General features: G+C 37.9%; 2 protein-coding genes across 3 annotated transcripts in view; one reads left to right on the top strand and one right to left on the bottom strand.

Moving 5' to 3' along the window:
• Nucleotides 1-2,721: 2,721 nt before the first annotated feature.
• On the bottom strand, nt 2,722-36,333 carry STAM (signal transducing adaptor molecule). The gene is made up of 14 exons (XM_082044815.1): nt 36,179-36,333; nt 25,285-25,369; nt 19,964-20,039; nt 19,781-19,876; nt 19,081-19,227; nt 18,729-18,819; nt 17,159-17,351; nt 16,741-16,835; nt 15,723-15,811; nt 14,028-14,115; nt 11,635-11,689; nt 11,153-11,306; nt 8,956-9,131; nt 2,722-7,875 (listed from the first exon to the last, which is right to left on the bottom strand). The coding sequence occupies exons 1-14, from the start codon at nt 36,216-36,218 to the stop codon at nt 7,626-7,628; spliced, it is 1,635 nt and encodes a 544-aa protein (XP_081900941.1). The 5' UTR covers nt 36,219-36,333; the 3' UTR covers nt 2,722-7,625.
• A 9,317-nt stretch (nt 36,334-45,650) lies between these two features.
• Nucleotides 45,651-60,948, top strand: part of HACD1 (3-hydroxyacyl-CoA dehydratase 1) — a 16,029-nt gene continuing 731 nt past the window's right edge. Inside the window, exons 1-7 of one of the 2 annotated variants that reach the window (XM_082046936.1) lie at nt 45,651-45,907; nt 48,247-48,364; nt 49,501-49,519; nt 49,607-49,689; nt 52,401-52,522; nt 54,700-54,878; nt 56,214-60,948. The exon at nt 56,214-60,948 is cut by the window's right edge and continues 731 nt beyond it. In XM_082046936.1, the coding sequence (XP_081903062.1) occupies nt 45,780-45,907; nt 48,247-48,364; nt 49,501-49,519; nt 49,607-49,689; nt 52,401-52,522; nt 54,700-54,878; nt 56,214-56,296 (732 nt within the window). In that variant the 5' untranslated portion in view covers nt 45,651-45,779 and the 3' untranslated portion in view covers nt 56,297-60,948. Of the gene's footprint in view, nt 45,908-48,246; nt 48,365-49,500; nt 49,520-49,600; nt 49,690-52,400; nt 52,523-54,699; nt 54,879-56,213 lie in introns of both variants that reach the window. The other variant, XM_082046935.1, reaches the window with a different exon arrangement.

Here is a 60,948-nt window from a genome sequence, read left to right as displayed (position 1 = left end):
GCAGGAAGAGTTTTAAAAATTACTAATGCTGAATTCCACTTGAGTGTCATCCACATAATCAGATAATGTAGAACATGATTCCATGAAAGCTGCAAGAAATTTGTCATGAAGTGGGATTGTGGACTCCGTTAAAGCAAAAAAAACCTATTCACTATTTGCTCTTTCTCACCTTACCAGGAGAAAAAATTGCCCTTTTGGCAAACACAGCCCTAACAAGAGCCTTTCAGACACCACCTCTGGTTTCTCTGAAAAACACCTATTTGAAGGTTTCAACAGCAGGTTTCAGCGAGGTGGTTGGTACTGACCCTGTGTTCTCACACAGTCCCAGGGAACTGTGATTTTTCTGTCCTTACCTGAGCTCAGACTTCCATTTGTTCTTATGTACAACACCATATTTTTATATAAACTGTCATATTACCTGTATTTCTCAGGCCACATGTTTTTTGTTGCACTGTTTGCCTAAATGAACTCTGCCACAATTGAGCATCAGCTACAGGAGTATGTCACCAGGAGAACAAAGAGCATTTTGGGGAAATTTTCACAAGTCTAAAAGACATTAAAACCAAGGGATCTAGATGTTCACACTCCTTTGTGAAGCACAGTAAATTGGGACAGTCTGACACATGTTTTGCGAAAGTAAACACATCTACATAACCCACAAGTACCTGATGATGCATGAGTCAACGGGGTGAGCCATCACAGCTGGCTAGAAATAGATTCCCGTGTGATTTCCAGAGACTTGTTTGCTTGTTAATAAATCAAGCTTAGAAAACCACTATAGAATATACTGTATAAAATTAAGCGGCCCAGGCATGGATACATTGAACAGTTCCACTTCTTGATACGTGTGCTTCCTATAGCCAAAAGGCGGTAAATAGAGACGGTGACCCATGATGAGTTCCTGCGAGTGAGCAGTGTCACACTGGCCAGAGGCTTTACCAACCACACACCGTGTTCCTGCTGGATTCAGCACCTCAGCGAGGAGGGGCCAAAGTACAACTGCTAAAGTGGTGGATGTCACTAATCTCAGGAGCATGGGACACAAACATTTGATTTTAGAAATCAAAGGTGCATGCACAAGGACTCAAAATTCATCCTTAACAGGGCTAAGCAAAGTCAAAGCAAAATATAAGGTGTTACAATCACTACATTCCTTATGTTTTACATCAACTTGAGAGGCTGTATTCTAAAGATGCTCTCAGTCTACAACTGGAAATACATATTTACCTTCCCCCGCTCCCCCCATATAATTTTCTGTATTATTGCATGTTGCCCTTGTGTACTCCCAAAATTGTTTTGAATTGTTAAGTGCAAATAAGTCTTAATCAGCAGAAGTTTCTCCACAAGTTCTCTCACAATGACTTGCTTTAAACACAGATCATGATCAGTATCAACAAAACAGCCTTGACTTAGAATAATCCAGATAATTAAAATTTACAAATATTGTGAGATAAAAGTTTTATCCTGCAACAGAGGAGCATAAGATTTTGAAAACTAACTACAGTGGTAAGACAATGCACGAAGGTGCCCAGCTCCATAATGCGATATGAAGTGAGATTACATATGAATCAGTTCATTGAAAGTTTAAGTGAAGATCGTTGTTTTCATCCCTTTAAACACACATGAGATTGATGCTTATTTTGCCTGTTGCCCAGACAGATGGCAGCAAATTTTACAAGAAGCCTTGACTACTACAGAACAAGCTCTCAAACAGTATTTTCATCATAGGCATCTCAACAGAAACACGTTTACTGTCCAAAAGAGAAGCACAGTAAAGCAAATTTAGTATCCATTCCCGCTCCCTGTTCCAAATCAGAGACGTTGTGTTTCATTTCTACATAATGTGTAGGACTTTCAATTCTATCTGCTAAATCTATAATCTCTCTTGAAACACAGAAGTTACTGACCCACAGCCTGTATGATCACTTACCCTCAGGTGTTTAACTCACATTTTTAGGAAGAGACTCTAAGAACAGGAAAAACTCATCACTTGCTGCCCATCACTCCCAAAGCCCCATGTTGACCCCAGATAATTGCATTGGCTTCAGCAAGAAACCCATGAAGCTTAACATTGTTTTAAGAACGAAGCATATATCTGTCTAGACTATCAAGTTTCACCTGTGACACCATTTTAAGCCATAATGTAGATTCATGAATCAGGTTTTAGCCTGATCTTCAACTCATTTCACATAGTTGAAAACAACGAAGTCTTAGCGCTACTTTGCATTAGCCATCAGAAATTGAATTAACTGCCAAAAACACATGTAAATTAACTGTCAAGCTGCCAGTAGTATTTACATACATTAGACAGTACAGTCGTTTTCATTTGTTCTTTACCACCCCTTTAAAATAGTCATGCTGTAATTCTTAAAAATATATATATATATAAGAGGACATGCAGCATACTTGAAACAAGATGTGTAATGTATTACTTGGATTTAGTTGAAGGAAGTTAATGACAAATAAAACAACTTCAAAAGTAATAAAATAATATAATCTATGTGTAAGCATCATTAAAAGAAAAAAAAACAGCAACCAAAAAACACCACATCAAAACAAAAACGCAGAAGAAGAAAGCCCACCTTCAGCCTGCCTGAAATCAGAAAACTGGAGCTATGTACTACTATCAGACCGTGCCTGTTGCATCTCCAGGTCCTTCCGGCCATGGAGTCCTTTTCTGATTAATCTTCCATGAAATTTAGAAATTGACTTTGCAACGTATTGAACTAAATACTCCAACTTTAATATTTTGCATTCATACCAAAAACAGTTAACAGTTTTTACAAATAGTGTTATTTACTAAAACAATTCTTGTACAACAGTGCAGTATATCTAAATATATACATATGCCAACATCAAAGGGAGAATCAAAACAAAACCCAAAATGCACTTGGCTACTGTGTACACTTTATTCAAACCAAAGCAGACTGCCGCAGGCTTCTTTTCTTTTTCATGACAAAGACAAAATTATTTGGATTTCCAGAAGCACATGCAGGGATAGAAGAACAGAAAATCCTACCACCTTTCTGCCAAGGTAGCAGCATGAAAAGTGAACTTTAGATCTGCAATTTTACATAGTAGCAAATGGAATGTTTTTATACACAAACACTCGAATTTAAGAAACAAGGCTTCAAAAACATACATAGTGTTTTTCACATATTGAAGCAAAAAGTTCAAATGTCAAGGCCTTCCCGTTTTTTACTATGGTGTTGGACAGTATACACATAAAGGTTAATATTTTTCAATGCAGCTGAAAATGAAAAAGGAGTATCTGTCGCATGGAGTTGGTTTGCTTTACTAAGATTGAATAACAGAGGAAAAAATGATTCTGCCCACGGTTAGCAATGGAGGTTTTTGTAACTTCTACTTTACCTTTTTCTTTTTAAAAAAACCAAACCCACCTCCTAATTTTTAACTGGAAAAATTATGCTCCCTTGCTCTTCAAAACAGATACATGCATCTTCTCCAAAGGAAGCTGCAGTTAGTCAGGCAAAGTGCCATGGTAGCTGCTGTAATTAGAGATGTTCATTCTTCCTGTGAAACCCAGCAGACAGGGAATAAGGTAAGATCTTTGTATGTAAAGACTGCACAGGTATCTTTGAAATATGAGTGAAAAATAAGGTGATATTAGAGAAAATACTAAAGCAAATTGGAGAATGAGGTATTAAGCAGTTCTCCAGTGTAAACCTGATGTTCCTGCCATCTAGATGAAAACAGAGAACTACAATAGCAGCCTGGATTTGATCAGCAAAAGATGTACATGCCATTAAAAGCAAACCCATCTCCTTTGTTACACCTAAGCATTTTGGTTGCTGGCTGAATTTTCTGAAGTTCAGGTGACTCAAATTCCTTTCAGTGCCCACCCCAACCCTTCCCTGCACTCCCCCCACCACCTCCCAGGAAAAAAAAAAAAAAAAAAAAATTAACTGTACCATGAGGGCAATATGCTGCTCCACACCTGCTGAGAAGCATGCAGTAATTCTTATATTTTGTTCCTTTTTATTGTTGTGTTACTGCTGCCTGTAGGTACTTGGCCTGGGACATTAAATACACGTCTACGTGGGTACTGGCCACTGAACGGGATGGGTATATATGCTGCAACTGTTCCTGCAAGTGCGTGTTCTGGGACATCCCGCCACGACATCCATGTAGCAAATGTTAACACGCTGCCTCAGGATTTTCCTGGGATGCTTACAGTGAATCTTGACATCTTATGCCCACATAAGTTGAGATGATACACATGGGTAAACAAGCTTTGTTTATAGAAATGAAATGCACAGAAGGCACTTTCCAGAATTTGCTCCAGTTCATGACAACCAAGCCACTAAAATATCCTTTCTGAAGTTAATTAACATTTTTGTATTTCTCAATAAAAGGGTTAAATAACAAAGGCTCATACAAAACACTGTGAAGGCATTTTAGCCTTTCACTGACAACTTACATGTAAAGAAACAAGACAGTCAAAAATTAGGTCTTCTCTGGAACATGATTAACATATCATTTCCATGGATTCTTAACTTTCAGATAGATTAACTTTATGACATTTTATTTATATACTAAAAACCTTTTCCATACAGTAGCTGTATATGTTCTTTCCCCCTCACACCCTTATTTCAGTGTTCAATACCATAGTAAGACAGAACATTTGTGAACTTGGTCAGAATGATGAATAAAGAAGGAATCCTCAGAATAAACCACAGCAGAGAAGCCCCAGCGACGGCATCTCCAGGAGACAGGAGGTGAACTGAAAAGGACTTGCTACATTAGCAGCAAGGATACGAGAGGATGGCTGAAGGAATTAGTGCAGTGGCAGCATCACTTTAGAGTATCCAGCATATGGGACATAACCAAGCAAGAAGACGAAATAAGCTTTTCTGATGAGAAAAATCAACAGGAAGCAATATAGCTCCAAATTCAATCTAATCTGAGAAACGCATCTGAAATTGAAAATGTAGGATGCAACAGAAACACTAAGACTCCAAATCTAAAAATCTAGTGGCCTGCTGCACCAACTGTGGACAATGAAAACTGATTCTAAGTCAACTAAAATCCACAATTTGTTACAGGAGATACCATGAAGCAGTGACTCTAGTAAAGGCATGAGGGAAAACAAAATTTTTTTCACAATTTTTCTTATGCTGAATTTATAGTCACATTGCATTTTAGAAAGTGGTTTTTGTTCATCTTGAACACAAATGAAAGGTGATTTCCCTTTTCTTAAAGACGGATACATACCCAAAATAAGTAAGCTGGAAAGCAAAACAACTTGTGATACACACAGGTTTTCAATGTTCAAACGGGAAATCAGGAGCAAGCATTTCTGTATGTTGAGGAAAAAAGACCAAAAATTTTAAAAACAATAAATTAGTACCAAAACGTATTTTTGCTGAGCCATTTCTGTACAGAGTTTCCATAGGCCCTTATTAGGGAACATGTGATGCAACATATGAAAACCTAAGAATACAAATAATCAATGTCAGTTGGACTATTTTTGATGCTTCAAGCTTCTCATTGAATCTGGGCCTAAGAACTATGGAGTAAAAAGTTATTTTCACTTTTATGTAGAAATTATACACTTCTATACATATTGTTTCTCTGATTATGGAATAAGGTACTTAAAGCAGACAGAGAACACTATCTAAATTATATTACATGAACATTCTAAAGAAAATCACCTCTTCAATCTATCAAAAATTACCTATGACACAATATTTTGTTTTTTAATATCTCCTTCCAAATTCCACAGACTTTGTGATGACACCAAGTACTGAATTAATGACGGTTTGTGAGGGTGCTTAAGAATTATGAAGAAAAAAAAATAAGCAAAAATACTACTATCAAAACAGCCCCATCTGGCTAGAGCATCCCCAACTGGAAAAGCATCAGCTATGGGCATGTTTTGTAACCACCCCAGTTAGAAGTTATGCACAATAGTCATACGAAAGCATTAACAGGCAAAATACCAGTGTCTATTAAAACAGTGAAACAAAGGCATGTTAGGTAACTGTGAACAGACGCAGGAGTCTATGGGATAACTGAGGTCAGCTTATAGTATAATGTACAATTGCAACATTTAATTCCAGAAGCATCACACAAAAATATAGTACACAAAAGTGAACCGTTTATGACATACACACTAACAAGACTGAAAACACAGATCTGGTTTTTAAGCCATCTAGTATTGCTCTAATTGGAATTAGAGTCGCTGGAAAAGAGAAGAGGAAAACAGGATGCACTAATAGATGGAATACAAATGCAAAATAACAACAGCCTCTGTACAAGAAACCGTTCAGGCCTACCCAAAATGCTGCCTTCTACTACCAAACAAACAAACAAACACCAAAACAAAACATCACGCCTTCAAGAGCCACCTGGCTAATTACTGAGAAATGCCAGCATTTAAAAAAGGCTCATGCACGTTGCTGCAGGAGAATTCAAAAGTAACCTGAAAGTGAATGTAAATAAGATGCCTCAACCTATTCATACTACAGAAGGGCTAATAAAATCAAATGGTATGACTGGAAATTGAAACAGATGTTTAAGGCAGAAGTGTTTGTGTAAGAACAGTAAATACAACAAATTGCTAAGCAAGGCCACAAGAGAGAAAATAAAGCCCTGAAGGTTTGTTCAGCAAAGTGATTTAAATGTCTGTAATTCTCCATGTTCTAATTAAGAAGACTTGAATAAAGTAGTGTTATTGGTGTCGTGTGTTCCAGTTTAAAACTCCACCATTTCTCTTCCAACTCAATTCCTCTGTCTTTGGTGTAATCTCTACCAACATATGTAGAATACAGTTCTGGTTCTCACTGTAATAAACAACTTAGAAAAAATAAATTACATGCTTCTCATGATAAAAATGCAAGATCCTGTTGCATGGTCCCATGATATGTTTAGCAGCCTCTGAATAGTAGTTTTAAGTCATTAATCATATCTGAAGCAGAATCATAATTTGCTGTTATCCCCCCAAATCACTTACTAGTTAACTAGTTTACTTTGGTAGATAAGCCATCTAATAGTCATGATACACTTGTGTTCAATTCAAGAAGCAATGAAACCTAGACTCAGGTAAGTTTGTAAATTCATACATAGACCTCAGCTTGTAAGTGTAACCATGATATGCAGAATTACTGCTTTTCCTGCATTGGAAAGAGATATCACATCTGTCATAAAACGAGACAAAACTATGAGACATTGTTGTCAGTTCATGATTAAAATAAAACAGTAAATTATTTTTAAACATTGTGTTAAATATATTCACATGATCACCATAGCGATACGAAATGGCCACTATTGCAATCACACACTACATGTACATAACATATATGCCACAACAGTTTGCAAGTGTTGGGTTTTCACAGACTAGCCAATTTTACCAGACATAAATAATCTTGTACCAATTTTTAGGCATTTTAAAAGGAAGTAAATGTCCTAAATATATCCGTTCCTCTGCAAAATTTAAAAAAAAAAATCCTAAAAAGTCAGTGCAAATTGAACTTGTTCACCAAGATAGATTCTTATTAAGCTGAGGATAAACGAAGTTTAAGAGATTAAAGGAAGAAACTCATAGAATTGCCAACTGCCTTTAGCAGAGGTTAGAGAAGATTAGGAATCAGAAGTCCTGGATCCTATAGCAGAGCCTTCTGTGAGTAACTATGCTGTGGCTGTGGAGGTGGCGCAGGCTGTGGTTGCTGTGGAGGTGGCTGTTGACTGCCCGCTGTCTGCGGCAGAGCTGAGGACGCTAAGTTATAGTTTGGCACCTGGGACATATTAGTTCCAGCATTCTGATAAGCAGCAACATCAACAGTAGCGGGTGGCGGACTATACACTGGAGCCTGGTTAGAGTAAGTATTTCCAGCAACAGAGCCAACCATTGCACTGAAAAACAAAAAAACAAACAACACTTTATTGCTTTGCTGTTCTATAAATACACATAAAAATCAAACCGTGGACATCTTGCATATTTAAAACTGTAGCAAATGGATACTTCAATTAAAACTCAAACACACTCCTCAGACTTAAACACACCTAACACAAGTCCCATGGATTTAAAACTAGACTGCGAATCTATACTTTGTTTTATTTTAATGTGCAACATGGAATCCTGTCTATCTTCCCTTCTGCTCATGAAAAAAAAAAAAAAACAACAAAACCCAAACATTTTAAATAGCAAAACAAGTCAGGTGAAGTATGCAGAAACTCTCTTTAGCCATACAACTTTTACTAACCCAAATAAGTAACTTTGAGGAACAGAGACTAACAAATACTTTAATAATGCAGGATGGATGTCTCTCCCAACTTTATAAAATAAAATTACACAGAGAGCAAACAAAAAAAAAAAAAACAACCAACAAAACCCCAACAAAACCAACCAAACAAACCAACCCACACAAACCCCCAAACAAACAACAACAACCAACACCTAATCTTGTTCTAAGGTCAATTCAAAACTTTTTCACAATTTAGGTAGCTTAGCCAAAACTTCCCATCTTTGAGCATCTACCCAAAATAGAAAGCCACTTGTAGCTCCTTTATGTGGGAAAGCTGTATAAGCTGTAGTAAGCGTCCACAGCCCATTCACTTCTTTCCCAAAATGAGCAGAATTCTCAGTATGCTTTCACAGTAAGATATTTGATAAAAGAACAATAAAATATAGACTACCTCATAAATTTAACAAAGCCAGCAACAGCAGCAGATATTCTTCAACATTAAATGTACATTAAAAGTTAACTTAAAAAAATAAACCACTCATGTCTATATATTTTTCTCTATTTTTATTTTATATAAAATAAATACATATGTAAAAATTACATTTCTTGTCTATAAAATTAAAAATTAGAGAAAACTATTACAAAACCCCAACCAAACAAACACAATATTTAAAGGAGGTTCTTTTCTATCTGTAGTCCTTCATATTTAATTTGATTTAAACTTGAGTGGGGAAATATTTCAACTTACTTTGTGTAAGACGTCTGTGCAGGCTGAGCAGGCAGCACTGAGCTGGCAGATGGAGTCACGGTGCCTTGGCTGAGAGAAGGGAGCTGCTCTGGAGGAAGGTTGTAGCCTTGAATAGGGCCCATCTGTGCACTCCCTGCCACCAAATACGCGTTGCTTTGAGGTTGTCCCGGATAAACCTAGGAAGAGAAATCAAAGAATATTAAAAATAAAATACAAGAAAATTTGGTATTTCATATCTGACTTTAGAACTTAAAGACAGCCTCTCAAACCTTTTATTACAGATGTTTTAATAGAAAAAAAATATTGTCTTTATTAAGTTTTGCAGTATGAAAAAATTGCCAGATTTTCAAAGGATTTTCACATTTCTAACCTCAGGCTCCAGTACTAAAAAGGTCAAATAGTTCACTGGAAAACTTGCATTCACAAATTTTATTTTAATGACTATCACTCATGCTAATTAAGAGCTTCTGCTTTTGAAAGAAAATACTGAATGATTTAAATCATGTAGCAAATAGCAGTCCAAAGCAGAATAATTTTGATGCCCAGATAACTTTCACTAAGTAAAAATCATTAAAATGGAAAGCCAATAATGTTTTTAGTTAACCTGTAATTTCATGTAACTGTTGTGACTGCCACTGCAAAATTTTTTGAGCTGGACAGAAGGGAAAAAGTGGTCTTAAGAAAATTTTAATTGAAAATATGGTAATATTTTACAACTACCTAGAGAAAAAGACTGCTAGTAGATGTGTCAACTGTATTCTAAATCAAGACTAAATTTCTAAAGCCTATGCTTTTGTGAAATCATTAATTATTTGGCTTAACACAAATTACTAGAAGAAATTATCAGGTCTCATGTACAACTGAGTTCATGTAGGTTTATGATATACAGCTCTTCTGTCTCAGGATCCATGAATCTCAGCTGACATATTCATAAAAGATACATCAGTACTGCAAAAGACTTTTTGAAGGCAAAGGCATGAGACCTCCTAACTTTTCAGAACTTTATACTGGCTCATATTCACTCCAAAATCCTGTTTTTCCCTTGAAGAATCCCCGGAAACATACCCATTTATAAAAAATATTGAAATTATTTGATAAGGTCACAGCATGGTTGCTTATCGTGTATGAATGGAAGACAATGTTCCTCTTAATGACACTGCACAAATATACATAATTTTCTTTAAAAGATACTAAAGAAAGTACATATTTGTAGGAAGCTAAAGAACTAAATCTGCTTCAATGTTTATATAATACTGAACAGGTATTCATAAGTTGGCTTGAATTTTTGTTTACTTGAAAAGCACGTAAATTATTGGAAAAACAGTTTGAAATATTACATATTCCTATGAACAGGAAAACTATACAGCAAGTGTGCATTAGGCTTTGGGATTAAGCATTTAAATGTTTAAAAGACCCTTTAAAAATTCCATAGTATATGAATAAGCCGAAAGGTCTACTTATAGATAAGTCAATTACATGGAAATGCTGCCATGAAAGAACCATAATTTTTAACTTCAGTAACTTAAATACTAAATGCTCTCCACTGATATTTAAAAAAAAAAAAAAAAAGGAAGCTAAAAGAAGAGATTGGGGAAGGAAGGTGTGGGGAGGGCATAATCTTAAAACAGGAACTGTGTTCCTTTGGTTCTTTACTTTTTTACCCACTATGAAAAGCCCTGGCAGCTTTTATTTTTATCTGCAATTCCAAGCACAGATTGTTTTTTTCCCTTCATCAAAAAGGCCTGAATAAAAAAGAACTAAAAATGTTAAAACTTGCAAAAGGAGAAGATCCAAAGCTTGCAGCTGAAAATGGTTTTTCTTTTAAATACTGTGTTGAGAGTAAAGGCTGCTTTTTCATTTGAGATTATCTCTGAGGGAGCAAGATGATATTAACCTAGCACTAAGCTAACAAAGGCCATAAAAAGATGTTTCCAACTCAGGGAGAAAGAAGGGTGGGAACTAAAGGGCAGAAATAAGAAAAATTATTACTTGCAATCAATATGCTCCACCACGCTTTATATATCAGTATATATTTATTTTAGTAATGTAGAGAAGTATACTGTAAAAAAATATTTGAGCAAGTTTTGTAAAAATTTCTCATGTGAAAAACTACTTATCCCTAATAATTTTTAAGAAATCAACCACAGTTCAGTAGGTACATGATAAAATCAATGGTTATTAACAATTCCATACATACCTGAGAGCTAGAAACCCCAGACGACTGCATGTAATACTGTTGGTTTTGTAGTTTTGCATACATGGAATACATAGGGTCTTCATTCATCAATTTGTTATACAAGGAAAGAGCCTCCATTGCTTTAACATTGAGCTCTGAAAGTTCTGAATGCTTCCTAGAAAATATATTTTACAGCTTATTCTACAATTTAGGTAACTTCAGTACAGAACAGACAACACAGATAAACTTTCATGAGGTGTGTTAAGCAACATATTCTTCCTGTCTGTGAAGTGATGCCTGACAAGTGCCAGAATGTCAATGGTACAACACTATAAAACATTATGTGGCTACTTCAGACCTCCTCCCAGATGAGAAGTTACTAATAAATACACCTATTTCTTTGCTGGTATTCACAGAAATGATTAAGATATCAGTAAGTAACAACACTGGTATTCTAAGAATGAATCTTAATTTGAGTCAAAACATTTGTGGGTTTTTTTTACCTGTCTATATCTTCCAACTTTTCATCTATGAGAGGTCCCATCTGGTGGCACATGGCTAGAATAAAAAGATATCAGAATAATAAAGAGTTCCATACTTCAAGTCAGAAAGCAGCTTTAAAAAAAAAATATATCCGAGATATGTAGATAATAGCCCAATTTTTTTTTAATCATTACTATGATCCGTATGCCAAAGCAGTTACAGTAACAGTGGTAGTGTCATGAACAATCTCAGAATGAGATCCAGATGAAGTTTTCAGTAGAGGTACAGTTTAAAAAGTGTATTTTAAAAAGAAAATAAAAATGGAGTGAAACAAAACATATTTAACATCCAGGCAGTGTAAAGCCAAAAGTATTTTGCATAAAAAATTCAGGTAAATCTGAAAGGTGATCTCTTCTTCAAGGAAGAAAACTTGCCACTGCAACCTAGATCATGTGCTCAACTAACATTACTACAAAAAGACAATCAAAGAAAACAATGAAGGGGAAAACAGCTTGCAATGATTTAAATCATCTGCACAAAGACACTTAACAGCACACTGCTGTCTCACTGGAACCCGAACTGGGGGAAAGGGGCTTTTTCAAATCACTAACATGCAAAAACCAATACAAAAACTTATCAGAAGTAGAATGGAAAAGCTTTAAAATAAACAAAAACGCACTCCCAACCAACTGTCAGCACAAGGGCGTGTAGTTCATGTAACTGCCAAGCAAACACAATTAACTAACAGAAAGGCAGAGTTTGTCAAATGTGAAATAAACAGTCAAGGAAGCTGAAAGGAGAAATTACAATTTAACCCTACCCCTGAATGCAAAATGTGCCCACTTACCCAAGCAATGAATTATTTACTAATCAAGAGATGTGTTTAATCCCAAGAGGCACTCAACATTTAAACTGGGAGATGAGAAAAAAAAGATTCAGGCATCAAAGATGACCTAAATGCATTATAAGCAGCTCTGGAACACTGTCTTCACTTGTAGTTTTCCCAAATGAGAGATGCAGAACACCCTGAAAGCCCCTGGGCCATGATGGGTTAAAGGGCAGCACTGATGTGTTCCTTGAAGGCAACAGCAAATCTGGCTTGCAGAAGAAAATGAAGTGGGTTTTTGTCAAGTGTTTATCAGCACCTGCCACCACTTCTAGAAACCCAAGATCCAACACACAGCTATAACCAAATTCCCAGAATCCATGCCAAAAACAGTAGCTACCCAAGGCCTACCTGAGTGTAGAGCAAGTACAGTCTTGAACATGGCATTGTGGAACTATATGCAGCCATATGTTAGGCAAGCGTAGGTAGCTGGGGAGTCATCATCTGACTACACTACGGCTTTCAGATTCTAGGAGCAGTCCCGTGACTTAATATAAAATTCAGCATTGTTCTAATGATCGCATAATGCATTCTGAAAGGAGACCCTAAGGTAAGCCATATCTGGGGGTTGGTTGACAAGCATACCTTTAATTTCTTTGCCTCTGTCCTGGACCAGATATAGGCAATCTGCTTCTTGGACAATAACCTCTATAAGTATATTTGGTACTTGAAAGACTAAAACCATTCACATCTCTTTTCACCTCTCTTGAGCTTTAGTAGAACTAGACTACGTGCAGACACGTCATGGATGTGCAGTTACTAAAAAAGGATTAATTTATAGGTATGATGAACCAGATGGACATGGAAAGATGGGAGACAGCCAAAAGCTTACAAGCTTATGCACTTTTTCATTATTAACTTCCAGATAGATATGGTATCTGCCATTTTCTTAAAGTCTGGTACTATCTGAATCATCAGGTTAAGCCAATGTTCTGTCTCATCTAAAGTTCCCTTACAAAAATTTTGCTGCATCTATCAACCCAGATAGAATGGTTTATAATGCCTCTTTGAAGAAGTAGTTTGAATAATTTTAATCTAAAGAACTAGTCTAATTTGTAGCACTGTATATGGTATTTGTTAATATTGAAATCCTATATAAATATTCATGCAAGTGAAAAGCATGTGGGACACCTACGGGTCTATGCTAAGCTTTAGCAGTATTTTGGCTTCCTCTCATGGGATCTTCCTTACACTCCTTTTGCAACTCATGCTGTGCTACTCTATGAAGGAAAAAGAAATGGATGAATATGATTGAATTAAGTATTCCTGGGTCTTTAAAAATAAAAGACTACAGAATATGTTTCCTTGAGAGAGGAGTGGGCTCGTTTTAAGTTAAAAGTTTGCACTTTGATCTCTTAGATGTGGGAAACAGGAAGGGAGAAAATAATTACAGCTCAGGCACTTTCCTCAGGCGTGCTTGTGGTGGGCACATGAAGCTCAAGTAGTTGCAGCTTAGTTTCAATTTGTTTGGATATAAGTAATTACAACAGATGAAAATAACACCAAAAAGCCATGAGATTTTCTTACCCTCAAGATGAAGCAATTCTGGGAGGTCTGGCTGGTCATCAGACGGATCTGCACTTTGTAACATCTGCAAGAGCTGGTCCATTTTATCCTAAAACACAGATTGCATAATTAGGCCTTATGTGGGGAGTAGAATTAACACTTTCAGGACAGTAAATTAAAGCAGTTATTTACAACGGCCATTTGGATCCCTTGGGACTTGGAAATAATCTAGACTAACTTTAAGAAAATAGAAATCATACATGTTATTTCACAGGAATGAAGATGCTTGAACAAAGAAAAGCCAAATGATAAAAATTATTAGTAGTAACAAGTGGAATGTGCAGAATACCCCTTTATTCCTAAAAATCCTTCTAAATAGTATTTTTGAGCAGTTTCTATTTTCCATTCTAGTTACTACATATGCAATACTACCACCTAGTGGGATTTGTGGAAATGTTTTGACAGAATATATTCAGAGTACTTTAAAAATAAATGGGTTCTTACAGCTAAATTCACTGAAAAACTACCCTGCATGTTTTAAGTGTATGAAGCCTATCAGCACATGAGCAATGTCATTACTAATACATATGAAAGGGGCTTTTTAAGATTTGTTTGGAGGGGTTGCATGGCTGACTTCAAAAGAAGTCATCATTAACCAGTTTAAGTACGACCTATTTATAAAAATACCAAAGCCTAGAAAATTAACAGGCATAAACTCTTTTAAAAGTATGTCTTGGAGTTAACTATATTGCTTAACCAAACATCAACATCACACGTGATTTAAAAAAAAAAAGTCACTTTTTAGCTGAGTGATATCAAATAAACAGTCTTTAACAGGCCAGAGTTATATAGGTTGTATCAAAGTGGAAACTAAAATATTGTTTTTCCCTTCTCAACCGCAGGAAAGGCAGGAAGAAGCCAAATGAACTATTTCCTTAAAAATTATACTATAGTAATTTTAAAAACAAAACAAGACACTCAAACATAAACTGATGTGGAATCACAGAAGACAAAAGCTGGAAGGCACAAAGGCAGGCCTGAGATAAGCTCTTTCAGCAGATTACAAACTCGTATCTCTTGGAAGAGTATTTGAGGCAGGAGATAACTAGGACTTTAGGAAGGCAGTAACCGATTTTTAATTTCAAAAACCAAAGACAGAACCCTAGTTGAGAAAGAAATGGAAGGTCACGAGAGAGAAAGGGAAAAATTCTAAAGAGAACAATTCTAAGCCCCTAGGTGGGGAGGGAAAGGCAGGGGAAAAACATCCTGGGCTGAGAGTTCCTGGGAACCTTGCAGAACCACTGCTGTGAGATTGTGCAAATCTTACTAAATACCACTTACGGAGCAAAAAAAGTTCAGAGTTTTCAGAAAAGGAAAGAGATCTTTCAGACTGGGGGAAGACAGTAGTGATTATACTGGAAATAAATGTAAGACAGCATTCAAGATGGGTATCTCTGAGGTATGCTGAAGTACTTAAAGCAAAACTTGAAAGCAATTGTGTCACTCCACTCCTTCAAGATACATGAACAAATTAGAATACCGAAGATGATTTTTTTTGTAAGTTAAATCAAGCTTTCCTTCCCATTCTCTTTTGATTGTGTTCTCCTAATATTTAAAATTGGTTTTGAAGTGCAGAATGAAAGGGTTAAACAGGTACTCATGTTCAAGGGTTCAAATGTACTGGCAGCTGAAAATCAGTACTTTTATCATGCTTACTTCATCAATGTAAACTGGTTCAGGCTCAGGTTCTATTGTTTCTACTTGAACTTCATCACTGAACTGCACTGTTTTCTTCTCAGCTTTCACTGTAAGATAAACAGGCCGATTTTACTTTATAAAATAAAAATAAACAAAACAATGACATATTATACAGCTAGCATGCTGCCCAAGTTCTTTGCATTTGAAATATCTACTGTAAAAAACTAAAAAATGAAGATTTTGTTGACATACAAAGGCAATATCTCCACAGATTCAAACAATTTTCTTAAACATATCTGTAAATGCATTAAATAAAAAAAAAATCAGTTCACACAAGGTCAACAGAAACATGTTTTAGCAAGTATATTTCTTTATCACAGTCTCCCTGCACATAACATACCTATAAGTAACTCATCATAAAAAAAAACATTAAGAGAGTGATTGGATTATACACCTTTGTATATATATTATGCATACAAAATAAAAAATATATACTGTATATATTATACAAGATAGATACAAGAAGATTACCAGTATGCAGAAAAAAGCAACACCCTTCTTCCATTATGCACACATACATACCTACAGCACGTAGGTTTCTTGAATTGTTTGAACACTGGTAATCTGTCTCCAACTCCAAGCTGCCCAGGGGCCTTCAGTTTTCCCTTGGTTAGATATGTACCATTGCAACCAGGTAAAAAGGCAATTTGGGAAAAAACTGCTATTGCCTATGTTTTTCTAGGAGTCAATGGAGTTGTTAAAGGAGTCTCAAGGAAGCTCCTGACAAAGCCAGCAGCAGACATCATCATGTTTTTCAGCAGATGCCAGCTTAGGAAACCTTGGCCTGACACATGAAGATATGACTGTCGTTTGTGGGAGCACAGCAAGGGCTCCTCAGTTTTACTTCAAGTATCACATTAACTTGCAACTCAACTCTATCATAAGGGAAAGGAAACAGGGATAGTAAATCACTATGGAAATATCCCTTGGGCCATGGCAAGGCTTAACGTATATACATAAACATAATATTACTTACTCATTTCTGGCTCAGCAGAAAGATCAGCTGTTACAAAATTAGATGGAAACAATCCTATACCTTGATGAGTTTCACCTTTCCACCAATTTGGATCACTAAAGATAAAAAAAAAAACATTTAAAACCCCATACATTAAAAAAAAAACATACAAGGAATTTTCCTAATAATTGCACTGTACAGGCCATTTATACTACTTGTACATAAAGACAAGTATATACACAGAAATCTTATACAGGAATCTTTATGCAGTTACATTTGTATGTAAAAACTCTAGGAGATGACTAAATAAAGTACTAAATATGTAAATATGTTTTATTGCAATTGTATTCCAATGTATACTTCTACACAGACGATATAATTATTCCCAATTGATTTTTACAGTCTAATATACTTCTAGTAGGCATTCTGTATAAATTACCTGTCATCAAGGATAGTTATAAGTTCTCCAGCTTTAAAAGTTAACTCGTTGTCTTCTGCAGCCTCAAAATCATAGATTGCACGAACCTTGCGGCCCTCATGCTTGTGATTTGTTAAAAGGCTTGAGGTGCTCGGATACAAACTGGAAAGTGTTGTTTGCTGTTGCCTTTGTTCTTTTAGTGACAGTTCAATAGCTACAAAAGAAGAGTTATTCACATGAAAATTCCCTACATAAATGGTTTGGATTATATGAAAATTTAACTCTCTGAAAACTTTTAGTGTAATTCCGTTCTTTTTGCATCATAATCAACTTCTTCCTTTCACTGAAAAATAATGGTAAAAAAAACCCAAAAGACGTTTTATAATTATAGAGCACAATTCTGCCCACAGATTTACTGAGGCTTTCAACATGGACAGGACAAATAATTAGCACTTAAGCACAAAGAGGATAACTCAATTTCTAATTATTATATGGAAGGTTTCACTCATATTAAACTCCTCCAAGTTTGTGAAAAAAAAAGATCAAGTTTAAGAAGGGACAGAGGGGAACACAAAATACAAGAGAACAAATATTAGAGAACCCATGCAGAATATGAAACCTTTGAGACACAGACCCCTTTAAAATTCAACTTTGGTGGTTCAACTGTTGAAGAAACCATTAGCAACATATGCAGATGGGCTGACGATGATTTAAATAAAATAGTGCTATATTAGATAATAGTTGAACAAAAAAAAATTCTGTCAAAGATGAGAAACTGCAAACATCCACCAACTACTAGCACAAGAACTTAACTCCTAGTGAACAGACATTGCTACAATTTTAAGCCCAAAGGCATCCTACGTACAAGGGCTTTATATCACCAAAGTCTGACCTCAGTAAAACAGTACCTAGACCATACAGATCAAAGCATTCTAAGAGTAACTCTTCACATGTCTGGTATAAGATCATTAAATGACCTTTAAATATACCTTAGTACAACAGTAAACCAAAAGAAACCATCCTAGTTTTGTTTAATGGTATGGCACTGAGATGTTAACAGCCACTTATGCTTACAGCAATCAAAGCCTTAAAGAATACTACAGAAGCAGTATTCAAAAGAATAAAAGCTTAAAGTAGTGTATGCAAAATACTTTGCATATAACTTATACTATATATAATCCTTATTTTCCCCTTCCATCAAATGTTTAATTTGCAAATGTATGTGCTTCACTTGCCCCACGGAGAGGGAAAATCCAAGTGCAGAACTAGTATCAAACATTTCTACAGTGGACCATATCCTTGACATGAGATTTTGCAGATTTTTTACTGTGTTGTTTCAGTTTGGCAAGATTAAAAAAAAAAAAAAAGTAAAAGAGTAAAAATCAGGAATTTTTCATACTTTTTACCCATAGAAAAGTTTTAATATCTAACCCTTCAGGAAGGGTACAAAAAGAAAGGAATAGAAATCATAACCATAATCCATAAATCACAAATATACTAATCACACAAGAGGAAGGAAGCAAAATATTTGTTCCTGCTTTATTTTATATTTACAAACATGTTCATCAGGTCAGCAAATAAATATACTCACCTTTAGCTAAATCTTCCTCTTCCTTTTTGTTGGCGACTGTACCAGGATCTTTGGCAACCAGAGCTGGACTTGCTTTTGCCTGTTCAGCGGCCTAGTCAAAAGTGCAAGATGCAAAAACAAAATAAAAAATGACAATGCATTCAGTTGACCATTTTGATTTGTATTTATTTGTAATATAAAAATCTGAAGTAAATCAGAGCATTGCACTGATGGAATGTTATATTAAGACGAGAGATTTCATTTTGTTTGCCAAACACATTATAGAATTCAAGACCACAAACTATAAAATACAGAACTGAGGATACCAAGAATTTGTGATACCCTTTAAGAACAACCACAAAATGTAACATACCTGTGAACCAATAGCTGGGAAAGTAACTCCTTGCTCCTTAAGATTTTTTATCATAGCAGATATTAAACTAAGCTGTGGATCATTCTTGAATTCATCAGTCCATTCCACCATAAGGGCTTTCAGCTTTTCACAAACTTTTGGATGACCCTGCAAGAAGAGTAGAAACTAGCTAATAATGTAGGAATCTGCTCTTAATTCCTTAATTTCAAATAATTTCACATTACTGTTGATATGAACTATACAGACATTTTATTTTCAAGTCAAGTGTAGCACTACAGGATATCTTTATTAGAAAAGGAAAACAGTATATCAGCATTGTGTTTGTACTAGTACCATATGTACTAGGCACAAAATAAAGTAAAACATGCTTAGATGAAAGCCCTGTTTTATCTCTCTTTCACCATGTCTGTATTTAGTGTTTCATCGCTATTATTTAAGGTGAAAATGATTTTGTATATTTATAAATTAACACAACACACCCCGCCTTTCCCCAAACAGAATACATAAATAATTGTAGTGTGAAGTGGCATTCAGGAAGTTCTTTCTCACAACCACAGTCTTCCCAGTAATCTTGTATCCTTCCTCACGCACACACATTTCCAGTCTTCCAAAAGTAGATTCCATTCCACTTTCAGATTACCCCAATTCTCTGTCTGATTTAATTTTTCTATGAATTGTATAAATCAATGCAATACATTACCTTATTCAACACATTGCTTACTTCACTGGCAAAATCTCTTGAACAGACTTCTAAATGAAAGATTTTACCACAGTTTGATACACATGCTCCTAGAAGCTAAAGAAAGAAAGATTAAAACTTGGCAAAGATTTTTTGCAGTGGAAGTTTTCAGGAAGTAAAAGCACTACATTAAAAAGAACCTACTGTTAAGGCTTGCATAGCAACATGGGGATCTTTATGATTCACTCTCTTCATAATAGAACGCAGACAGTCCTTAGGCCTAAAAAGCACAAGACAGATTTTAAAAATGCAATGGAATGAACATTTCCTATTGCACACACAACGATACATGACACCACTAAGGGACAGCAAGCTCTCCTGAACATCACCAGTAAGTTATTTAGTAAAATGAACGAACAACACTAATGGTTGAAGCCACTTCCACCTGTAGGATTGCTAGCTTTCTTAGTCATCAAAACCTCTCAGTAGTTAGAAAGAATTACTGTAAATACTCAAAAAACGCATAAAACCCCTTACAATTAGAGAACTGTAATTGTCTGTAGTCCATTCACCTAGTCCTCTGTATTTCACATACATATATAAGAACATTTGCTTACATACTGATTACCAACAGATTTTGCTACTTTTTTCTTTTAGGCTACCACCACTACATTCCATAGCGTCTCTTTAAATCTACAGAATAACATTTATAAAGAAGATACGCAATGAACCAATAAGTGCTAAGAAAAATTGTTAGACATTCTACACCAGTTTCAAAACAATTAAATACAGAATTTAAGTCTTATCTATGTTGTGGTAGTTAGAAATAATGTGAATAGGGAATTTAAGAAATAATTTGAATTGGAGTTTCAGACACAGTGTGGCATATTAAAATCTGTGTGACTTTCTGTTATTTTGTTCTGTCTTTAAAGGTAGGGGAAGGCCAAGCGAGCCTGGGTAGGAATTATCATGGGTGTACAAGCACTATCTGTTGAACAGCCCTAAACCCTGAAAGAGGGTAAACAGGGGAAGAGGAAAGAGAAGGTAAATTAAACTAAGAGATTTTACACCTTTCTGTAGTATTTATAGCAACCTTTTTTCTGGGAAGCAAAATTATTTTCCTATTGAACTGATATCCAAGAACTAACATGAAACTTGGGTATAAGTTACACCACTGCTTGGCTATACTATATTTGGCAGTGTCTACATTTTACAGAAATGTCCACCTCATATTTAGTAGTACTAATTATAGAAGATGCTGTTACACAGCAAGACTGCATATCACTCAGTGTATACCTTCATATAACTAATTACTACGAACGAAGGCTATAAGGCAAGCACTGCCTTTTATCAATTAATTATCCACGACTTCTCATAGGATCACTTTAATTAAAAAAAAAAAAAAACTAAAATTTTCAGAAATAACTGGGGTTTTAACCATTAATTTATGAGTAGGACTACCAATGTGATATGAACACAAGCACAGAAAAATACATATCCATTAACTGATAAGTCAGTATTTATAAAGGTAGGGTGTGAGATCAAGAGTTCAGCAGTTCAGAAACAGGACCATTAGCATAAGATGTTTTTATTAAGGAATCCAAAGTCTTATTAAAAAGTTAAAAAGTAACAAGAAAGGGTTAAAAAAAAAATCAACAACAACAACAAAACACACACCACAAGAAACCCCTCAGAAATTCATTAAAATGCCTTAAAAAAAAGAACAACAAAAATATTTGCTCATATATATAACAGAAATGACTGCTAAGGTTTTAACATGCTCAAATGTTTAAAAAAAATATTTTGATTACACCTACACCAAAAACCCCTCCAGGCTTACCAATGTTTAGTCCCACAGACTAAGAATCCCTATTCTAGGCAGAATTGTAATCCTTATTTTTACTTCACATTAATTCAGCATACAGTTTAGTATGTAAATTATGAGAAGGGAAGGCACGCACCCCACCAGAACAGCATTCTATCTATTTATTAGGCTTCTCTCCAGACCATGCTATACAAATATTGGGCCCTAGTTCCGCTCCAATGATTCTACAATCAATGTTTCAGAGGCAGCACAGTGAGTGGGAATAAAAAAACAGTAAGGGGAAAAAAGGGCAAGATACAATAGAAGCTACACTATTATACACTATTATACCCAGAAAACATTCACAATAAATTTCAGTTTTAGAGAGTAAAAAATCATGTCTTTGATTATATTTTTATTTAACAAAGACAAAATTAACAGCAATTGGAATCTAAAGTACTACTGTGCACAAAACATTTCATGTATTTTCAGGAGTTTATTGCTTATTTACAGTTTAGATTAACTGACTGTGGGGCTCAAGACTATACATGTGATTTGGTTTTCCTGCCAGCTCCTTTAAAACAAAGTTAAGTCAGAGCTTCCTGGTCAGCCTGTGAGACATACAATGCAATGACTACACAAAATGCTACTCAGACTGGGTAACTTGAGGGAAAAAAAAATATAAGTACTATGGAAGACTATCGAGTAAGTGGTTTTACTATTCTTTCTTGTATGAACAGGCACAAAAGCAACCCAAGACAAATCAGCTAACCAAAAGACTGATTCACTGAGGCAGTGATTAATGCATAAGGAACCAGGACAAAGTTAGGCAAAGCAGCAATATAGACCAACCATTTCTCAATGATAATTGTTCAACACCCACCCCCACCCCCAGTAGAAAGTGCTGCAATGAACATTTCGATTTTCGCAACCATTGGTGTATTCTCCCAGTTGCTACCTTCATTTTTTTTTCAGGCATCCTTTTTATTAAGTAACTTTTCTGGCGAAAAAGTTGTGATAGTTTCAAACATAAAATATGTCTCATTAATACAAAAGGCACAACCATCTCAAAGCCAAATGCAAACAGAATTTCACTCAGGAAGTAGTCGGCACTGAGCTGACTGAGGGAAGGGGAAGCACTTCATGCTAAACTCTACCATAAGTGGCCTTTAATTTTGCTTTTCATTATGCTTAATGAATCATTCAAATTTTAGAATATTATTTTACTCAGTGCTAATAAGCAAGACATGCAGTTGTGTAAACATTTTCCTTACAGAAAACCAACACCATGCAAAAGTCTATACTTTTCCTGTAGTCAGATGATTTAAAATGCCAGTTAAATACGATAAAAGTATTAAAAATAAACAAGTTTTCAATAGTGTTGCATAAAACCAGAAAAAAAAAAAAAAAAGATTGCTTCTAATGGTAAAACCTTTGTTTTAATCATGTTTCCATGTTGAAAAGGCAACTTGCTCGCTGAACTAGCAATATTCCCCAAAAGTGGGATGCAAACAATGTAATATGTAACTGCTGAGCTGTAGAAGTTTCTAAAGCAAATTCAGAGATTTTAAATAAGTGTGGATAGTCTTAGACAAATTTTAGATCATCTTAAGAACCTGATATGTGAAACACGAAGAAATTATCAAGTTAATTCTACACTACATATGGCAATACTTTTTATATGTTACTGTAAATAAAGGCATATTATTTAAAACACTACTGAATTTACTGTCTTTCCAGTGTTTTCTATTAAAATTCTGGCATCAACTCTAAATCAATTAGATTTTTAATTTCACAAAAAATAAAGAAAATAGTCTAAGAGAGATTCAGCAGAATTCTAATTTGCTAAAACCTGGTTTAGTTGGTTGGATTAAGGGAAGAAAGAAAATTTTTACCTACTGGCAATTGTCTGTAATGAAGGTACTGCAATATAAAAATTAACAGTAGCAATTTTGTTACTGAACTGTGCCTAATTTATCTTAGAAAATGTAGCAGCATTGTAGCATAACAGCTTTCCACCAATTACTCTGGAAGCAAACAAGTTGTTGGCAGACCTAAATGAGACAATGTGTCATGTAAGACTGTGGGACAAAAAGGAAGAACAGTCCTTCCAGTCTATTGTGGCTACACCTGTAAGACAATTTACATCTCAAATGCTGCAGGTACGCAATGGAGCTTACAGACTGGTACAAAGAAAACCCATAAAACAGAGATTTTATAACCTAAGCTTCTGCCAAGAATGGTAATAGACTAGTTAAAAGATTACAGCAGATCCCAGGTAAGAAGACTGGCATCCTTGCCACAGAAATTTAAATTAAGAGAGAAGAATTTCAAACAGCATAACATATCTCATTTAAACTTCAGAATGGGGAACTCTGTCTTGCCTTACCTTTCTATGGCATGACATAATCCATCAAAACAAAGAAAGCTCGCTATCAGCAAGTTTTAACAGAATCTGAATTTAAGCAACAAGTCAGCTGGCAGCCTATTACAAGCAGGGTAAATATTACAAAGGTTGAAGTCACAGCCAGAATGAAACCATTGGGGTTTTTTTGTTTGTTTTCTTTTTTTTTTCTTTCCTTTTTTTTAATTAAAAAACACCACCCACAAAAAGCCCAAACAAACAAAAACCACAACTCATAACAAAATTCCAGCTGTCACAGAGAAATTACCAGAAGATCTCGAGCTTTGCCTGTACTCCCAAGCAGCTGTTTCTTGCAGCTACATACATTTGAGCACTGTTCAGGCTAAGTTGCTGGGAGACTAAACCTTGCCTGTGGAAATGTTGTTAACTACAGTCTCACAAAACAGCACAGGAGTTTCAATACACTGTGATATTTATAAGTTCTCCTCTCTTACAAGGTAATCCAAGTGATTCTCAGAAAAGCCTTTCACTAAACAGCAGCAATAGCACAGCTCTCTTTTTGTGGCTATTGCTTACTCGAATTCTTAGACGGAACGCTTGGAGAAGATGTGTTTAAGAGATTTCCAAAGTCTAATACTACACGGAATAAAAACATAGAATCACAGAATAGTTTGGGTTGGAAGGGACCTTCAAAGCTCATCTAGTCCAATCCCCTGCCATGAGCAGGGGCATCTTCAAACAGATCAGGTTGCTCAGAGCCCCATCCAGCCTGGCCTTGAATGTCTCCAGGGATGGGGCATTGACCACCTCTCTGGGCAACCTGGGCCATTGTAAAGATTTCTTCCTCATGTCTAGCCTGAATCTCCCCTCTTCTCATTTAAAACCATGAGCCCTTGTCCTGTCACAACACACCATTCTAAAACGTCTGTCTCCATCTTTCTTATAGGCCCCTTTTAAGTACTGAAAGGCTGCAATAAGGTCTCCTCGGAGCCTTCTCCTCCCAGGCTGAACAGCCCCAACTCTCTCAGCTTGTCCTCATAAGAGAGATGTTCTATCCCTCTGATCATCTTGGTGGCCTCCTCTGGCCCCTCTCCAACATATTCCATGTTTTCCCCGTGCTGAGTTGGATGCAGGACTCCAGGTAGGGTCTCATCAGTGTGGATCAGTTAGTATCTCCATAAGAAGAACTGCGAAACGTTTGAGTAGAAAATCCTTTTACTTGTAATACATCTAAGTTAAATTGAGCTGTTTCAAATGTCTATATAAGATAACAAAAATTTATTCCTCTCATCTGAGTATGAGACTGAAATAACTAAATTTTAAAAGTTTGGGGAGAAAAATTCTAAAGTCACTTACCCTGTGCGTGACTGTCCAACCTTATCACAGATGTCTAAGATGAGGCCCCAGTCCTCTGCAGTGTTCATCTCACTGGTTGCTTTCTCTGATGAACAAAATATAAGTAAATCAATATACAAATTTAAAAAAAAAAAGAAGTCAAAGATTTTGCAATATTATCTCTTCGTACATTGCTAAATGCACGACAAATCCCTACATTTAATACTTATATTATAATTTGTTATACCAAATTATTTTTAATTTCTGAATGTTCACTTGTGGCCATGAATTTAAACTCATAAGCAAATATATATATTGGGCTTGTTTTCCCTTGTAATAAAGATATAACCAGAACATGACAAAAGTAGTATAGCTACCAGCAGATTGTTTTTTCCATTTGGAACTATAAAGTTTAATAGGATACGAATACCAAAAGCATTAGTTCGCTGTTTGCAGGGTCAGACATAACTGCTTTTACCACTTCCTCAGACGCTGAACTGCTGTGTCTTGCATTTCCTTTTTATGTGTTACAACTCAAAAAGGAGGATAAAACAATTCATCAACAATCACTCAACTTTTATCTCCCCATTCTCATCTCTGCTTTGGATGATATATTCCAGGCTGCTAAACCAAAGCTAATCTCATAGAAGCCATTGAGACTCTGTCTTCCAAATCTTCTGAACAGGACAAGCAGAGTCTCAGCAGAAGAGTGAGACAATGGAGAGGGCAGATGGAGAAGAAATAGATTCCACTTCAGAGAGAAAAATAGAGACTCCCTCCCTATTTCTCCCCCTGAAAAGCTCAGGTACACAGAGGATAACAATAAATAAAAATGTTAAAGGAAACTGAGCCTGACACTGCAGATGAATGGAAGATTAATTAAACACGGGTAGAGCAAATCAGGATGGGAGAGCACAAGGGAATGCACAAGCAGTTTCCATTATTCACCAAACAGAAGAAGGGGCACAGAACAGTACACAAATTTTGGTTTCTATCTCTGCTTCATCTAATATTCACCTCCTAATCTACAAAACATAAAATATGCCTCAGCAATGAGTACCATCCCTCAGGGAATGTCTCAGAACACTTAGTCTTAGGAAAGTAACCAAAGACTCCTTATAAAAACTTATCTGTCAGGAAAGACTCATTATCCATATCAGCACTTGCAAGACTGAAGAGAAAGACAAAGCAAAACATCTAATCTCCAAAAGTTACTATGAATTATTCATCCCAAAGTTGATAGCTTGTCTTTATGAATGAGCTAGTCCTACAAATTTAAGTCAGGTTGCATTTAATTAGTTTCTTGATTCAGAACAAAAATGCAGAAAAGCAAAGCTCTATGGTTATGTATTCTCAAAGTATTTCTGAGGAAAATTTAAACAGTGCTATATACAACTACAATGATAACACATCAGCTGTATTGTCTGATGCAAGGAAAACAGCAAAGCAGTATAGAGAAATTCTAAATGGAAGTTGGGTAGATTTATACACATTCTCTAAGATAAAGTAAAAGAGCACTGCTGCTTCTTTCTAAACTGATTCAGAAAACTTGTTTGATCACAAAAAATGGTCATAATCAACAAAAATATGAAAAATTCTGGGTAAACACCACGTTAACATCTAGCACTAAGATATACCAGCTGATCAACCAATCACTTCATTTTTCTTTCAGTCTACTATTGTTCCAAATTATGCTTAGGACTAGTATAGCTAACAATCAGATAAATTCTTAATTTTTAAATCTTGTTCATAAATGAACCATGTCAACTGTGAAGCAAAAATTGAGAGGAACACCATACTGGCAGAATCCACTCAGCATGCCAACTAAAAATGCCAGAACATGAGAACAGAGTAATGAGACTGTACTCTGCTTGTATCAACTAACATTGTTTCACTGCTCCAGAATTTTTGTTCTTTAGTTAGAGACACCTTACAAATAAAGAAAAATGAGATGGGAGAGCAGGGGGAAGGCAAGGAAAAACCCATAGGAGAACCATGCATTATACTTTTCTTGCTTGTTATTTACTAATACAGCCAGACCTCAGTCATCTGTAGGCAGAATACTTGTGCCACACGTGTAAGACACCTGCCTTGCATAGAGCCACCATGGGCCAAGCCAGTTTTCTGTAATTCCAGTCCATGAGCACAGTGGCTGTGCTGCTTCCAAAGCCAGGCTCAAGTCTGAGGCACCAGCATTGCTTTTATGAAACACAGAGCCTAAGTGGAGTTGTACCTGAGCTGAAAGTGTTGCCTACATGACATGCCCAAAACTAAAAGCAGCTGCCAAGCACAGTCCAGAGACACATGAAACAGACCGCATGGAGGCAGTTTAGTTCCAGGGCTCCACTGTTTCAGTTCATTGCCAGTTCTGCTGGCGCTGGACCAGCTCCAGTCACAGTGTGGCTGAGTGGTGCTCTCCAGAGCCCCTGGTTCCCCCGAGGCTCAGAGCCCACGTGCCTCCTTGCAAACCCTCACCGCTCTATCACACCCAACACCATCCTGCAGTCACCACCTCCTTCAGCAGCCAGAGCTGAGAAATCCCATGGAACTGAAACTTTGACCTTTTCCATCATTCTACAGAACAGACAGCTGTCTGTGCTCTTGGCAACAATTGACCCTTCTTTCCTCACAACGTCAGAGAGAAATTACATGGCAATTGGTTATGTCTTCAACAAACAAAAAAGTAAAATAATGTGTGCTTAAGCTTTAAAAATAACAAACAACTGTGTTTTCTGCTAATTTAAATAGTTTGGCCAAAACTACAAATAAGACCGTGACTGATGAAATCCCTGATTGGTATCAACCACACCGATTACAACCTTCATTTTAATTCTCAGTAAGAGTATTTTGCAAAGTTATCCACAAGTGCAATTAAGTTTTCTATTATGGATACATTCTTTTTTGGAAGTTGTACTTAAACCTGTACAAAAGCTGCCATTTGCTTGCAACACCTTCCCCCTTGTTAGTCAGGATATTTCCTCCACCAACAAACACTAGATAATTTCTTACTAAATTTCAGTCTGAAACCCAATTTTATTGTGTACTTTGTCTTCTGTGGTAAAAAGCATACAGTAATTCCCTTGGATAATAGAATTAATTGTAAGATGTGAGAAAAAAAAAATGCTTCTAGAGTTGTAGTTAAATTCTGTCTCAAACAAGGGCAGTTAACAGTTAAGGGCATACTGTGAATGTTAGCAGTACACAAGCTGACACTGACTGTCCACAAAAAAAGGCCACTATCTCTGTCAGAGCATTAGCAAGTGACTATCACCTTTCACCACTCTGGGAACAGGAGCAACAAAGACACTTTGACAAAATTCCTACATTGCATCAGTGTTTTGCAGATAAAATTATGAGTTAGAGCTACTTAAGTTAAATTATTTATATTATTATCACTTACAAATGCATGAATGGTCTCTCTTCTAACATGAGGCACACATTCACAGCCAAAAACATCTTATATGCGTTCAGTATTTGTTTACCTCGACTAACAGCTGGCACCCTACCAGGGTACCCTTCAGGTACAGCTGACATGTCACTATCAGACTCTGTCTTAGTACCAAAATGGACTCTGACAGGGAGGGAAAAAACAGACATTTGTATTTGAAGTCTTACGGTGGGTTAGCACAGGAGATAGAAGATAACTCAGACTAGAAATGTTCTTCATCTTCCATCTCTGATCAAAAGTAATACTACCATAGCAATACTAATGTTTACTTCAGACCCTATTCCTCCACCTCATCACCACTACAAAATCTAATTCAACTTAGTGAATGATAAACCAAGAGCAGATAACATTTCAGACTTTATTAAACCAACTTTTAAAGACAATGCTGGCTCCTTCATGAAATCAGTATTCTTTAAAACTTATTAATGCTACATCAAACACAAAGGAAAACAGGACTGTGTGACAGAGGCACACGTGATGGAACTTCATTTCTAGCTTCGTGAGAAAGCTCTCTCCCATAAAGCTGTATCACTCAAATTTGAGGCATTGTTTTCCTAGCACAAGTAAGGCCTATAAATTAACATAGCAACTTTAACCAGTGCAAGACTATAAAATCTTACATCACCTTAGATTGTAATTAGTAGTTATTAAATTTTACAACTGTTATTTTTCCTACTTCTGCCTTTATTTTTCTAGTAGTTATTTAAAATTATTTTATTATTATTAATTCCACAAAGACAGACATGGAAAGTCTCTCTAGCTCGGAGGAGACTGAGGGATGACCTCATTAATGTTTATAAATACGTAAAGGGTAAGTGTCACGAGGATGGAGCATCAATAAAATTCTGACTTTGCTTCTGGTTTTCTGCATTATTTAGAAATTATAACCAAAGCAAAAATATTTGCACTGTGATTCTATTTGAAGTTCCCTGTTACATATAAAACAACTGCAGCTGATCATTTCAGGACAGAAGGATGAAACTTTTCTCAGAAGAAAAAGGAATCATTTCCTAAAAATTCATAATTGTCCTAAATGAAATTTATCACCAGATTTAGGAAGCACTATTAGACAGAAGAACTGTAATACATGCTGAAAAAAGCCACTGCCCAACTTAGAGGTTGACTGTTTAGGTGCTGGTAGGAGAAATATAAATATTGCTGCAGATTTCCCATGCGAATATGTGTTAGCCACTTGATTTCTCTGCCTTAGTTCTGCATCTTAACAACAGCATTTTACTGCTTTATTAAAATTTTGCAAGAGTAAACACTCTCATCGATATTCAGATAATGCAGTGAATATCATGATGCATTTCTTAATGTAGAAAATGTAATGACTACCCACTGGTAATGACATTTTCAGAGGGAAGTCTTGGCAAGCTTGAGCTTCCTCAGCTTTAGATTTTACTGAAGTTTATTTAAAACAAACAAACAAACAAACAAACAAACAAACGAAATCTAATCTTAGAACTGAGCTATTTTTCTACTACAAAGTCTCAAGGATGTTAAAACTACCTAGAATTTCAAGAAATAACAAAAACAGATCAAACATCCCCAAAACCATCACTTAAACTGTACCTGATTTGAAGCAGTTAATATGAGAATATTCTACTAAATTCAGGTTTCATTGACGGAATTCCATTGTCCCAGTTGCACATCTCTACAATGAAATACTCAAGTTCTCAGTAACTGAAGTTACAAATAAAAGAATGGCTACAGAAAGTCTTCAAAAGAACAGCTAAATCTTCACTCAGACTAAAACTACGACCAGTTTCCAGCATGACTAAAAAAATACTCAAAAATCCATTATATCAATGTAAGCACCACAGAATTAACAAAATATTTAACACTCACCTCAGTCTTCTCGCCCCCTCTCCCACTGAAAGTCTTGCTTTCTTCCTAAGGCTAAATAAATAACTCTTCCCCTTTCTATATAAATGAAAATACTAACATTCCAAAGCATTGTAAAAACATAAATGTACCTACTTCACCTCTTCAATATAGTTTAAATACTCCTGAAAGACTGAAACTGATCGCAAATTTTTCTTTTTGTAGCATTTCGCCAAGAAATTCTGATTACATACCATGCCACATAACTGAAGTTAAAAAGTAATTTTGTTCTTTTGTCTGTCAAATAAAATGAGCAAACGCATTTGTTGGCCCATTCTACAAAAAACACTGCTTGAATGTTAACCACTGCCTTTCACTAGCACGCTCAGAACTGCACAGAAGAATACGTTCACACAGATTCCATTTTGCAAAAACTGAAAATAACCTCTTACAGGTAATGCCACCATAGAAAGAAACTAGAGTTCCCTCTTGAACCATTAACTTCAGTAAAGCTATTAACTAACCTCTTTAGTTTAACTGTATCCCCATTTACAATATTCATAAAAAGTCTTTATGGGACCACATATAGAAAGTGTCCTATGAAAGCGCTGCTAGCTGACCCCAAGGCAAGACAAGGTGACTGAGCTGACGTGAGGCCACCTCAGCTCATTCCTTCAGAAGAACATGTAGGATCTCCCTGAGCATGAGGCAGCCCAGCCAAGACGGACATCGCCCAACTCAGTAAGCTGAGCAGAATGAAGGCAGAAGGATTCAAGATCTGGTAAGGCAATACTGAAAACAACAGTAAGACAAGCTGGGCAAAAATAATTTAGAAGTTCAGAAATCTTATGGCAAGCTCTAACAAATCCATGTAACTCAAATTACCTTTCACCTAGAAATATTACAACAGAGTAGGAAGGTGAGCATATTAGAGACATATGAGAACAATGATGATTACTCTGTAAACAAAGTGCATCACAGTCATGCTATACTAATAAATGGCACCAGGACCTATTTGCAGAGCACCACAAACCAAGCCACAGGAGAAGCGGCGTTTCAGAAGGAAGATCAGCAAGAGACTTAACTTTTCACATCAAATATACAGTGTTATTTTTATCAGCTACAGGAACAGATTTTACATGTTGGAGAACTACTTTGATTCTTTTGAATTTTTGTATTATAAAGCACACTGTCACAGCTGAAATGAGGGGAAGCACTTAAAATGACAGCTCTTCCCTAGGAAGAAAGAAAGAAAGAAAGAAAAAGAATTACCAGGAAAGTATAGTCTACAAAATCTCCTTTGCCTATGGAACATACTATGTTGGCTTCAAATTGCCCAGTTGAACTCAAAGTACAGTGACTCATTTTCAGAAAGGGATACTGAAAAACATTTTCTTGTTGGCTGTTACACAGAAGGGGTATTCCACTCATTTTTACCCCGTCAGCATTGCCATTTTTCACTGAGAACACACACCAAAGGTATCTTTAGTGAGAAGTTCTTGCTTTTCACAAACATTTGTAAGTAACTGAAAAGGGAGGTGGCTATAGCTCCTTTCCCACGCATTTTCCACTCAGCCTCCCTGTCAGCTCACAGTTAATGTCCCTAAAACAATGCTGAGAAAAGCAGTAGGCCAATTCAGGCAAAAAAGTGCCAGCCTCATGACAAGCTGAACCAATCCTTGGAATTTTTCTTCCTTTGCAGCCAGAAGTTAACTCACAGTCTGCGGTCTCCATCTTTATCTGGGGTCAAGAATCTCATCTGCAACAATTTTCTCTCCTTCCTTTTGTCAAACCTGGCCTAAATAGAGAAAAGCTGAGCTCAAAGAGACATGTAAATGGATGTTTTTGAAGATATTGACTAACCAAGGGGATATATCTGAAGAACAATGAGTTTAAATAGCAAGAGTATTTTATTAAAATAAATTGCACCATGGGAATCACGGTCATAGCATTTCTTCCATTCTAATACATCAAACTATACACTGTGGTACCCTAACATCCCTACTTACCTACAATCATATGTAATTCATGCATATTATTAAATATGTAAAGACTTCCTAGTGTAAAATGGTCAGTAACTGCTATAGTTAATAGAACGTGGTAAAAAGCATTGCAAGTCGCATCAGGTTGACAGTTCTTCTACATTACTGAATTACCTGTTTAATTTCCTATTACTATAAGTAGTAAGCCTCAGTCTTTCTTCCCATTCCTGTGGTGCCTCAAACCATTAGACCAGCTACATTTATAACTAGACTGACATCCCAAGCAAATGCAAGAAGTGCCTTCATCTCTTGCTGAGCATGTGGAAGAAAAATCATGCAAAACCCCCCATTGTTTTGTAAACACCTGCTCTCAGTGTCATGTGTGATTTTATGACAACTCATAGCAGAACTTGTATTTATTGCAGTTTATAAAGCTTTAAAACTAATAAGCTTACAGGAAAAGTTCTTCCAGTTCTCTTCTTGCAACATAGATTAAGTTTACAATGCTTGACATCAAGTTAAAGTTTGCACTACATTAAGTCCAGACATCTAAATCACACTTCAGAACTGCTTTAGCAGTAAATACTTCATCAAACTACACCGCTACATTACTAATTAGCCTGTCATGACAGATTACAGACAGTCTTTTGAAGCTGAAAGCACATTTTCCCATTATTTTGCCTGCATGAAACGTACAAATAAACTCTCCTTTCTCAGAAACAGTTCTCTGGGAGTATTTTATGACATAGGTCGTGAAATATGGCAGAAACAGACTTCCCATCAAACTAATAAGAACACCATTAATTCTAACCCCTTAAATGGAAGGTTAGAGTCTCTTAATTATAACTTCAGCAGTCCGGCATCTTGAAGGTTTTTTCTGTGGTTAAATTCCAATATCATGTTCTTTACTTAGACACACTGTCAAAGGTTGCCAGACTTGATTGTGAAAATCCACACCAACTTGTGTCACCAACTAGTATCCCTTCACATTGAAATACTCCTAAATATGGTAAGAAGAGTTCAGAAAACAAAAACTGTTTGGGATTCATCCAGAGATTTGGACTCTTTGAGCATGACAATGGTCTACCTCCCCAAATCTCTGGGCAGCTTAAAGCATTCTTTAATATTATTCGTTTAACGGTAGTCTTAAGCAACATTCTTTTGCCTAACATACCTAAAGAGGAGGTGCACCCCTCAAAAATCTCTGTACAAAGTTGACACTAAATGGTAAGCTATTATGGGTGACCAGGTTCCACAGCAGGAGCACGCTAACAGGACTAGCCAAATGCTGATGGCTAGCCAAAGTGAGAAACTTCTCCTTCTCAACTTAGATATACTTACGCTCCTCAAAACAATGGAAAATAGTTTAGTTCCAGATGTGTTCTCTGCAATTCATCACCCTAAATGGTTCCAAAATCATTTCCAACTATTACACAGTACTGACTAGCTGTCCAGCAGACAAGAATGCACAGCTATCACAGCAATACTATCAACGACTCCAATGTCCAAATTAATATTAAATTAAGAATAGTTATTTACTGCCTTCCTGCTTCAGGAATCTGATTTTCAAAAGAAAAGTTTCTTGCTGGACAAGAACAAAAGCAGAGCACTCAACTCGCACTCTGAGAAAAGAACAGAAAAATAACACTACTACTTGACAACTTTTGGAAGTTTCCCGAGAACACGAGACCTTACTTTACAGCTGACGTTATCTTATGAAGCCTGCCAAGAAGTTCATCCAGATAATAGCACATTCCCAAGGGGACTTGGGAAGAAAAGCCCCGGGACGCTTTCCTGGAGACTTCACCATTCCTGTCTCCCTGGCACAAATCCAGTTAAGTGATGGATAAAGGCAGCAGGCTCCTGAAAGTGGGCTGCTACCAACTGCACAGCCGGCTGCTCCTTCGATCTCCCTCAGGACACCACGGAAGGGCCCAATGGAGAGAGACTGTGTTTACTAGTGAAAATTAGCCCCTTGCCCACTGTCTGCTCTTACAACAACAATTTGGGAATGAGTGGTTATTCCCCTGTGCTCACACAGTATACAGAATAATACTTTCGAAAAATACCTACTGGTGACGGTACTAGGCAAGCACAGTAGGTAAGATTCTGGCAGTCTCTGCACCTATAAAACAGTAAATAACCCACCAAAGTAACATTTGGGTGCTACTACCCTGTATTATGAAGACAAGCATCAGACGTAGCTCTAGAGGAACCCCCTTAAGCAGTCTGATCTTCACTGCTAGACAGTGGCCTTAGGAAGTAAAAAGTGAACATTTGCCAGAAACTCAGCTATCACTTTTTAACCTTATTAGCTCAAATCATTCTCACAAATAATATTATCGAAGTTTCAGTGCTTTAATGGTCCACAGAAAACTGGCCAGCAGTGTAATCTCTTCCTCATTTTCAACTGCCAAATTACATTAGAATACAGAGAAACAATTAGGAAAAATTATTCACTGCTTTTCAAAATTGTCAGCTTCGCCACCAAAGAAATTATAAATTGAAGCGCACTTCTCAGTGGAAAAGTATTCTTAACTGCTCAGAATGGGAAGAAAATCAACCTATGCTATACAAAGATGCAACAGACTAACATACATACAGAATTTGTGTCACAGTCCTTTGTTTATGCCTGAACCCCTTCCCCAGAAAAAGATGCATACTTTTCAACCAGTTTTGAGTTGTTTTTTCTCAAAGAGCTGGAAGAATTACATTGGAGCCCTGACTTCTAAAGTTGGTAAAGAAACAATGTATTTGTAGCTGAAAACTACAAGGCTAGTAAAGAAATTAATTCCAAGAAACATATACAGTGCTATACTCTCCAAGTATGAGAAAAAGTCCTTCTATATTATGCTGTTCCCCAGACGAAGCTTTTATCACTCAAAGTAAAACAGACATCAGCAGCAGGTAGGAAATAAATCATATTACACAATCACAAATCAGACGTGCAAAACAATCTTTTAACTGCCTATATGCTATTTTACCTTCAGTTTGGATACATCAGCATTAAGCATAATTTTTGTCAAGTAAAAGCCAGGCATTTCCTCTCCATCTAGGCTGGCCTTGGAACAAGCAAGGCGACGATGAAACCTGATGACAGCACGTCAAGTTTCACTTGAAAGGGAAAAAGAAAGCTCCCACAGGAATTCACTTTAAAGCACTGAACACAAAACACTTTGACAATTTTCTCATGCCTGCCTGTGAGGCAACTGTAGACATTGCTTTTTTACTTTTCATCCTTCCAGCAACGCTCCAGCATCTCTCACTACTTCTGTTACGCTGCAACGTTACCTCTACCAAGCAGGCCAGTGTGTCTCCCACAGGCATCCCCGTGCCCGCCCCGCAGCGGCCCCGCCGCCCCCGCGCTGCCACCGACCAGGCCGCAGCCGCCGCCGCTCGCTGCCAAGAGGCGCCCCCGGCCCGGCCGCTCCCCGCAGCACCGTGACTGCCGGCCCGGCCGGGCCGCCGCTGCTGCCCCCAGCTCCCCGCCAAGGGCCAGCGAACCCAGCAGTAAAAGATTTGGCGGAGAGCGGGCAAGCAGCCCGGGGCGGAAGCGGGCGCGGGGTCGCAGGCAGGGCCGGCGGCGGGGTTACCTCGGGGGGAGGCCGGGGCGAAGGGCCGAGCCGCGCAGAGCCGGGGCGCCTCGGCAGCCACTCACCCACATCCTGGTCGAAGGGGTTGGTGGCGAAGAGCGGCATCGCGGGGGCGCGGCGCGGCCAGCCCTCCCGGCACCGCGGCGGCGGAGCAAGAAGCCGTCGGCGGCGGCAGCGGCGGCTCCTCCTCCCGCCCCGGGTACCTCCGCCGCCGCCGCCTCCTCCCAGGCCCGGGGAGCCGGCCCCCCGCGCGCAGCATGCTGGGAAACCGCGGCTGAGCCCGCCTCCTCACGGCTCCGGCTCCGCCAGCCGGCCCCGGTTCCAGCCCGCGGCGCAGCCCGCAGCGCCCGGGGAGCTGGAGGGCCCCCCCAGGCCCTTTCCGCAGGCACCCGCGGCCCGAGCCGTGCCTGGCCCTCGGCAGGTGGGTGAGCGGCGGGTGCCCCGCCTGGCCCGGCTTCGCCTGCCACCCGGCTCAGGGTGGCACCGGCACCGCCCCTGCTGTGCCCCAGCCAGCCCCGCCACCCCAGGCCAGGCAGCTTAGGGCCGGCAGGGCGGCTCGAGGCGGGAATTTATTTTATTTAGTTCAGCTGAGCCCTTTCGTGCCACCCTAGTTAGGAGGTGAAGCAGTTTTGTCCCCAGGCACGTTCTCTCCCTATAGACAACTTTCAGAGCTTCCCCATACAACGGGCTGACTGAATCTTCCCACTGTTAACGCTGTCGTGCTGCTGGAGTAGATGGCCAGACAGCGAAGGTGCGGGATGGTGGTTATGACAGCATCTTTCCCAGCACAGCACGGGAGCCTGACTGCTTCTCCACGGTTAGATCCTGCTGGAATCAGTAGCTCCCAGTTGTTCACAGGGCCTTGAATATCCCGTGGCCTTCAGCTGCACAGACGTATCTTGCTGCTTTACTTTGTATGAGTATCTTGTTGGCTTCAGTGGGATGTATCCCACAATAATTATTTGATTCGTAGGATATTACAGGTTCTGCCTATTCATGCAGTCCCATAAAACTGCTGTCATATCATTAAGGACTTTTAGTACTGTTTAATTTCTCTGAACTAGTTGAGTTGCAAATTAAGCAAAAAAGGGCACATGCACACACGTGAGGGAAGAGTCATAGACACCTCAAAGAGCAGCATGGGCACATTACAAGAGTGCAGACAAGAAATTGAAAAGACACTACTACTGTTTGCAGTGCAGAAACATTAGATGCAATCAATAGCACTAACCACACTCAATAATGAATGTGATAGCGTGCATTAGGCTGACTTCTGACACATCAAATGAAAACTGCACATCAGACCCCTTCCCATGGGGATTTATGGTCACTAGACACTTCCTTATTTTACTAATTTTTTTCCCAGATCTCGAGTTCTGCTGCTTTCCTTATCCACAACAACTGTTTTCAGCAACTGATGTAGGTCAACATTGATCTACTGCTTAGGACTGCCTACTTTTAAGGAATTATGTGTTTTCTTTGGATTCTGCCTCAACTCAACAACATCTGCTAGGTATTCTCAGAGGATGCTTTACCTCCTTGCCATTCATCATTTCCCATTATATTCACAAAAGACATATGGTAGATGTTCTCAGAGCCTGTTTTATCCCCTCCTCTTTCAACCCTTCCCTCTGATGGGTTTCATAACGAGTTGTAAGAATACTTTCAAAACAGGCAGAGCTTTTGTGCAGCAGTCCTGCAGCAAGACCAAACGCAAGAGATGTGGGCAACTGGGGTTTTAGACTGTCTTCAGCCTAAAAGGATTCCAACCCAGCTTCACTTCCCGCACGACCTCTTACTCAGCATTTTTAAAAGGTAGTCTATACTTGGGGAGCATCTTAAGGCTCTGTAGTCATGAGTCGTGTTTTGTTCCTATAACAATTTTTCTTCTGTTGAACACAGTGTGAAGTGCAAGAGTCCTTTGAATACTGTGGCCTATATTGTATCTCCCTCTTTGCCCTGTCCCGCGGCTCCAGCATTCTTCCATGGCACAGAAATGGGTGGTGGTTAGAGCGCTCTTCCCCTACATGTGGGGTTTCTCCTCTCAGGCACAGATGGCTACAGAAACCAGCTTTTCCACCTTATGTGTGAGTAGTGGAATGAGTATGCTGTTAAAATAATAAAAAAAAAAAAAGGTGTGTTAAACTTCCTTTGTTGGATGTAGTTCAAAATTATTGTATTATTTCCCACTGCATTTGAAATGGGACTTGTGCTGCCTAAGTTAGCTATCTGAAAGTAAGGAATCTAGTTCAAAGGTAGTCTCAAATTGCATCTCATTTCAGGGTAACTGCAGCTGATAGAGAATGTAGCAATGCTACACTCCCTGTGCCCACAACTATGTGCTGCCATCACATTTCTCATATTAGATTTGGAATTGGATCCAATTCATTTGTGGCTGCACAATCAGCTGATCCAGCCGAAAACTACCTCACTGCAGAAAGTTCCCTGTTGGATAATGTCACTCATCTGACTCACCTTGCAATTACACCCCAGGCAAGGGAAGAGGTGGGAAGGCATGTCTGGGGACTCCACCAGACTAGGTCAAGAAAAACAGGCATGTCCAGGGGATTATTCATCTGTTCTATTTCAGACCTCCTGCCAAAGATGGCCTCTGCAACAGTCTGGCTCTACTGGTTTCACAGAGGAGCTTATCTGCCCAGCAGTACTCTGACTTAGCACTTGTCTCTAGACAGCTTTATAGCAAGTTTTAGGTAGGGTGTTTTTTAAAAAAATGTGCTACTTGTGTCCAAAATAAGCAGTCTCAGATGACTGGAATGGACACATCTTCTTTCTTTGCACACTTCATTTTTTATATAGTGCTGTTGTTCAGGTACTGCTAAGTGATAAATCCTTGTACTCAGTTAATTGCCAGTGCAAGTCGCATCCTGGATTTTAAAGATGTGACATACTTCTGAATTTGCTAAAGTAACTGTTTAATTTTGTTGTTTATATAATTTATTACTTATATTTAAATTATGACAAGGGTTTCTCCATAACAAGGTTAGTTCCAGATTCTGATGATATGCAATAAATAATTTCCTTATAGTCTTCTTTAGGAAAGGGTACTTAGGAACAGCAACTTATAAATGACTATCTGCTAGAGAAGTTCTTGTATTTTTTACAATCACTCATCTGACATACATCTGCATTAGACAAGCATATTTTTCAGAGGAAGACAAAAACATTATGGCCATGAAGGAGAAGTCCACTGCAGCTCCAGTTTACTGGAGAAGTACTATACTTGACAACCCCATTTATTTTAGCACATATTAGTGTGCTAGCTGCTGCACTGTGAAGATAAGGTGTATAACTCCAGGAAAAAGTCAGGCCAGTACACTTTTCATAAGGAGACAGATAGGAAGACCAACTGTTGTCTCAAGGATCAGTCACACTGACCTCTATTTTGACTGCATTTTCATTATAGTCCACAGTGTACATTGCTTTCAGAACTGAAAGCTGGGAAGAAAAGAAAATCAAAGGAAAAAAGGAAGGTTCGGAATAGAGAAAGGGCCAGCAGTCCATTTAATCTCAACTTTGTCTTTGACAGGGCAAGTACAAGATGTTTTGGATGGCATACAAGATGCTGTACTGCATAACACAATGATATGACTAAGACAATTTTTTTCCCAGTCACAAATCACATGTAAATGTTCTAAGTACTGGACTACAGTGATTTACTTCCTATCTATTATTTTGTTGTCCTAAAATTTTGCAAGTGTCCCAGTTGCATGGCTTACTTATGGCATTCCTATCTTTTTCTTTATATAAAGAGAATGTAAGAAGCATATCAATACAGTAAGTCTGTGTCCTCTATTATACAAGAAGTCAGGCTAAAATTATTGAATTGTCATGGCCTTAATATATATGGCCTTAATATATATGAAGTATGCAAGTAGGATTATATGAAGCATATAACTGGAGTTCCCTCAAATCTATGTGACTTTAGAACTAGGCAGGTATTCAAATAATGAACTTTATAAAACAATTCAGTTTGCTCTGACCACACTAAAAATTGCAGCATGCCACTTTCTAGTAAATATTTGCACATATAGATGCCAGAAACAAGGGTTTGTATCTTCCTCAATCATTCTGTGTCCAAAGCAGTACTTGCCAACCTGCTCACATGAAGTAATATTTCATCTGTTGGCACTGCAGTTTTGTTAACTACTTTTGGATAACAAGTCACCAAAGTCAAACACAAAGATGTGTTTATACAATTTGCTTTAGTAAAGCTTATAGTGATGTATTGTGATATACCTGTAAGAAGCAGATAGTCTGGGAGCTGCTGGGACCTCTGGGTGCCTGGACGTCCCTGGGGATGCTGGCAGGAGCATCACTCTGTGCCAGTGTCCTGACACTGCTATGGGGAACCACTTGTCCTAGGGGTTTTTTTTGGCACCAACACCTGTTCTTCAGTGTGGCCAAACTGACTGCACCCAATATGGTCACTCTTTCTTGCTGATAACTCAGACCGGCTTTCAACCAATGATGAGGTTAAAATTAATCTTTTCATTCTCCACCACTCTTCTAAGAAAGGAAATAGAAATACTTCCACTGACCATCATGGGAGTTATATTGGAACATTACTCCCTTGATAAAGAGCCCTTTTTAACTCAAGTCTGTGAAGCAAAACTAAATAACAAGTAAAGATTGTGTGTGCTCTGAAACTAATAATGGAAGCCGTCGACTCTATAGAAACCGTAGTGTCACACAAGCAAGTTATGATTGAAAAACACTGAGAATCAGAAGGTATTTTAATTTTATTAAAGTGTGTTTTGGGAAACCCTGTGGAAAAAAAAAGAAAAAAAAAAAGCCTGATATCTGTTGGCAAGGTAGCAAAGCTTCTTGAAGAAAAATATTACATTTATTGCATAATATAGGTAAGAGAATTTAATAACATCTTAGGCTATCATTTAATTTTCAACATGCACTTTATTTTACTTATGTGAACAGTACCATTGAAGTTAATGATACTAATTTTAAGTATTGAGCATTCTATATGTATAACTATATAACATAGAACATTAGAATGGAGTTAACTTCAAGATACAGCCAGTCTGCGTAGTGTGCAAAGTGCTGACTGCACAGATTACAGTCTGTGAGACTGGTCTATACATGAATCTATCCAAGCCTAGCAATGCACCAAAATGTCAGGAGAGTTAAGCAGTTGTTCAGTACAAAATATCCCATAAAGAAAATAATTATTATACAGAGTCCCATTAGTCTATTATAGCAAAAAGTACATGGAGTTTGGATAAAACAAACTCAGATGAGCAGGATAGTCACCTCCTTTTAACATGTGTGTCCTTCAGCATTGCAGTTTGGGTTATAGTTTTGCTTATGAAGAGGATTAAATAGAAAAATACACAAGGGCACCTCAAACCAGTGCTTTTCAGAACATAAAATAAATATACCAGTGCTTTTCAGGTGTATAGAATCAATGGTTTTCATACAAAGACTTCTAAGTGTTCACACCAGAATATTTGTATATTCATAACAGAAATATAAACTTCCCCTTCAGCTTTTGCTCATGATGCCTGTTTTCCTTCACTGGCTACTGAACTTTACAGTCAGAGGCCGAATATGAATCTTTTATCTTGCAGTAGCAGTGCAAAACTCCAGCTGATTCAGATGTGCCAAATACAAAGACATTTTCTGGGTCTTCACACAAGACTTATACAATTCATTCTGCACCATGTCTTTTGAAAGCATCTTCTCTCCTGTTCCTAGAGTAGTAAATAAAATACTAGATACACCTGGATGAATTCACAAAAAGTGTGTAAACACTGTGTTGTTCAGTTTACACATAGCTACATTCTGTTCACTTGTGTTTATCCTTGAATACCTCACTGATTACTACATACCATAAACCTAAAATAGTGTGCAAGTACTATATATAAGTCTGTTGTCTCAACGCTTTGTTCTTGCAAAGTGTGTTGGGAACATGAAGTGAGGACAGGGCAGAAGGACAAACAGAATTTCAGCTGTTATTTTGTTTAACAAATTCTCTTTCCTTAGGATTTTAAGTTATCATCTGGCATTTAAGTATTCTGAAGTATAAAGTTAATCTCATGATTCTGCAGGACTCATACTAAGTAATTCTTGTGGCATTTCATAGTAGATGACCTTCCCGTATGATAGTGGATAAGTCATTATATTATTTTCAGAGCACTACAATTTTTCATTTCATAGCAATTTTCCCATATTGGATAAGTAATTTTTTTTTCCTAAATCATTATAGAACACTGCATGAAAAAATCATTCTCATAAAAGCCTCACCTTGTGTTTCTGGAAATAGATGTGAAATAAAACCCATTCAGCTTTATAAGGTATTGAATATCTACTTGGCAATAGGAACCTAGAAGATAAATATATATTGATAACATCAATCATGAAAAAGGCCAGAAAAAACATTCATTTCTGTAATAACAGTAGAGCAGTGTTGATGGTTTGGAACTCAAGTGAATAAAGAAGAACCACCTGTGAAGGTTGAGAATTAATATGAAACATAAAGATCCACTGACCGACAGTAAAAAAGATGTTGATCTGACTATCTCAAGATGTATTAGGAAGTTTGATTTTAGACTGTACTTGTATAACAGCAAAGTTGAGCTGAATTTGTCTGTCAGTCATAATTGATTTTAGAAGCTAATTTAGATAATGAAAATAATGCATAGGTTTATTCAGTTCCATTAATTAAATTTCTGTATGGAGACAAAATCCATCTGATGAATAATCTTGAGATTTTGGGAGAAAAGGTGCCCGCCAAAGCTGAAATATTAGATGAAATATTTTTGCCACAATAAAAGTACAGTGTTTCTAATTAAGCATAGATACCGTACTTAATGCTTTGAAAATAGCTGACATTTTATCAAATTTAAATGAAGGATCTTGTAGTGATTCAGAAAACACAGACTAGTAAACTACAAATAGATATATGGTAAATTGACAGAAATTATTTTAAAAAGAACTATGGAAAAGTTAAGGAAAATAGTTTCAAAAGGAATTAGTTTCAAATAATTTATTGCAATTCCTGGAACACGTAATTACAAAAACAGATCAAAAAATTATTAACACAACAAACATACTTTGAAAACACTGCTGAAAAACTGTCACACAGGAACTAGCATGGGTATGAAGTAATTAGATTAAGGAGCAAAATGTCTCCATGGATCAAAGCACGGAAAACACAAACAAAGAGCAAGTTTTCTCTATTGCGCAAAGAAATCAGTGGGGTGTTTGTGAAAGTTCTGTAACAAGTTTTGTGCTTAATAGATTCATAAATGATCAGGAAATGCAGACAAGCATGAGATGGCAAAACGTGCAAATGACACAAAATGTTTTGTTTACTCAAATCCAGAAAGGATTTTGAGGATCTTCAGATATTTCTCATGAGCTGGGCGAATGGGTAGTGTGATCACAAGAGAAATTGTATGCTCACAGATAAAAAAATGCAATATTAGAGCAAAAGTAGTGAGCTGCTTGTCTTCACTAATAAGCTCTTAACTGGCTAAATCAATTCAAGCCAAACCTAGTCATCATTACAAATAACTTCTGCATCCAAAATCAATAAGATTAAGTAAATAAATAGTAGGAAAGAAAATAAAAAATAATTCTAATTAGACTATATCAAACATTGCTTATCACATTTCAAAAGATTCTGTGCAAAAGCATGGAAAACATCCAAGGACCCATTTAAAAATGCAAAATGTTTACTTCAGAAGGCAAACAGGATTTGTTCCCTCAAACCTGCTGTGGAAAAATCTCAAGAGACACATGACAAATGATAGCCAAAAAGTATTAAAAACCACAAGTAATATTAATAATTGAGATCAGGTCATGCCTTCCTCTGTGTATCATAATTTAAATTCAGAAAGCCTTTATCAGTTAATGAAGTCATAAGTCGGCAACTTTAAATGAGAAAAAAAACCACAATTTTTCACATAGTCTGTGGTTGATTTGTCAAAGCCAAAAAGGTAGGAAGTTTTTAAGAGATAAATGAAATTTTTGGGGAAAAAAAGGTATAATATGGCAGGAATATCCATAATCAAAATAGTAAAAATAGAAAGTATCTTAGAATGAAACAGAGTTTAAACCCAAACTTATAACTGTTACATTAAGATGAAATTTAGGCTCAGATTATCCCATATTTGCCCACTATGTAGTTTCTTGCACTTTCCTCCAAAGCATAGGGTTGGCAAAAATATCTGAATTAGGTCATTCAGTTCTGTGTGTAACTAATTCTGTCTATATTTTTCAACTATAGGATTCCCAAATTGTGTTATATTTATGACTACTAGACCATGGAAAGCGCCTGTGCATGCATAATACCAATCCTGCTAGCATATACATGGTGCCATTTTGCCAAGTACTCATTTTCCATGCACTCTTTATACATTTGCTGTTGCCAATGAGTGTGCATTTTGAGGCTGAGAGCTGAACATTCTGTACTTTGGTGAGGAGAGGAAGAGAGACACAGTTACTGTATGGCACATGTACTAATCTTTTGTCTGAAGGCCCACGAACAGAGACCACGTAGGTGTTTTAAACACTGAGATGACCTACCCCAACCTAAAGGAGGTAGACTTGGACTCTTGCAATCTTTCAGGGCTGACAAAGTAGCATTTCAAAGATACATCCTGACCCACTTCTGGAACTCTTGTGTCTGTATATGGCTATGTTTGAGGTGCTTGGGTTGAGTGGCCATTGTCACCATGCTTAGCTGTGGAAATGGGAAGCCCGAGCCTACGTGTATGCCGGCCAAAGCAGCAAACAGCATCCCCAGGCTGGCAGAGACCAAGCCAGGTGTCAGGATGGCAGGTGCAGCCTGCACCTTGGAAAGGCCAATACAGCTCCCATGGAGGCTGTTCCCCTTCCAGAGTGAGTCCCAGCAGCGCTCCCTGCGCTGCTTTTCTTCCAGTGTGTGTATGTGGGGAGCAGACTTACAAGACAACACGTATATTCAAATGCCAGCTGGCTGCTCCTCAGGCCCTTGGTGGAAGTTTTCCCCCTTGTCTGGTGTGGGCCTTAGTCTTCGTTGTGTATTGAGGGTGGTATTTACTGAGACCTACCAGGCTGGAAGGCGTCCTCTGCCCTGGTCTCACGCTGGCTGTTGGGCCTCTGAGGTGGGACCATCTGTGCATATTCCCACCAGTTGGTCTCTAACCAGACTCCCTGGTGTTCAGCCTCAGGCACACTCAAGATCTGTGGTATTTTCTGTCACTGTTGTGGGGGTGGGCTACACCCGCTGCTTTTGCCTGCCGGTCACCAGCACGGCTGGAGACGCGGTACTACCCCACGGCGTCCTGCCTCACGGGACAGCGGGGGGACGCCCGGAGCCCGCGGGTGAGGGCTGGGGCGTCTCGGGGACCCCCCGTGGCCGCCACCGCCGAGCTGGCCCGCCCCGCCCGGGGGCCGCGGCCCTTCCCACCCGGAGGCCGCGCCTCGCCGCTCCCGGGGGGCCTGGCGTGCCCCGGGGAGCCCCGGCGAGGAGAAGGGAGGAGCGCTGAGCGCCATGTGAGCAGCTGGCGGCGGCCAGCGGCCCTCGAGGAAGACAGATGGGGTGAGAGACAGCGCGAGGTCCGGCTGTCAGCGCGGCCGCAGCCCCGCCGCGGAGGGAGCCCCTCCTCCCGCGCTGTGCGCCTCTCGCGCCCGGGCCGGCGAACCATGGCGTCCAGCGAGGAGGACGGAGGCGGCAACGGCGCGGTGGAGGAGAAGGAGAATGGCAAGAAGAGGAGACTGGGCGCCCTGGCCACGGCCTGGCTCATCTTCTACAACGTCGCCATGACCGCGGGGTAAGCGGCCGCGGGCACGCCGTGGGCCGGCCGCGCGGCGCCTCGGCGGGGCGCGGGGGCAGCCGGTGCAGCGCGGCCGGGGCGAGGCGGGGGCCCGGGGACCCGGGAGGCTGGCGTAGCCGTGGGACAGCCGGTATGAGAGCCGGGGGCGCGGGGAGCCGCCGGCAGCGGGGCTAGCGCTCTCCTGCCCGGCATTGCCTAATACGGTGCAGCGCTGCCAGCCGCCGGCGCGTCACCCTGGTCCCGCCGCGGAGGTTAAGTATAGCCGGGACAGGAATGCCGGGCCGGGGTGCCGGCAGGCCGCGTCCCCCCACACCGCTGCCACCTCTCCACCGCCCGCCTCCGGGACAGCCCCCGCACCTCCCCGGGAGGGGCTGCCGGCCGCGGGGAGGCGAAAGCGCCTCTCGGTGCCGCCGGGGGGTTTGGGGCGAGCTGTCCGGGCGGCGGTTCCCGCCCGCGCCCGGCGCTGAGCGCTCACGCCCCGGCTGAGCTGTGGCGGCTCCTCCAGGTCCGTCCGCCCCGGCTCCGAGCGAGCAGAGCTCGGGTCGGCTCCCGGCGAGGTGGAGGTTTCCAAAGCCGAGCGTGGTCCCCAGCGGCAGCGGGCGCTTGGCGATGGGCGGGGGAGGGAGCTGTGCGAGCCCAGGGGGCTCGTTCGAGCTGTCACTCCCTACTGCTGTGCTTTGCTTTGAGGAAAGTGGGTATTTATTTTGAATGACAGATCATAAGAGCATTCAGGTTTGTGCTGTTAGTGCTTGAAGCAGCTATTGTCACTTATTGAAAATTTCTCCTGTTCACTAACTCTGGGGAAAACAAAACAAAGCACAAGAAACTGTTAAATTCTGCATGCTTAAAAGAAAGCTAGGAACGAACAATTTCATACCTTCCAGACTGACACTGATCATGAGAACAATTTTACCTTGATTACCAGTGGGTGCACTCTCTGCCACTTGAATCCCATAGAGCAAAACTGAGACGCTGCAGCCGATGCAGCGCTGCAGCGCTGATGCAGAAAGCCAAGAGTATGATTGCAATGGCTTTATGCTCACTAGCATCTGTGAATCCCGAACACATACTCAACCCCGTTCATATATTGCAGCCGCACCTTTTGTAAAGTGCTTTTACTCAGTGTATGTTTTTTCTAGCTGGCAGGTTAATGTTACTTCATTGAATTCCCAGCCTTATGCTCCAAGTGTGAATTTGCTAATGGACACTGACACTTACCACTGACTTTTATTTGTCTGCAGAAGATTATCAAACCATATTAGTTTTGATCTTAGGTGCTGATTCAGTATCTCCCTCTTTTTAACTCTCAAAATAGCCCTCCGTAGCTCTGGTTATGCCTCTAAGTTTATATTATTTTTACACTTTCTTAGGCTTTGAAGACTGAAACCTGAAGTTCCAAGGCTAGTATGATATTTGTAAGAAAGTGCTGTAGCTCTGCATTAAGCATGGAACATATGGTACACTATTTCAAAAATCTTAATTATATAAACATGGATTAATTATGTGGAAGGAATTACACATGCCTTAGGTTATTGTACTGGGTCTGGGCTGAGTTATGTGGATCAACCCACCCGAGTTTAGAAGGTTTTTTTTTAGTCTCAATTTCCACTTGAGTTCTCAATTTAAGTTTATGTCAAATTCCAATTTGATTAAAATATACTGCTACTTTTTTTCTTTTACATGGGAAGTGTTGTCAATTGGTAGTATTGTTCAGTTCCCTTAAAAAACATTAAAAAATCAGCCAACACCATCAATGTGTTAGTTAAATATACCTGCCTCTGGCAGCCAGTAGCATAGAGAACCCATCTTCCAGCACATCAGAGTCTCATTTTCAAAGATGACTTTTCAACACTTGTGAAAAGTGAATCATAACGGTAACTTCACTTGGACAATCACAAACAGAAACATTCACGTCACGAGTTGGTTCTGAAAATCATGAGTTTAAGGGCTTCAGTGCTGAGTTCATCACATGTTTTCAAATAACAGTAATTCACAGTAAAGATGCAGTAGGGTTTAGTAGTAAAAATATGTAGTAATTGCTAGTGAAAAGTGTGGTGGACCTGTGGTTTTGGGGGGTCCCCTCGATTCAAGTCAGTCTTCTGAAGGTAAACAAGTAATTCTCCATTCTTTTCCAAGTAAAGACATAAGAGACTGTAATGTTTACATAACTTTATATAATATTTATGTCTAAAGATATTTTTAATAAACTCCTAAGAACACTGACAAATGAAAATGCAAAGATATTCTGTGAAGAAAGTAGTCTACTAAATTATTTACAGTGGATGGATATTTTTAGAATTCTAATTTGAAATGTATCCATTCTCTTTCTTTTGTAGGTGGCTGGTATTAGGTATTGCCATGGTGCGGTATTATATACAGAAAGGAACACATAGAGGCTTATTCAGAAGCGTTCAAAAGACGCTTAAATTTTTCCAGACATTTGCTTTGCTTGAGGTAAATTTTAAACATTAGTTTGCTTTACTGGATGCTGCATATCATAGGCAAAACACATTATTCACCTGAATTTGATATAAAAATATTATAATAGTACTAAAAGTCCTTTTAACTTTATTATTTAATAAGTTTTTTCGGCAGGGCAAAGTGATTAGTTGAAGCAAATTGACACATTTTTTTCAAACTGAATTTTAATATTTATTTAAATCAAACACTGCCTGGGAACTGCTTTGAGTGGAGAATCTTTACCTCAAAAGGCAAAATCTCCGAAGGCATTCCAGCCAGCAGATCAAACCTCTAGCTTCAGTACATATCTCCATCTCCAGACATGTGAGCTTCTCTCTCATTCCTTGTACTGGACTCGTTAATAATCCATTTCAACACGGTCTGTTCAAGTTTTGCAAAGTATTCTTCATGTGCAGTAGTGGTCTCAGTTCATGGTACAGCTCTGGAGTGAAACTCTTGGGTGTATTGAGCACTTACAGTTCTTTCCCAGGCGTAACAAAGAGTGCCTGTCTACACTTTAACCTTTTTTTTTCCTCAATCTCTTTATAACGTGTGGTTCAGGCAGCCATTAAAATCATCTGCCCAGCTGTATATAGGCTTTTATACCATTAAACTTTCACAATAAGTAATTTACTCAAATCTGTCAAAATAATGGAAAGCAATGAAAAATACAATAAATCTGAAGCTTCATAGATCTCATTGGCAAAATTGTAGTAATGTTATTATGTCATAATGAATACAGAACATTTTAAAATTGCTATGCATTTAGGATCCATTAGATTACTCCCTTCATACTGTCCTGCAGAATTCTTCATTGAGTAACATAATGGAAGGAGAGCTTAGTAGTTGAAAAAAATAAATGCTTTGTAAGTGTCTAAATGTGTAATATATACAGTTAATTGGAAAATAAATCTCTTGCATGTGTTTGCACAGATCAGATTCTGAGCCCATCACAGCGTTGGTTGCCAGGGCTCTAGCATGTATTTCTTTTAAAGACTGTTAGTTGGAGACAAAAAAAAAATCTCCTTCAGACTTAAACCTAGGTTTACATAAATATCAAAAGGCCATGTTTATAGTGTAGCTAGTAACATACTGTACATCAGTAACCTCTAACTTATTTTTATTTACAGGTAGTCCACTGTGCAGTTGGTGAGTTCTTTGTTTTAGTTTCTCCTGTAACTAATTAGAACACGAATTGTGGAACAGAGATAACATGTTTCTCTTTTTAAGGAATAGTTCACACATCTGTGCTTGTGACTGGGGTCCAAGTGAGTTCAAGAATCTTCATGGTGTGGTTCATTGCACATAGTATAAAACAGGTATGTGCGTGAGCAAGTCATGTTTCGTTTGTTTTTAAGGAGAAACTATTAATACAGTTCTTACTTCCAGGAAGACCAGTTCAAAAATTAATGACATTCCTCCAGAGAATACTTACATACTTGAGTGTGATTTTGAAAGTTTGGTGTTGCAGGGTAGAATTTATGTGCTTTTACCCAGGAGACTGGATCTGGGTCTTAGCCGTGAATCAGCACTGTTTGGCATCATGCCTAAGTGAGATCAATGAATACTGCTATTATTTACCTGCAAATCTACGGTGTTCTATCTACAGTGTTCCCATTCCCTTTCAGAAACTTAAATTAGCACTCACTGAGTTAATCTAAATGAAAATATGTCTCAAATTGAATTTACCTGGATGAACATGGTTGTGATTTAGCAATTTATTTTAGGAACGTTCTCAAGATTTTAATGTTCTGGTAATATTAACATTTGATGGCATGCATAGTGCATTGTTTCATTAAAAACATATCAAGTCATCCAGCATGCCACAGTGACACTTAAGGTCCTGTATAGATGACAATAGTTTAAGTGCCTGGCTGTAGGTGGTTATCGTCAGTCTAGTGGTTTGTTAGCAGATAGAAACGCAGACTGCTTACAGCCAGTGGATAGGACATTCTCTTCAGTTTTGAGGTCTGCTGTCTGTGAAGGTCGTGTAAGAATAGTGTAAGTGATAGATTTTGAGTCTGTGCTCCTGAATTTCTTTAACTTAAGAAGCTGAGCCATTAAACTGTCTCACCAGCAGGTGGCATGTGCCTTTCTGCTCAGGGGACACCGCAGCACCTGCCTCGGTTGTCAGATCCCTTTGTTGCTTTTCACAAAGGACTCGTTTTCTACACCTCATCTTTTCCTTTACTGTTGCCTTCCTTAACATGGAATATGCTTTTCGTAGCTCTTTTTTTCCCTTTCTTTCTTTTTTTTGTTGTTTTTTTTTGTTTGTTTGTTTGTTTTGGTAAGCTACGTGTTTTTCATTTTTCCCTTTAGGGAAGGTGTCTCAAAGGTTAACAAGTTTTCATCCTGAATGTTTACATGAATGCTGGAATATAGCACTGCATTTTGCTGTTTTGTTATTATCTGAAGTGGATTAAATCTTTAGCACATCCAGTCATTTATTTTGTTTCCTTTGTCTTCAGTACAGTAGGTCAAGTTGTGTGTGAGGAAAAAAAACACATCTGAATGTATGTCTGATTGTATTTCATGCTGTTATTGCTTAGCAGGCATGAATGTTCAGGGTCACTTTAGGTGGTGAGAGGCATGTTAGTGATAATAGCCAGACCTAGATCTCACTACTTGACTGGAGATTTGCAGGGCAGCTGATAGAAATTCTCTGCATACTTCTTTAAAGCTCTTCTGCTTGGATTTAGCACTGTGACATGAATCCAGGTTTGGGTTATCAATGTTTGTCTCTAATCACATGAGACTAAGAACAGCCTAATTCTGTCTTTCCCTTTGCTTATTTGTTTGGATGTCTTTGCACTTTAGTTCTTGCTATTTGTGACTTTGGCAGTATTTTATATCTCATTTTCTTCTGTGATATTGGTGAGATTCTTCCACTAAAAGTGCACTTTCTTTGACTGACACCTTGAGGGTGCGATTTTATGAGATGATGAGCACTTACAGTTTTTCTTGACTTTTGACAGGGTTGTGCATTTTCAGCATCTTTGAGATGTATTAAACTTTGTCACCATGTTGCATTTTATTTAAAAACATCATTTCCCTTTTTTGTAATTTTAACAAAATTTATGTTACTTTATTTTATTTCACAGACATCCCTGGAGCTTTTCAGCCTTCAGGCATGGAAGTATATTACAAAATCCCTTCCCTTTTAAAGAAAAGAAAATTACTTGCGTGTAATTCTTCTTCTCAGAAGGTAGTGTTTGTAATAGATCCCCATGTGCCTTCTTTGTATTTGGGGACTTTTGTTTATTTGTTCACTTAGAGTGAAAAAGAACTGATGTTTTGAAGCAACAGCCTGATGAGGCAGTTTAATGACTCAGACCTTAAATCTTAAACAGTATTGTTTAGTGAGTTTACTGAAAGCTCCTGATCTACCAACTACTCTTCATTTAGTGATTCATATGTGTTCCAGCTCCTTAACTATCTTACAGCTTCCTGAATCTCCGAAATTTGATCTTCTGCGACCACTTTCCAGCTAGTAGATTATACTAAGCAATTCCTTTTCTCTAAAGGTTCATGGAGGTATGCATTATATGGTGAGGAAGAAGCAAGATAAAAAGTAAGAGAAAGTCTAAGAGACAGAGTAGTGAAATGCAGAACAGGTAAAAACTGATTATGAAAGGAACATATCTTCTGTAGTGTTGTTTTCCTCTTGCTTTTTTTGAGGAGTAAGAAAACAAACAAGTAAATCAACCACAAATAAAAAGAGGGAGACTGACAGTGAAAATGCAGATAGAGAATAAAGAGAAGGAATAAGCTTAATTGTAGGGTTTTATATTTCAATATTTGCATAATGGATACAGATTGATCAGCTTGCAAGAAGTCTGTGTGTTAGTAAATACGTATGATAAAGAATTGTACATGGTAATGGTTTCAGCATATCAGTTTTCTGCCAAAATTTTCTTTCTTTACAAGATGTTAGTTCTGTTCCATATATCTAAAACAGAAGTCTATTGCAGTTTGCACAAGAGAAGAAGCTTAAGGATGAAGAAAGTGTTGGTTCTTTATACTTCTGCAGATCCAGAATGAGGAGAGCGTTATTCTTTTTCTGGTCGTATGGACTGTGACAGAGATTACTCGCTATTCCTTCTACACATTCAACCTGCTGAACCATTTGCCATACTTCATTAAATGGGCCAGGTGGAGACGTCTTGCACTTCAGTTTCTTGTGGTTCTGTGCATGCTAGTTTTGCACATGCTAAGCTAACACACAGGAGAGCAGACGTTTGAGCTTTGGTTACATGTCAGCAGAATGCAAGTCAGTTGCTTTCTCTACTTGGGATCATTGTTACTTGGTTTAAAGTGTTAAAAATATTTTAGCTGAGATTTTGGCATGTGATTTGTTCTTTGCTTTCTGTGTCTCATGGTTTGAACTCTGCTTTAATCTAAATGTTTTTCTTTATCTTTGAAGTCATCTTTTAACTTACAGTATGACTCCTTAAGGTGCCCCAAATTAGGCACCTGTGCTATTCTTTGTGGATTGCAGGTCTTTGAAAATCTGGGAGTTGTTGTCACTGAATCTTACGCGTATTATTACTTTATGAGACTTTGTCAGAGCTTTTGTAACGCTATATTCATGTAGTGAAGCTAAATATTGACTTAGTTTAGCCCACATAAAAAGTGTGTTCCGTATCAAAACTGCTTTGATTTTGAAGTATACTTAGGTTTGGCCAATAGATCAGATATATTACAGAGAATGCATGTTTATCCGCAGACTTAAATGGAAGAGTAGTGTTCTCTGTAGTCATTGTTTGAAAAATATACATGGAAGACAAACAGACACTATTAGAAGGAAAATATCTTACCTATATTCAGTACAGGCAACTCTCATTTAAAAATGTGTTTCTTTATTTTCATTTCTTTTATAGATAACGCAGTTCTGATGCTTCTAATGCACTTCTTTGATATGTCTGATATTTATGTCCATTCTTATAATATATTGTCTTTTTGCTAATCCCTAAGGTGGTGGGCTTGGTTATGTTTAACCACTAAATGGCGAACTTAAAAGTAATCAGGTCTGATTTCATTAATAAATTTTTATGTGGGCTTCAGAAAGAGAAATGCATTCAGAAAGTACTGCATTGACAGCTGCACTTCTTGCCATCAAGTCAGTGTATCTTGAATGATAGAAATTTTGTTTCCTTATAACAGACAATGGGGAAAACTGCCATTCTCACAGCAGAGGTATATGGTGAAATATACTATACACAAAACATTTGAAAATGTGCTATCTTTTCATAGAGACAAACTGTGTAGGTCATGGCATCAGTTCCTTCTTATACCTCCTCCAGTCTGTTCTCTGGCCTCTGAGTCCTCAGAGCCTGTTTGCTCCTAGGACGGCTTCGTGTTTGGTTGCTGCTGCTTCAGATCTCATCTCTTTTGGTCATGGAGTAACCACTGTACCTATCCCTCTGTGTGACAGCTGTCATTCATTGCTGCTCCCTGCGTGAGCTCGAGAGCTGTTTCTTAGGAGAAACTGCATCCCCACGGTGCACTGTGCAGAATGACAGCACAAACCCTATTGATTAAATTTTTCATTCTATCACCACCTATATGGATTATGGCATTCATACCACATTTTCTTTAAACTTAATGCCGTCACCTTTTATTTGAAGATCTTCTTCCCATTTTAAAATGGATCTGATAAGTTTCTGGCACTCTCTTTTAATTTCCCTTTCCATTAGTGGTAAATGTAGTCGTATTTGGATTTCCCATGTGGGAGTGGGTAAAATGGACTTGTGATATTTCTCAGCATTTTCATTATATTCAAATAAATTATAATACATAATGATGACCCAGAGTGTGTGCACTGGGACAAACATACTTGGGATCATCTGAATTTGGGATCCTGTCCTAATCTGAATCCTGTTGGTGGCAACAGGAACAAAATCAGTAAATTAAAAAAAAAAAAAACTCGACATTATTGGACACTACAAATTTGCAGATTTTTTTTACTCTTTAGTATTAGAAAGGCATACAAATATTCTGATACTTCACTGGTTTTAAATGAAAGGACTGAGGAATGCATTCTCTGTAAACCTAAGTAACGCTATCCAGATTAACCGAAACTGCTATTCTGTGCCAAATCAGGATGCACTCCTTGATTTTGGCGCAGGAACTACTGTAATATGTTGCTGTGCAACTAATAATACCAAAAGGAAGTTTTAAATTCATGGAGTGTTTCTCACAAGGTTTTGTTTTTTGGTTTTTGTTTGTTTGTTTGTTTGTTTGTTTGTTTGTTTTTGTTGTTGTTTGTTTTGTTTTGTTTTGTTTACTTTTTTGTTGCTTTTGGTTTGTTTTTTTGTTTTTTAATGCAGATACAACTTTTTTATCATTTTGTATCCTGCTGGAGTTGCAGGTGAACTGCTAACCATATATGCTGCTTTACCCTATGTGAAGAAAACAGGAATGTTTTCACTGAGACTTCCCAACAAATACAATGTCTCCTTTGACTACTATTACTTCCTTATTATTGTCATGTGCTCCTATGTGCCATGTAAGTATTACTTAACTGTAGTAATGCTATGAACGTAATAATTATCAGCAATGCTAGAAACACTGCCTGTAGTTAAATTTGCTGAACACTTTCTATGATAAAAGCCTACTTTCTGTTGTTCCAAGTTTTGCTGTGCTTTGATTGGTTAGGCTGAAATTTTCCATCCTGTCATCTGTCTCAGAACCTAAAGTATCTTAAAAATTTCAGTGAAAATGCTAAAAACATTTCTAAGACATGGATGAAGTAAAAAAAACCCTTTTGGTTACACACAGAAATGTCTGTAATTGCGTTGCAGGGAATTTCTACTGCCTCTGCCACTTCAAAGCAATGGTTAAAAAACTGCCTTGCAAGTTGTGCTAGCGTTTTGCCTTGTTCTTATTGCCTTTAGTATCCATTTATGTCTCACCTCTGAAAATCACCATTTGAGCATCCTTGGGAAAATCTTGAAGCAATATTCTCCCAGATTTAATTTTCACAGGAATCCACCTCCTAAACCTCTCTGAACACGATTTAGTCCCTGGTTTAATCAGATTGTCCTAGTACTTCTGGATACCAGAAGCCACAGATCAATTGGCTAACCAGAACTAAGATTAGAGAGACTACCAGTCTGTCGCATCCGGTGTTACTTCCCCTGGTACTTAAGCAGTGTAGGCAAGGAGAAAACAACCTGATTGAAATACAGCACTGTGATGGGGCTAGACCACACATGGCAAATAGAATATTTTAGATAGTCTGGACAATGAGGCTAGAAACAAGGCAAGAGATTAGGGAGAGGCATTAAGAAGCAGGAAGACTGAAGTGAAAAGGATCTGTGATCTGCATCCATAAAAGGTATTCCTTTAAGATGTTGACTTTAAACATGGACTTTCACAGTATGCACACACACTGTGATTTTTTTTGTCACAAGAAATCATGAAGGCAAACGAGAGATTTATATGAGTAAAAAAATGTCTTAAGCTATCATAACTTATTAACAGTTTTACAGTTGCTTATATAACTTAATGCTTCAGGAATAAATCCCATTTTCTATCCATTACATATAAGGATTAAATGTATCAGCAGGACAATAATATAATAGATCTCAGTGCCAGGAGAGATGGAGCAAAGTTCCTTGAACACAGGATATACATTCAGGCAGCCTTGTATGACTTTTAAGTAATTGTTACTTTGTAATTCACTGCAGTGTTTGAGAGACTCTATTATTTACCTTAACCAACTGCAGCACTGTATGAGATAATTTTTCCTCAGTTCATCATTCTGCAAAATTGTATTTTTTCATTATGTGATCTGTTGTATTTTTTCATCTAATTTGCTTTCTTTTATGCTTTGGTCAAGTATTTCCACAACTCTACTTCCACATGCTGCGGCAGAGAAGAAGGGTGCTTTATGGAGAAGTGATCGTGGAAAAGGACGATTGAATCAAGCTGTGTAACTATGGTGCTTTTAATGGAAAAAAAAAGGGTAAAAAACCCAAAACTTCCTGTGATTTTTCTGAGTCCAAGTTTTAAAACATGGAACAAGAATAAACAACTGTGCATAAATTAGCATGGACTGTATTATTTTTACAGTTAATGTATCTTCAGACTGACTTTTCATCCTTGGTTTCACCTTGATTTTTAATTGTTCATTTCTTCAGACAAATTATTTTCGTATTTTCAATAGGTTGACAAATAGCTTTAAGAACCGGAATAGTTGGCTGCTGCGCTTTCTATTCTGAAAGGTCTCTAATGACCTGTAGTCATCATCAAGAACAGAAGGAGAGCTGATAAGTTGTACTGAAAGTGAGTATTCTGGAAAACAGAGCATAAATTGGGTAATGATGTTTTTCATAGACTAGGTGGATTAAATGTTATTTAAGCTTTATGTTAAATAATACCAGTTAAAAGTACTGTTAGCACGTTGTTCAACACTCTTTGAATTACAGGATCACATTGTAGAATTCCAGAAGGACTTTTGAAAGGAGCTGAATTCTTGATTGTCAGTGCAAATTTAGATCTCTCTGTATTTTGATTTGTAATTTTGAAGATCTGTAGAATAATAGATATAATATTAACTGGTTAAAAGTTTGTGCTGAGGAGTAGACTTGATGTGCCTACCTTTCTCTGGTCAGAGGCTGGAATGGGACTTGTTTGCAGAGGAAGACTGATTGTCAGCATGTTTCCTAGTCTACATTTAATTATGTATGCAGAAAAAAATATGATATTGCATTTAGAAACTGTAGCTATAGTGAGATATTTAACTTGTTATAAATAGCTGAGTGGGATATAATACATTTGAAATAGTGTCTTAAAATATAAATTGTGCTTTGAATCATCCCATTGTGCAATCTTAATTGCTGCCTCCCAATCTTAATTGTTCCCTCCCCATTAATTGTTCATACCGTGTTGACCTAGTTCTATTTAATGTTTTCAATAATCTGCAAGAGGGATCTCCAGTATATTAATAAAAGTTACAGATGATATTACACTGTATGATACCTGAGTGGGAGAAGTCAAAGAGATGGATTAAAGACAAGAATTAGATGCAGCCTAAGAGATTCAGAGAAAAGGTAATGCATTTGAGGAATCTTGGATACTTAGAGTGACAGAGAGTGAAGATTGCAATGTAATAATGTAGTAAGAAGCCTTGATAATGTAGGTGACAAGGTTGCTTCTGGCATTACTAATGTCAAAGGAAGAGTGTATATGCAGAAGAGCTACATCAGGCAGCTGGAAATCAGAATATTCTTTGTGATTGCTGAGGTAATTTCTGGAGTACCGTCTTATATTTTGGGTACCTCGGGGTGAGGAATTGAGCCAATCTTCTGAAAAGCCAAGAGAACAGTAACAAAATCAGTTGAACGGAGAAAGAAGTCAGAGAGACTGAGTCATTAAGTATGTATAATTTCTTGTTATGTGGCAAATACATGGAAATGAAGAGGCTTTCTAAGTATGAAGGTGTAACTAGAACTTTATATAAAATTGAAACAAGGTAAATATTCAATGAATACCAGGAGAAAGATTCTACCAGTGAGATCAGTTAGGTTATGGAATGACACAGTAGTGCCTATCAATGCATGCAATTTCTTGAAAGGTTTTAAGTTAGATGTAATGCAATATTGGAAAATAATCTTCCTTTGGCAGGAGTTTGAACTACATACTTGAATAAGCATTTCCATTTTTAGCTTCAACGATATGCTATGATAATACAGCTTTTCTGAAAATTGTAGATACACCCTTTTCTGGTGTTACCAAGTAATTTGATAAAAAAGCAAGGATTTACTACATCTCAAACTTTCAAATTCCATTTTGTGCCTTAAATCTGTGATATTGATGCATGTCTTCATTACATGTACATTAGTTTCATTTAAATGACAGGTGCATAGTGGACTTGAGATAGAATAGTTGTATTACTTACAATTTTGAAAGGTGTAATCTTTGTATTTTTTAGAACAAATTTCTCGCAAGGTGCTACAATTTAACTTCTCTGTTTTATATGCAGCTAAATTTATTAAAAGTTTGAAGTATAAACTACATTTACAATACGGAATCACAAAATAGTTGTGTTACATGTGTTCAAACTAGCAGTTGTATTTGTCCAGAGTTCTTACAGTACCATTTTATAAACTTCACTTGCTTTTTGATCCATGAGGAACATCATGGTAGTTTTTAGAAATATTTCTTGGTTAGCAAGCTGAAGAGTGTGATGAAATATGAGTAACTAGGATTAGATTATGTTTTGTGTCTCTTTTTTTACTGTCAGGGCAGCTCACTGAAGACCATAGCCATCAATTCATTGAAAATGCATTGAATACTTTAAAGATGTGATTTTTAAATCCTTGATCTGATGAGTGCATCCCACAGATACTATTCCTGTAATAGAAGGAATACCTGTGCTGTATTACTGTATTATATTTGTTTTCATTGTGGCTTAAGGATATTATCATATGTCAATCAAAAAGCTATTTTATATCCTGTTGTACATGTTACATGAAAAAAATAGCACTGTTTGCTAAAATCTTGGGGTTTGACTTTCATAAAGCAACAGCGTACAATGTAATGATACAATTTTAAAAGTGATTTACAGCTACAGAAGAGTCTTTCTAAATGACAAATGAATAAACATAAAGCTAAAAATTACTTACTTACATTCAATGTTTCATAGACCAGAGAGATTGCCTTGTTGATTACATGGCATGTATTTTAAAATAAACAAGCCACATGTTCTTTTCTTCATCTTCTTTTTCAATTGAAGCCTTTTACTGAAGCCTCAATGTATACCTTTTGGTTTAGTATCTTCCCAAAGGTAGTGAGAATTGCAGGTAAAAATCCTTTTACTATTGACTGCAGATGGGCCAGGTTTTTATACTAGGTAGCTTACTTAAACTTCAATATAATATCAAGAAACATTTAATTAGCTTGTTAAATGGACATAAAAAGTTAAGTACAATTTTCATATGGTGCTCTCTTTCCAACTTCTTTTTGACACCTGTCTTTTTGTCTTCCTCTTTGCAATATTCTTTGTTTTCTAAAGCATTGGAATCCTGCTGATTCTGAAATATTAGGAATGTATTCAAACGTCAGCATCTTTAATGTTTTGATGTAGTCTTAAACAAATTGTTTGTCTAAAGGTGTTTTCTTACTTGTCCTACGTATGCCTTCTGGAATGACTCAACATAGAGTATGACCTTATGAAGCTTTTTTAATGACAATAACTAGGAATAGGCGTTTGGCAGGATATTCCTATTCACCAGGTGACATTTCCCACTGTTGGTAGTAACGTAAACACAGTGTCTTTTGTATAAACTCCAGCTGAAAGCGATTGGGTCTCTTGAGGTTCCCCAACACTCACACACTGTTCCCACTGGAAGGGCTGTTCAGGACAGACTGGGTGAATCACCCTGTTTCGCAGCTCTGCCCAGAAGGTCTGGAGGCCAGATCCTGGCCCCAGGCGTGTGCAGCACCAAAGAATATGACGCTGAGAAATTGCATCTTCCATGTCAGCTGCCAAGAGGGTCACCGAGGCCGTTGTGAACGGTAGTTGTGAGACATCATTTCTCTCACCTCTTCCCCACGGAGGATGTGAGAAGGGAGGCAGCTCACTGTGCCCTCTGCCTTCTGCGCGGGGAGCTCCCAGCGGCTGTGCACAAAGGGTCTAGTACAGAAACGGCTCTTCTGCTCCACTCAGTTATTTTATTACTATCTGTAAGCCTATATTTATTGAAAAATTGGTAAGCCAAGATAACTATGCCACGCTGCTTTCAATAGTATAGTTGAAAATTAACAGCCTTGGAGAACTGGTGCGGTGTGATGCTTCTCCTAATTCCCCTTGAACGTAACATTTAGCCAGGTTCATGGGCAGATTGCAATGACTAGGTGCATGGAGACCTTTTCTGTGACCAGAGGGAACCTACCTTTTCTTATCCAGAAAGATAGATGTGCATTGAATATCTAGGCTGAGCTGCTGCTCTGACTGTGGTACTTGCAATCCTCACAGTAGCTTACTTCAGTGGATATTTGGATATTTATATGATTCCTAAATAAACTAGGATGAAAACAAATTACAACCATTACAAGAAATAGTAATTTAAGGTAGCTGCTACATTAACAGTTTTTGTGAATGCAGCTCTTACTTTGCCCTAAAAAAAAAAAAAAAAAAAAATGAATACAAATAACTGTTCTGCACTAGGCAAGAGGGCTTCATAAATCTAAATTTTCAGGCAGGCAGACTGGCTGCGCTTGTTTATAAAGGATTGGTTAAATGTGTTTTTGAACAAGAAGGTTGAAAGCTTTTCTGAAAATTAAATTTTATTTCATAATGTATATTTTTAAATGTGCTCAGAGATACTGTATTATTTATTACCAGTTTACAATTTAAATTCATGCTGAACATAGACTTTTTATAGATGATTAACTGTAGCCCATTAAAATGTTTTATTCTATGTTTGTTACAATGACTGTTTAAGAAACAAACACCTCATGTTTCTGCAAAGCTCTGTGTTCTCTCGCTCCAGTGAGTTGCAGTGTTGTTATTGCCTGCCAGGCTTTACAAGGCTGTTGGAGTGGCAGGTTCGTATTTGCTGAGGGAAGCT

This window comes from Streptopelia decaocto, assembly GCF_964273445.1.
Source record: "Streptopelia decaocto genome assembly, chromosome: 2".
Lineage (NCBI taxonomy): Eukaryota > Metazoa > Chordata > Aves > Columbiformes > Columbidae > Streptopelia > Streptopelia decaocto.
This window is presented reverse-complemented; position numbering and strand designations above follow the sequence as displayed.

Bases quoted from the DNA above. Each gene is read 5' to 3' on its own strand.
- STAM (XM_082044815.1), bottom strand. From the start codon at position 36,218: ATGCCGCTCTTCGCCACCAACCCCTTCGACCAGGATGTGG. The intron at 18,820-19,080 runs GTATGTTACATT...ACTTTTGACTAG, and splicing joins TCCCAGCTATTGGTTCACAG to GCCGCTGAACAGGCAAAAGC. The intron at 9,132-11,152 runs GTATGTATGGAA...TTCTCTTCCTAG, and splicing joins CTGGGGTTTCTAGCTCTCAG to GTTTATCCGGGACAACCTCA.